The sequence below is a fragment of the Eublepharis macularius genome, chromosome 7 (assembly GCF_028583425.1).
Source record: "Eublepharis macularius isolate TG4126 chromosome 7, MPM_Emac_v1.0, whole genome shotgun sequence".
NCBI lineage: Eukaryota > Metazoa > Chordata > Lepidosauria > Squamata > Eublepharidae > Eublepharis > Eublepharis macularius.
Window position 1 is genome coordinate 29,548,885 of NC_072796.1, and position 72,089 is coordinate 29,620,973.

Sequence of the window (72,089 nt, forward strand, 5' to 3'; positions counted from 1 at the left end):
TCGAATTATACTCAAATACACTCAAATTACAAAATACACTTGAATTACACAGGTAATTCGAGTGTATTTTGTCTTGTATGGTGAGACCCTGCGAGAGAGGACTTGGCTTTTGGTTTTATTTAATATAATTTGTGAGTTGGTTTTTTTGTGTGCGGGGGATAGGTTTTGCTGAGAAGTTCATTTTCTTAGAGTCACAACAGGCGTACCACTGCAAGTGGTGTGAGGATTCTTATGTGTTCTGCGTTCTTCTTTTTAGCCCCTTCCTTAGTCTTTCCCTCACCCTTTCTTTTTTCATTTATTTAAAGCATCCATGAATCAGTTGGGAGTCAGCAAAAAGTTAGCATTAATGAGATCATTTCCACTGAAATTGGCTCATTACCATGCTGACTTCCAATGTTTTGTGACAGTCATGAACTCGGCTCTTCTCAAGGCATGTTTGTCTGCCTGCCTATTTGAAAATAATGAGGCTTTTAAAAAATAAAACGGCATTTCTTTAGGAAAAAATTATCAATTCAATGGCATAGCAAAGCCTTCAGTTACTTTCTGAGCTTTCTGCAAATAGTCAGGGTATTTGTTTCAAGTGTCAGCTTGTAACAATGTATTGGACTTGCTGGTGTACGTAGAGGGTGAAAACCGATGGGTGATTTTAAGAACAGAATGACAAAAGAAGAATTCCACTGGATCAGGCCAAATGAGAGTGTAGTCCGGCATCCTGTTTCCAGAAGTGGCAAGATGGAATTGGGACACCCAGAATAGGGTTGCACCCCCTTACATTCAAACTGGGAAGCGGGGGAGTATTGTCCAGGCACGAGGGTGCAGGACCAATTTTTTTGCACACTTGTGAATGTTTAGAAATGTAGACTCATAGAGCTGGAAGGGACCCCAATGGTCATCTAATCCTACCCCTTGCATAATGCAGGAAGTTCACAGTGCCCTTCCCCTCCCAGTGACCACTGCTGTATGCAAAGAGGAAGGCAATCCTTGGCTAATCTGGCTTTCAGGTAAATTATTTCCTGATCCCAATGTGGCAATCAACATTACCCTAAGCAGCTTTGTCCCTGATGAGTCCCCGTGGTTTCTGTTTTTAAAAATGAAGTGGTATCAGAGGAAGGCCCCTGGAGTATGTGTGGGCCATTTTCTTGTGTGCTCTGAAGGGTCCAGTCAGCATCCTAACACTTCTCCCTCTCTGACCAGGTCAGTGGGGGCAGCAGACAGTGGTTGGGAGTGGGAGATCCCGTACACAAAGCAGGGGGATGATAATGATAGCCCAGAAGAAGGAAATGAAAGCCATACTCCCTCCACCATTTGTCAGGACCACATAGATGAGAGGGGGATGGTGATACAAAATTCTCCAGTCCTGGGAGGACATAAGAAGCCAGACAGACTACATATCTCATTTTCCTTTCAGGCACTGGCCTAGCACAAAACTTGTTATCTTGGGGCTTCTGGAACAACTCTAAGCCCCTCTAGGTATCCCTAACTAGAGATGGGCACGAACTGAAATATGAACCAAAATTAAGCACGAACCAGGCTGGTTCATAGTTCGCGAACTGCAGTTCATCAGATCCCATTTCTAATGAACCACCATGAACTTTTAGGCTGGTTTGTTTGGTTCGTTTCTTGGTTCATCACTGCAGACAGCCTGGTGCCAATAAATCAGTTTCCTAGGCAACAGGGGATGGACTTCCGGCAGACCTTCTGCTGACCCGGAAGTGATGATTTTCTGACCTGGATGTGACATTTTCATGAACCAAACAAACCGGTTAACAAACCAGGGGCAGGTTCATTTTTTTTACGGTTCATGCCCATCTCTATCCCTAAATACTCATTTTAACATTTCTTTACTTGACTCACAGCATATGCTTTCTGGAGCAAGAGAACATTTGGTATGTGTCAGTTAAATAAAAGGCTAACCATGAGAAGTTCTGGATACCTAGAGAACTTGGCCCACCCTCCTTTGTATGTGAAATATGTCTATGTTTCAAATGTGTACTTGGACACATGAAATGTGCCTCTTGCTTATCTCTGGTATTAGGATGTTCAGAGGTACACGACTTTTGAACATAGAGGTTCCAGTTAGCTATCATGTCTAATAACTATTGATGAGACTTATTCCTCTTGAACTTTTCTAGTCCCTTTTAAAGGCATTTTTGGGTCATCACAATATCTTGTGGCAGTATGTGCCATAAGATAATTTCCACACACCTTTAAAGGGATGGCCCACTCACCAAATGCAGGCTGCTTTTCCTCATGAATCCAGACTTCTCCATTTGCAAAATGGTTGTGGGACATTTGGCTTCCATTTCTTTCTTTTTTTTGGCACCTTTTTTGGGAATGCACTTTCCACAGTCCTAGAAAAGGCACCAAAAATACAGAAGCCAAACAGCCCACATCTGTTTTGCAAATGGAGACGTCACTAGTTTTCCATTTGTGTGCCATCCCTTTAAGGTGTGTAGAAATGGCTTTTTTCTGATGTGATTTGGAGGGAAGAAGGTAAATTGATGACATCATGGAAGGTAGTCCATAGGTACATTTCACACCTGAATTTTTCTCTCTGACATTGGTCCTGAGTTTTTCCCCAAATTGTCTTCCCCACAAGGGAGAAGTGTGCATTTTTCTACAGCCTAGCAGATGTATTATCAAACTGCTCTGGCCATTCTCTTCTCCCAAACGGTTAACAGAGCAAGTCAGTGTGGTAGTATAGTAAAAGACTCAGATTAGAATCTGGGAGACTTAAATTTGAAGATCTTGGGCCACTCATTCTCTGACAGTCTAACCTACCTCACAGGCTTATTGTGAGGATAAAATGAAGAAGGGAGAACCACATATACCACCCTGGATTCCTTTGAGAAGTGATGAGATTAAAATGTGATAAATGGAGACAAGCAAGTTGTTTGTGGCTAAGAGCTAGGTTGTAGTGTCTGCAAGATTTTTTTTCAGCTGTCTTACTTATCACTTCATACAAGAGTGAAAAAAATAGGGGGGGGGGTGATATTCTATATACTTCAATGCTGCAGAGTGATGTGCTGAAGTAATTGTTTAACTCAAAACTTCACCAATACTCTCTGAGATTTCAAAGGAACCAGCTCTGATGATCAGTGAACATTTCTTGCACTAAGCATACAATTAGACATGGGCACGAACAGCATTATGAACAGAAAAAAACCACGAACAGCCCAATCTGCTGTTCGCGAGCAAGCTGTTAGTGAGGCCCCATCCTAAATGAACAGGTGGTCATTGAAAGCCTGGGTCGTTGCCTTCAGCAGCCGTTTGGCAAGCCAGACAGTCTGGTGGCTGCTGCAATCAATCACCTTGGCAACCGGAGGGAGGGAGGGACTGAACTCTATCTGAACTCCTTTTGGCTTTCCTTCTGGCTTTAACCCTTCAAAGTACTTCCAGCAGAGAGTCCCATTTTTGCCACTGTGAAGAGAAAATAACAGCCAAGGGGAGACCCGTGGATCATGCCTTTCCTGGGGTGCAATCTCTCTGAAACTTGGGCGGTGGGTCTTGCAGAGGACTATGTCCTCTGCAAATTTGGATATTGGGAAGGTCAGTTTGTGGGATATTTAAAGAGCCCTGCTCCTTGCACGTGGTAGGAAAGTGCCCTTTAAACTATCAGCAGGCAGCTGGAATCCCCCCTGCTGCTTGCCAGCTGATAGTTTAAAGGGATCTTTAAAGGGCCAAGTAAGTGGGTTTGAGGGGAGGGGGGCTAAGTGGGGTGGTTTGGGGTGGGGGTGGTTCTAGCCCCCACGAACAATGAACAACGACCATGTCCGGGAACAGTCCATGTTCGTCCATGTTCGTTGTTCGTTGTTTGTGGATGGCACCAAACAGCGAACAGGGTGTTCATTTTTTCCCCGTTTGTGCCCATGTCTGCATACAATCCACCCTGAAGTTAGTAATATTCTGTCTTGTGAATGAAAAATACCAAAGTGCTTCATTACTCGCATATGTTTAACTCATACATGTAATTAGATTTTGTTATCAAAGTAATTATGGCTCTATTTAACATTGTGCAAAAATAATAAAATCAATATTTATTTAGAAAGCATAACTTCAAGGTCAACAGCACAGACTTAAAAAAATAATAATAATTACCTAGATGCTATTTGTTAATATATTAGTTATGGTGGTGAGGAATGCTATGCTTGCTAGTTCAGCGACTGGAAGGCAATTGCCCAGAAGCTTCTTTTTAGCCACTGCTTCTTTCTAGACACAAAATCTCAATTCCTATCAGAGGCATTTGAGCTGGCAAAGAATTCCAAATCTTTTCTCATTGGAAGGATTAAAAACCACGGAGCTCATACTCCAAGCTCCTTAGTGGAGAACTTTGGCAGCATCTCTGAGAGTAAAAATACATGTTGTGAATTAGCTGGGGATGTGCAAGCGCAGGATTTTATGTGTGGTCCTCAATTCACATGTAGGTTGTTCTTGTATGGTGCACATGAATGCCTCTTTCACGGGAGCTCCTTTTGAACAATCGCATCGGCAAGTGAGTCTTTCGCGGTGAGAACAAGTACTGTAGGCTCCTTTGACTTGACATGTTGCATTTCCTTAAGGTGTCAGAAAGTGTCAAGATCTGCATTTCAATGAATGGATATGGAAGTGGGGGAAACTGAGATACTTTTAGCAGTTGTGGAGGAACTGATATCGAACACGTGAATGTATTCACAGTGAGCAAATTAAAGCGCGACTGTGCGAGCAAATGCATGGAAAGTTGGAGGGAGGACACATGAAATGAGGTTCACTTGAATATCTCTAGGAACATAGTAACGTGTATTTCCACCCAGAGAAAACAAATATCCACTGTCTGCCTTTGATGTGAATTTGCTCCGTTGCTTCTCCTGATATGAACATCTGAGATAATCACAAATGCTTTTTACTCCTGCTCTAACTGTTGAGCAAATGAGTTCATGGTGTGTGTGTGTTGGGGAAAGGACAGCAAAGCTGACATACAGGGACACCTACGAGATATGCGTACATAAAACAGGAAGACATACACGCAGAAAACGGAAGCATCACTTTCCTGCAAATCAGAATTGCTCGTTCAACCTCTTAGTATTTGTATCAAAATCTGCTTTTTTGCAAAGAGCTCTTGAAAACAGTCTCTGGAATAATTTTGCCCTAATAGTTCATATTGAGGGATGTGCGGTGCTTATTTTCCTTTTGCAAGCATATTATGAACTTGTTTTTATGCACACACATATTGGTGAAATGGAGCAGCTGCAATAATAAAGGCAAATAACTTCAAATCCAGCATCCTGCCAAATGAATGAAGGAAACAGCAGGAAGGAAACCTATTTTAGCACAGTGGAATGGAAGGGGAGGAGGATACCGCTTTCAGTTTTGTAATGAATCACCTTGTATTAAAAAATTGACGTTGCTTCCTAATGTACTTATTTTTGCTGATGAGTCAGACCACATTTTTTCGGAGCCTTCTTAAGTATCTTTTCTTGAAGAATTTGGCTTACTGTATTTATCCTACTGTCTTTATTCTATCCATTATACTCATTTTCATGTACACACAATTACAAGGAAACACAGTTATTCACAACTAGAGATGGGCATAAACAGCAATATGAACAAAAAAAAAACCACAAACAGCCCAAACTGCTGTTCACGAACAAGCTGTTTGTGAGGCCCCATTCTAAATGAACAGGTGGTTGTTGCAAGCCTCGTTCATTGCTGTTTGTCAAGCCAGACAGTCTGGAACCTGCAATTAATTCCCCTGGCAACTTAGGCAGGGATTGTCTGAACTCTGTCTGAACTCCTACTGTTGCCCTGGAAACCCCAATCTAAGCCCAATTTAGCTCGATAGGCAGGTCTTCCTTTCAAGTGTGCTCCAAATTTGTTACAAGGGAGCAAAGACCGGGGGGGTGGGGGGCTCCCAACTCTGGCTTAGTTTGCAGACAGTGGACAGGGAGAGAGCTGCTGTTGGCATTTTGATAGAGTGCATTGGAGCTTGAATTTTCTTTGTGTGTGGTGGGATAGAGATCTACCCCTTCAAGTTCCAGGGCTGCTGCCAGGCTCCGGGCCAAGCTGTTATTTATTATCGGTACCTTTCCTGGTGCCTGCTCAGGTAAGGTTTCTGGGAGTGGTGCAGTAGGGATCTTGACTTTGATGATGGCTGGAGGAGAGCCTGCTGGCCCCCCACGAACAGAGAAAAAACCCACAGCAATTGGTAATTGCAGGTACAGACACATGAATACAAAGGCAATATTTATGTTTTGTCTGCACAGTCGTAAACACTCTCTCATCACTATTTGAAACATAAGCATGTTTTTACATAATAAATAACAAGCACAACCACAAACCAAAATGGAGAGGACCACCTCCCCCAAAGTCAATAAAGTCCAGAATGATGTTTCCCAATTCAAAAAGCAATTGCACTCCTCTCTTCTCTGAGGGCTGCACCGGTCCGCCAGCAGAAGCGCTCCGAAGCCCACTCCCCAGCCGGGAGAACCCGTGGACCAGATGCAATCAGAAGGGTTAGGGGGAAGCCGCTCCGCGCTTAACAGGACGCACGCTGATTTCCTGTTTCGGGACTCTTTCTCAAGAGCACATAATAATAATAGTTGTGCTATTCACCATCGCTTAACTCTCTCCTCTTTTTCCATGTGAACACCAGATAACAGGCCCCCCATGAACAGCCAACCATGAACACGTTCGTGAACAGAGCCATGTTCATGGTTGTTCATGAGTCCCTGTTCGTGGATGGCAATGAACAACGAACATCATGTTTGTTTGTTTTCTGTTCATTCCCGTCTCTATTCACAACCCAATCCTACCTACAAACAAGACTGTTGAGATCATTGATGGAAACAACAAGCTGAACTTAATATGCATGAATATTCAGAGTTTACAGAATTTTCCAGTGTAGCATTCAAAATTCAAAACCATATTTGGAATGTGAAAGTTTTACTTCAAAATTCAAACTTTTAAACTTCTTGGGATTTCTTGATTGCCTTTGTTTTGTCAGACTTCCATCATGATGTCTTACAATGTCAGCTATCAAAAATTAATTAGTGTATCAAATGCTAGGAAGACAGCATGGTGTAGTGGTGAGTGTGTCAGATTAGGAACTTGGGGGTCCCAGGTTCAAATCCCCATTCTGCCATGCAGCTCACTGTACAATTTTGGACCAGTCACAACATCTGTCCTCCCACTCCAACCTGTATTGCAGGATTATTGTGAGGATAAAATGGAGGAGGGGAGTCTAAAGTCTGCTGCTCTGCAATCCTGCAAAGGAAGTTAAGATAAAAATGAACTAAATAAATATTTTAAAATATATTAAAGACTGTCAAATTATTGCATGTCAAATATGATGCCACGGTATCTTCTCAAATGTATACCGATTTTTAGGGGATAAACATGGTGACCTTAATAAGAAAATTAGAATTGGCAGAGCAGGTTTTCTCAAAGATACATTGCCCACTATTAATAATCTTCCTTGGGAATGTGTAGCTATGGAATGTTGGATGAGCAAACTGTGGGTGATGCAGGTCAAAAGTGCTTTGCATGAATGGATTGAGATTTCCCAAATATACCCCAGAAAAATCTTAACAACAACATTTGATTTATATACCGCCCTTCAGGACAACTTAATGCCCACTCAGTGCGATTTACAAAGTATGTCAGTATTATCCCCACAACAATCACTCTGTGAGGTGGGAGGGGCTGAGAGAGCTCCAGAGAGCTGTGATTAGCCCAAGGTCACCCAGCTGGCTTCAAGTGGAGGAGTGGGGAATCAAACCTGGCTCTCCAGATTAGAGTCCCGCTGCTCTTAACCACTACACCAAACTTGTGATGTAACATTTACAGTATCAGATCCATATCAGGTTGAAATCCTCACTTGGCCATGAAGCTTGCTGAGTGAGGCTCTTCCACCCTAACTACCTTACTGTATTGTTATGAGGTTATAATGGAGAGGTGGGCATAGCAGAATGGACTGCACAGGCTCCTTATTCTACCACATGGGATGAAAATTTAACCAGCTGACCCAGGTCTCAAGTGCCTACACCCTGTTCTTCACTTTTACAGCCTTAATTCCCCCTCCCTGAAATAAGATTCCTTGCCACTGCTGGAGGATTGTAGACAAGTACTAGTTTAAGTAGATATGTGCTGTTAAGTCACACTTGACTTATGGTGACCCCAGCAAGGGTTTTCAAGGCAAGTGAGAATCAGATGTGGTTTGCCAGTGCCTTCCTCTTCCTTGGTGGTTCCCCATCCAAATGTCAGCCATATGCCAAACAAAGGGGAGGGGAGGAGGGTTGGACTTGGCCAGATATACTGCAAGCAGACTGAGCAAGGCCAGTTTCTTGGCTACAGAAACAGTCTTATATGCCATGCAAAATTATCTGATGTGCTGTATTTCTCCATGCACACTCAGGATTTCCTACCCTTGCTGTAAACACACTGTATTTTCCCCGACTTCCCATTTGTTATGTCCAATTCCATGTAACGTGTTGATGTGACAATATCACTCTGCATTGTCCCAACTCCCAACCTCTCTGCCAACAGCCAGCAATGTGAGGCAGGAATGAGCAATGTACACCAGTCCTTTTCATATATTATAGCCATGCAAGACAGTGCACTACCCACAATGCTCCTGATATGCGTAGTCACAATTTTGTTTAAAAAGGGAAAGACGTGGATTTTTTATTGAGGTTTCCTGTAATATGTATGCATGGACTTTCTATATGCATATAGAAAATCCCCATGAAATGGCAACCATGCATATTGGGAGCATCATAGATAGCCCATACGTGATGGTGTCACGTCACACATTGTGTTCAATGAGATTCAAAGGCAGGAAGGAGAAGAGAGTGGCAAGCTGACCCCTAAGGAGCCCTCTCTGCACTGGAATCTGTTCAAACTAAAGCCAGTCAAGAGGCACTAAGTCTCCCTCTTGTGATGGGATAGTCTGGTTTCAAAGCAGCCAGATGGCAGCCTTCTGCATACTGACACTGTCGTTGGTATGTCCTTGGCCTCTCTACATACAGCAGGATGTAACTTGGCACCAGCGAAGGGTTACATTAAGATTCATTTGGTATTTAAACTAACTGCAACATTCCCACAAATTAAAAATCCCCAAATACCCCGAGCAGCTTGCAAAGCTCATTGGATTCTATCCAAGCAGAACTTTCAAAGTATTCCATGCTGCGCAAAGCTCTTCCCAAGTGTGTGGGAAAATTCAAAGTGCTCGGCAGCTCGGAGCCTCCCTCTTCACGCCCCTGCTCTGTAAATGAATGCACCACATTTCAACCCAAGCGCAGCTGGAACGTGGCTATGAATTGTGTCAGTCACTCACCTGCTAATAGGCATCTAAATAAAGAATCCAGATTAAAACTAAATGACTATTTAATGAAGTGACAAAATAATTAATATTTCATTGCTTGTTGAATGTGAAAACAAAAATAGAACCGGCTTTTTTGTCCCCACTTTCAGGTGCTAAGCAAGAAATTTGGGGGTGTGAAGAAATAGCTTAATTGTTATTGAAGTTGCCATGTTGTAACTCAGACATTGGCTCTTATAAACGTATCCTGACAGAAGCTAGAGAGAAAGCAGCTGTACATACATCAATTATAAGAATGTTGCTGAATTTCATAGTCCCACTGTTTCAAATTTTTACAATCCCCGTTTCATTTTTCATTTTCTCTTGTGTGAATAAAACCTCATGCATCTTTATTTTTGTACCAATTTCTGTTCTCTCATACTCAATTTCCCTTATTAAATGCAAGTATTTTTTATCATTCTCTAGCATTGTATTTCCATCATTTGCATACAGATGGATGAAAAATAGTTTTAAAAAATCTAATTTCTCAAAGTACAGTGCACTTCTTTGAGGTAAGCTAATGTTCATTCTTTCTTATTCTGTAAGTACACCTTTCCATAATAGCCTGCAATATCTCTTCTTTACCTTTTAAAAGTCCAGCTTGATGAAGAGTTCTGCAGAACCTGAAAGCTTGCATGCTACTTTGGGATGCCTTTGTTCATCCTAATCAAAGGTTTCCCGTGACTTTTGTTTTTGGATTTTCCTGTGGACAAGATCTCTGACTTATCATGCATAATCGTGGAGCATTAATCCAATTATAATTCAGAAACAGAGTGTGCCTCAGGGAACAGAACAGGCCCTTTACACAGAGATGTGCAACTTGCAAATGGGATACTGTCTATGCCTGAAATATGTTATAAATGTATGCTGCTAGCCTCAAAATTAATGCCAGTTTCCCACTGGGACATTTTGGCCATCAGTCCGCAGAGCAGTCCCCCAGTGCAGTGGTTTTAACACTGGCAGAGTCGAGAGGAAGTAAGATGTTTTTCTCGGCTTACCATCGCTCTTTTCGGTGATGGACAGTTCTTTATTCAGAAGATAAGGAAGTCTCTGGAGCTTCCAGTGTTTCTGCAAGTGTGGATTGATAAACCGGCCAGTTTCTGCTCTTTTTCCTTCATAGTGTTCTGAGCCAGGTGCTTTTTCTAAAAATGATCAACCCCAATGGAGCTGTCGGCTGCTCCCCCCTCCCTTCCCGTTTTGATCTGACAACTCTCCCTACTGAGTCTTGTGAACCAGTGCTGAAATTCTCACTACAGTTTTTTTGGGATATGACTCATTTCATGCTGGAGCTAGCAAATCATCTGATGTGACAGGTTCCCCGTCACCAGATGTGAATTTGGCTAGGGATGATCCATCGGGGACCAGCAGTTCTCAAAAAGAACCCACTTTTTATGAAGTATATTAGGTTTGCTCTTTTGATTTCAAGATCATCTCGTAAAGCATTTATGTATTCTTCATCCTGAAATGACTGCATTACTTTGGCAGGTACAAATTGTTTTCTTGTTGGCACAGGAAAAAAAGAAACAGAGATGCCAAGAACATTCAGCTGTCTCAGTTCAATAATTCTCTGTATTACTGAGAGCTGATCAGCATGTTGGTTAAGGATAGAACCGACGATTCCATAAGCATTGGGTCCAGAGAAAGATGGGCTTGAAAGCTTCCCCCTAACTTTATAGTTTTATATTTAAAGGGAATGTTTCTTTTTTTAAAAAAACTTCTGTGCACCAAACTATTTGATCCTTTCCTCCTGCTGTTTGAAATGATATCGTGATTAGAGTGTCAGATAAGATCTTCAAGACCACACAAGACCACACAGTTTGGTGTAGTGGTTAAGAGCATGGGACTCTAATCTAGAGAGCCGGGTTTGATTCCCCACTCCTCCACTTGAAGCCAGCTGGGTGACCTTGGGCTAGTCACAGTTCTCTGGAGCTCTCTCAGCCCCACCCACCTCACAGGGTGTTTTGTTGTGGGGATAACAATGACATACTTTGTAAACTGCTCTGAGTGGGCATTAAGTTGTCCTGAAGGGCAGTATATAAATCGAATGTTGTTGTTGTCGTTGTTGTCATTGTCGTTATCATTATTATTCAACTCCCACTCTCCCATGGAAATCTTTTAGGCTGAAATTCTGGGACTTTTCAGTTTAGGGGGGGGGACAACCAAGAGGAGGCATGGTGGAGGTTAATAAAATTATGCATATGGTAGCAAAAAGTGAACAGAGAGAACTTTTTCTTCCTCTCCCAAAATACTAGAATTTGGGAACACCCAGAGTTGTTGATGGCATTGGGCAGTAGATCCAGGACAGAAAAGGAAGTAATTCTTTACAAAATGAAGAATTAAAGTGTGGAAACCCAGGTGAAAACCTCGGGAGGTGGTGGGCTCTCCTTCTTTGGAGGTTTTAAGCAAAGGCTAGATGGCCATCTGACAGCAATGCCGATTCTGTGAACTTAGGCAGATCATGAGATGGAGGGCAGGAAGGGTTACATCAGTGCTTAGTTCTCGTGGCCCCTTCTTCATGTCCAGGGTAACACCAATCACCACCTTGGTGGTCAGGAAGCAGTTTTCCCTAGATCAGTTTGGCTAGGGATTCTGATAGTGTTTTGCCATCTTATGGGCATGGAGCAAGGGCCACTGTGTGTGGGGGGGGAGGGGCAGTAGTTGTGAATTTCCTGCATTGTGTAGGGGGGTGGACTAGATGACCCTGGAGGTACCTTCCCACCCTATGATTCTATGATTCTATGGAATAAAGGTGGCCATTTAACAGTTGTTAATCATTAGTGAGTAGAGATGGGCATGAACCAAAATGCAAACCAAAGTTCGTGATGAACTGGGCCGGTTCGTGGTACGCAAACTAGCGGCTTATCAGGACCTATTTCTGACAAACTGCCATGAACTTTAGGCTGGTTCGTTTGGTTCATTTTTTGGTTCGTCACTACAGACAGCCTGGTACTGATCAATCTGTTTCCTAGGCAACAGGGGATGGACTTCCTGCAGACCTTCTGCTGACCTGGAAGTGGCCTTCTGCTTGCCCAGAAGTTACTTTCTGCTGACCCAGAAGTGACGAGTTGCTCACTTGGGTGTGGTTTGTGGTTCATGAAATGCAATGAACCACGAATCGCATGGTTCATTTCTTTTCCAGTTTGTGCCCATCTCTATTAGTGAGTAAAAGACATTCTGCTCATGTTCGAAATATACATTCTTTCACCATGGCAAGTTACAAGAAGGTTGCTTGCAAATGATAATTAAGAACCTCTATCATGCTGTATGAAACTGAATACTCATTTCTAAGCTTTTTCGTCCATCTCTAGGGTCCACCTATTCCTTAGGCAAATTTCCCAATGACAAAGGGGAAATTCTCAAACCAATGAATGTCACTTCAGATTTCTGCCCAATATTCTCACTTATCTCTGTGGACATTCAAAGGAAAAGAAAGCAATCAGCTAGAGGCAATGGAACTTGAGAGAACAGGGTTACCAACCTTCAAGTGGGGCCTGTAGTTCTACTAGAATTACAATTGATCTCCACACTAGAGATCAGTTCCCCTGAAGGAAAGGGCAACTTCAGATGGTGAATTCTGTGAAATTACATCCTTTTGAGCTCCTTTCTCAGAGATCACCCCATGAATTTTCCAAGACTGAGCTGGCAACTCTAAGGGAGAAAAAGCAAAGGGACAGAGCAGATGAGAAAGGAATCGATCAGGAGGGATTTAACTGAATCATCTCCAGCCAGTTTGCAGTGGCCCCTTTCACTTTCAAGTTCTATGTAACCACTGATCCAGGTTGCCTAGCCTATTCTATCTGGGCAACATGTATGCTAGGCTTAGGGATGCAGTAGCAATGCTTTGCTTGTATCTTAGGTGGCCAGATCTAACCTGGCAACCAGTGAGAGACTAAGTTGTGAGACTAGAGTGGGGATGTGGGCAATGGGTAAACCTGAAGTGGTGTCATGCTTTTCTAAGAATTGGCTGAAACTCTAAGATAGAACCATAGAGTTCTATCGAAATCACTGAAATGCTATGGTGGAACCATAAAACTCTATGTTAAAGCCAATACCTAGAGAGACATGACATCACATCCAGGTTTTCCCTGGAACTGATCTCACAACTTCTGCCAACAGCCACATTTTTAATTTTATTTTTCTCCTGCCGCTGCTCAGAGAAGCAGCAGCAAACACCAGCTGTGGGTGGAGAGCCCCCCCCCCAAACCTACCAGGGCATGGCAGCCATATTTATACATGCTGTAAGTCAGGGCAGGGGAAGGGCAGGGAGACAGAGACACACATATATGTAGCCAGTCATAGCAGAAGTAAGAAAGATAGTAGTTCCCAAATCCAGTGAAGTGTGGTGGGTAAAGTGTTGTAATGTCAAATCCCTCTCTGCTATGATGCTAGTGGGTGAATTTGGGCCAGTCATTTTCCCAAGCTCCTGTTACAATACAGGGGTGCTGTGAAGATTTTTATCTTTTAAGAAAATGTATATGCCACTTTCCGGCGATCTCCATAAGGAGGCTTACAAGCAAAACAGTAAAACAAAACCATTACAACAAAGCCGTTAAAAACAAGTCAAAGCCTTTTAAACAAGGCATTCCAAACCAACCCAGGGTTTCAAAAACTGCTCAAAACACATGCATCCAGTAGCCTAAAATGATATATAAATAAAACAGTTCTCAGTTCTCAGAAGGAGACCATAAAACAACTACAAGATGAAACACCTTAGAATAATGTCTAGATAAAAAGCCTGATACCTAAAAGAAAATAAGTTAGGCACTAGACATATCTCATGAGTGAAAATATTCCATAGGCAATGCACACCACCACTGAAAAAGTCCCTGTAAAATAGAGGCAGGTAGAAGATGAGAGGTATCTGAATTACTCACCAGAATAATTCACTGAGATCCTCTAGGATTACTATAAATGAGGTCTATCTAATATCTGATGCAACAGATGTATCTGAAGCCTGTGTGGAGATTTTTTTTTTTTTTGCACACACATCCCCACCCCAGTAATTATACTCTTGGAGAGCAAAAGTGGAGATATCAAAACATAAATGTACAGCACTAATTTGCAATGGTATAAATGGTTACCGGCTCTTCACTGGCAAATCCATGAAAATTATGCTTTCAGATTCTTGTCTTTCACAAAATGAATACTAATGACAACAGCGCTAGTCAGTGCCAGTTATAGACAGGTGTGTAAAGTATGCATTTAACTATGAGTAATTTATTATTTAAAAAAAATACCCACAGCCAAGTGCTATCTTTGAAGAGATGATGAATATTTCATTATCCCACTGGAGCACCTCTCTAAAATTACGTACCTTAGCCATATAGCGATACTTAATTCACTCCATTTCCACTGGAACAAAATAAGTTCTTGATATCCTTCTACTTCAGTTTCTCCTGAATGGGGTACAGAACAGTATCAATTGCGGTTGGGATGTTTTCTTTCTCTTGCCCCTATGAAGGCAATACAGCTATAATTTTACAGCCTTCTCATATTTGTATTCATTGGTATTCCCTACTGTGAAGGAATTCAACAGCAGAATGAATTTGAAAACAAGAAAGCAAATCCAAAAAATACCACTCCAGAGGTGTACCAGGCCTTCTAACATCAGAAAGTTTAGAGAATAGACTTTAACTCTGTTGAGTGTGTGTGAGCATGTGTATCTGAGCATGTGTTTAAAACATCCCAATCACATGCTTTAGTAGGGTTGCCAGGTCTACTTACCCCCCTCCCCATCGGCAGGAAGGGGACCCATCACTTACCTTCTCCTCCCCACTGGGGGACCTGGCAGTCCTAAGCTGTCCCTACTCAAATATGCTACTATGAACATGGCAGCGGATCACCACAGGGCTCAGTGTGGTATTTTCACCACTTTCAGTGGAGAATCTGCCCCATTACATTATATCTTGTCCGTTATATAGGGTGCCCAGAAATAAATTTTTGCCTGGAATTTTATCTGCCATAAATGCATACTCTGAATTTGAGATGATGTTTCTGTTATCAGATGATGACGCTTATGTATCTTACAGAGTTTCTCAGCTTGCCCTTACAGCCAAGAAGATTAGATCAAGGGTGACATTGATTGGAGTAGCTTCATGATCTCCTGGTTGGATTAGTCTATTTTATTTTATTAACTAATTTAAGTCAATTTTATCACCAGATTTTAAAGGTTTTTAGTAGTTAATGTATTATATGGTTTCATAAATTTGTACCAGCCAATGGCTAAATACAATAAAATTCTACTACTACTACTACTACTACTACTACTTTCAAAGACAGTGTTTGCTCAGGTGTGCACAACAGTAAGCACATTACATTTCCAGCCATTACCTAGCAAGGGAGATCTGCGTGAATCCTCTTCCAGATACCTATCTATCTCTGCACACAGAGGATCCTTATAATTGACTGAAGGAGCCAGAGGTCACTACAGGAGGGTCACACAGGTCTTCCAAACCATGGGATGGCCTGGTGCATTAAAGTATACTCAACTCTATATACATTCCGCTAATGGCCAGCACTGTGGCAAGATTTAAATGCCTCCATTGAGCAACACGGGGGAGGTCCAATCTAATGTGTAGTGCTGTAAACTTGCATTGATAAGGATGCTAGAGAGATCTCCTGTTTGGACTCATCTCCCCCTGATTTACATTCTATCAAGGTCAGTATTGGCTACTCAGGCTGGCAATGGTTCTTCAGGGTCTCAAGGAGAGTTTTATCACCACCTGATCCTTCCAGCTTTAGATGTTGAGGATTGAATCTGGAACTCTCTGCATGTAAAGCAGATACTCCACCACTAAGCCACACACACCCATTTATGGAAGTCATGTTTCTCTGGGATGTTTTTCTGAGATTCTGCCTTTAAGAATGGGGACACAGCTAAACTGGGCAGGGAGGGAGCCCATCACATGCGGATAGCCACAGCTGGGCCACTTCCATCTCCAACTGAGGCTGGCTACAAGAAGGTAACTCTCCCCTGGTCCAACCTGAAAGCTATCCAAACTCATCAACCTTACCAAAAGTATGGGGCAACCTCCAAAGCAAAGGCCTAGTGGTTTGGCCAACAGACTAGGCAGCCCTTGTCAATCCTGCCTCCTTCCCACATTAAGGATAGGGAGCTAAACTTAGCATAGTTGATCTTAGCAGAACAACTGATGATTTCATATACTTTGTTCCCAAATGCCTATAATTAAGGCCTGGTGTACATGTGCAACAGTATGAGGTGACAAAATTTGGAGGAACTTGAGAGTGGATACCGACTAGATACCTATCCACTGGTAGAGTGGATACCTTCCAAGTCTTTTTTAAAATTCCCTGCCAATTAAAGCCAATAAACAACCCTAGCATGGCAAAAGAGAAAGATTTTGGCACAGCATGCTCTCTGCTATCTTGATTTTCACTCATTTTCTTCATTTATTGCTTCATTCATTGATGTTTTTTCTTCTTCAATATGGCAAAAAAGGGATTTTACTTGACTTCCCCAGTTTGCAGTCTGAAGTGGTAAAATTCATCCTTAGAGTTTCTAGCCAGTTTGGTGTAGTGGTTAAGAGTGCAGGACTCTAACCTGGAGAACCGGGTTTGATTCCCCACTCCTCCATTTGAAGCTAGCTGGGTGATCTTGGGTCAGTCACCGCTTCTAGGAACTCTCTCAGCCCCACCCACCTCACATGGTGTTTGTTGTGGGGATAATAACAACACACTTTGTAAACCACTCTGAGTGGGCATTAAGTTGTCCTGAAGGGTGGTATATAAATTGAATGTTATTATTATTAGCCCTGTGCTGGCAAATGCCAGATTTTGAAGGCAGTGCTTTGAGAGGATGGAGTTTCAAGAGGAAGTTACATTATCCCCCATTGTTTTTCTTCCAGTTCTCAGATTATCAAGGGTAAGGGACTAAGGTTGGGGCAAAGAGACTGCCCACTGCCAGCGGGCAAATGGCACACCTATCCATTCTACTGTACAAGTAACAGTGCATTCCTAAACAATTATACTCTTCTAAGCTTATTAACTTCAAAATAGATTTCAATGGGTGAAACTCTGTTTAGGATTGCACTATAAACTTGCAAAATATTCATTTACTTCCATCATGGAAAGATACACAGTTCTTCCCTGCTAAACTGATGAATCATAATGTTGTTAGCTTTTAGATTAACTGTCTGTTATGCCATTCTGGAGTAGAAATACTGTAGAATAATCCAAAGTTACATTTACTGGCAACAAAAAGCAGGAAAAAATTAATAGTGAAGCTTAGCAATAGAAGCATGGACATGAGAAGCAGGCTGGCTCACCATGCAGATAATACACAAGCCATGCAGCACCATCTGATCCATGTTTACTCAGGGCCAAACTACAAGTGACGAATGACACTTGAACAGCAAGTGTATTTCTCCCTGTTCACTTGCCCTCCACTTGATCCACTTGCCGTTCAAGTGTCATTCGTCACTTGTAGCTTGGCCCTCAGAAGTAGGGAAGAATTTCCCCAGTACCATTATTTCATTCTTCTGAAATAACCTTCATCCCTGGATTCTATACCTTCTTAATCCAGGCATAACCAGTTGGATTTATAAACCTAATTCCAGAACTGGAGCACAGGGAATGAATCATAACTTGCAATTTCTTCTGAAGAAAGGACTGGAATTCCTTCTTGGCTTCAAATACTGGCTATATTGATTGTTACAGGTACACTCAGGGCTTTTTTTCAGCTGGAACATGGTGGAACAGAATTTCGGAACCTCTTGAAAATGGTCACATGGCTGGTGGCCCTGCCCCTTGATCTCCATACAGAGGGGAGTTTAGATTGCCCTCTGTCTGGAGATCAGGGGGCAGGGCCTCCAGCCATGTGACCATTTTCTCCAAGGGCAACCCACTGAGTTCCACCACCTCCTTTCCCAGAAAAAAAAGCCCTGGGTACACTTAAATAGCTGCCACCTGTCTCCTGCCTGTTGATCCAGAATCTGCTCCAATGGATTCTCATGCTCTTTTTCCTCAGAGGGAAAGAGCAAAAATGCCAGGGAATATCACCCTATCTTTTTACCCTGGTGGTTTCCTTTATCTTCTAGCCCATGGAGATGTTCTTTCCCCACCTTCATCTTCTAAATCTATGGTGATTCTCTTCTGGAATTCCTTAACAAAAGAATTCTTTTTTCTTTTAAGCACACCAGTTCTCACTCCTTATACTTGAATGTATCCTGGATCCAGAAGATTCCAAGGAGACCATTTTTTACATGATTGTTCACAATATTTTAATGACAGGCTAGTTTGTTTCACTGGCTACTTACTGCAAGATGCCCAGAAATATGCTGAGGGCCTTCGTAGGTTAAATAGAGTACATAGCAGGAAACAAAGAAACAAGAATGAGATCTTCCAGAGTTCTCCATAGCAATTTGCATTAGACCCCACTTATTCCTGAGCCCTAAGTAAAACCTGGCCTGGAATTATTCTAAGGATTACATTCTTTCCACCTCACCAGATGCCTTAATTGAAAGATTAATGAAATGTGTTCTGTAGCCTTTGTCCAGCTGGGAAGGCTGTTGCAGGAGAGTCTCTGAGCATGAACAGAATACAGAGTCAAAGACTGCTTTTCAAAGAAGATGAAGAGAGCTTTGACTCTCAGCTCATACTTTGGAAATCTTTTTGGTCTCTAAGGTGACATTAGATTCAGATCTTGCTGTTCTATACAAGTTACCTCTAAGAGGAAGGTTTCCGTTACTGCTTTTCCAGAATACATTTCACACACAATCATGTGTTGGAAAAGCAACTGCAAATTCTTAGGCATAAAGCAGGTGTCCAGACTCTGGAGGGATGGTTCCAATGGAACACTTCTGCTACTTATAAAATAATCTGTTTAACTGTGACTTGAAAGTACACATATTTCTTTTCTGTTTTTTTTTTTTTAAATCTACCCAGTCAGTAAAGCTGAACAACCAAACAGGGAAGAGATCCTCAAAATGGGGAAAAAAGTAAACAAAAGGAACTCTAAACAGAAAAGTAAGGAATATAGATATAAATAATTATATCAATGAAAAATATTTGTATTCATAAAAACTGTGTAATGACATAAATATCACAGTGATGGACATCTGCATAACAAAATCATCCAATGTAATTACAAAACAAATAACAGAATTAACACCATATAAATAATAACTGAGAAAAAAGCATAAATATCAACATTTATACAAAGAAAATAATGATGAAAAATGAAAGGAGCATGAATACTAATAGCTGTACATTAAAATAACTATAAAAATAGCAATACAGCTGAAACTTTGAACTGCCTCCTTGTCCTTTCCAAAATATTGCACCCAACCACACTTGTTTAAACATAGTCCCAAAGAAGTAGATTAAAAGTGCTTGTGTGAATGTGCAACACTCTTAATCCCCTTAGCCATTATGGGAAACAGGATGTTGGACTAGGACCTAGATCTCATACAGTATATTTCTGGTATATAGGTACACACAACGCTCAAAGGATACAAACATGTATTAGGATTACATTTGGTCTGTTACAGAAACAGGAAAATAATAATGCAATCCTAGAAAGAGTTAAACCTAGACATGGGCACGAACCAAAAAAAATTAATGAACTAGCGGTTCACGGTTCGGTGCCGACGACAATCCCGAGATAGCGAACCGCAATGAACATTTTCAGTTACTGAACCGGTTTGCGGTTTGCGGTTCATTGGGCACAGAACGGCCCTCAGGGTATTTAGAGAGCCCGTATTCCCGAGGAGTCTTTTGCAGGCTCTCCTACAGCCATCACCCAAGTTTGGACAAGATTGCAAAAGGGATCTTGGAGTTATACACTCTCCAATTCAAGGCCCCCAGGAAACTCCCACAAAAATCCAAGCTCAATTATTCTCTCAGTCTCTCCCCCCAAAGGCTAGCAAGTGGCAAGCAAGAGCTCTGTCCCACTCCACTGCTCGCTGAAAGTGAAACCCAGCCTGGAAGCCCATGGCTATTTATAAGCACAGGTCCCATTGAGCAACGCAGGAGGTCTGTGTTTGGCCATCAGAGCTGCCTATCAGGGTTTGCAGGGATGAGATTGGAGTGCCCATGGCTACAGAACACTCCCTTCCCCCTCCCTCCCCTAGGTGTCTTCTCCCAACTTGTAACGGCTTTGCAGCTCCTTGGTTGGAAGGAAGACCTGCCGTTCAAGGTAAGCTGGGCTTCCATTTGGGTTTCCAGGGCGACAGAAGGAGCACAGACAGAGTTCAGGCATTCTCCCGGCTCTGTTGCCAGGAGAATTGATTGCTGGTGCCTGACTGTCTGGCTTCCTGAACCGTGGCTGAACACACCGAACCAGGCCTCTCCTGAATGCTGGTTCGTTGGCCATGGGCAATCACGAACTGCCCGATCGCGATCGCGCAATTGCCAATTTCGTGGGTTTTTGAAGTTCATAATGCTGTTCGTGCCCATCTCTAGTTATACCACTCACAGCCCATTGACATGAATTGATTTAAAAGGGCATAACTCTGCTTACAGCTGCACCATAAATGATATGAAGATGCTACCATGTTGAAAGAGATTACATATATCAGAGTGAATGAAGACAGATAAATGCATATGTATTGAAAATTAGATGCATGTTATAAATTGGGAACATGTATGTCAACAAATATTAATCATGGTATGTTTACCATTATGTTGCTAATCATTTTTATTTATGCTACAGAGCAAATATATAGTTATTTGTGTCTTATTTTGTATTTTTAAAATAAACTATCAACTAATTAACAGACAAAATAAAAATAATAATAACATAATAACATTCGATTTATAAACCGCCCTTCAGGATGACTTAACACCCACTCAGAGCGGTTTACAAAGTATGTTATTATTATCCCCACAACAAAACACCCTGTGAGGTAGGTGGGTGGGGCTGAGAGAGCTAGAAGCTGTGACTGACCCAAGGTCACCCAGCTGGCTTCAAGTGGAGGAGTGAGGAATCAAACCCAGTTATCCAGATTAGAGTCCTGTGCTCTTAACCACTACACCAAACTGGCTCAAAAACCATTTGAGTATACATAACTATTCTTGCAGTTTAATCTTTTGTATCTAAAAGAGCTCAGGATATGTGTGGGGGTTGAAAAGGAAATGGAAATGTATGAAAACAGATATTTGGAGTGATATGATTATGAAGAGCACAGAAGTCTATCAGAAATAGTTGGGGGTGGGGGTAGAATAAAAGCTCTGCTTCCATAGATAAAAAGTATAACTTTCAATATAAAATGGCAGCTATAAGTAAAAATAAAAAATGGAGAGGGCTTTGTCTGCCACAGAATCTGAACCGTGTAACAAATTCCTACTATAAAAATGTTGTCAATGAATAAAAAACCTCTGCCTTGGCCAGCTTAGCATCGACTTGTGTATAGCTGATATTGACTATCTTAAATGAAAGTGTTGCAGATGACTGAATGCAGACAAAATCCAAACCATTTTGAATGGCAAGGTAAACAACTTGAACAGCATGTGCTCTGTAAAAGAAACATAGTTAGACTGTTCGAACAGACGTTGGCTGGAGAAGAGAGAAAAAGATAGTTCAGCCTCAAGTATCTCCTGTGGTCTTTCTTTTTTCGTTTTTCATTTGTGTATTATGGAAGAAATGATTTTGACTTTTCCATCCCTGCTGTTTTGACCCCAACCAGTTTTGCTTTAGCTTCTTTGTGAGAAACAAAACTGTAAGTCTTTATTTTCATGTCATATTATGTTTCCTCACACCAATTCTTGCCTTCCGAATGTATGCAATTTTCAATGCTATCAACAAATTAGCATCATATATAACAAGCTAGGGGGTAGGAGTGTGTGATTTAGGTTCAGTATTCGGTTTAAAATACTGAATTTTACTTGATTTTGTACCCTGACTTGGATAGCCCAGGTGAGCCTGATCTTGTCAGATCTCAGGGCCAAGCTACACATGACGAATGACACTTGAACAGCAAGTGTATTTCTCCCTGTTCACTTGCCCTCCACTCAATCCACTTGCCGTTCAAGTGTCATTCGTCATGTGTAACTTGGCCCTCAGGGCCAAGCTACACATGACGAATGACACTTGAACAGCAAGTGTATTTCTCCCTGTTCACTTGCCCTCCACTCAATCCACTTGCCGTTCAAGTGTCATTCGTCATGTGTAGCTTGGCCCTCAGACACTAAGCAGGGTTGGCTTGGGTTAGTAATTGGATAGGAAACCTCCAACGAAGACCAGGGTTGCAGAGGTAAGCAATGGCAAACCACCTCTCTTAGTCTCTTGCCGTGAAAAAGTCCACCACAGGTTACCAAAAGTCAACTCTGACTTGGGAACACTCTCCATCACCATACCTGATGTGGTAAAATTCGGTATTACTGAACTTAAAAGAGATTCTTGGATCAGATTCGGTAATACCAGACTCAAGTTTACTAAATTAATTCAGTAAAATTCAGTAAACTTCAGAAATTGCAGCTGGGCTGTTCTTTGCTGTTTCTTGGACATCTCCCCCCAATTTCCATCTCTCTCCCCCTGCACAATGCAGGAAATTCACAACTATCCCCCCAACTGCCCCAGTCACCCCTATTTGTCAATGTACATTTTTGATGGTGTTCAGTTGTCATCACTTACACAGGAATATTGATTCCTAGAAATATTAGATATTGTCCCCCTCAAACATTTTGAACTCTCAGAGAAGTGACCTGATTGGCTCCTTCTCCCACATTTTCCCCAAGTAACTGAGACTGAATTGCTCTCAATATTCCATCCCTTCTGGTTCATGTTTATCCTTCAGAAGGCTAATTTTGGTGCCACCTCTCACATCATGGTTAAACTATATCATCTTATTTCCTGAGGTATCCAGGCAAAAATTAGACGTTTTAGTGCCATGTCATGATATACTTTCCAGCTTCACTAATTTTAAATTAGTTATTGCCACTAATCGCCACCAAATTTTCACCAGAAGTGAAATCTTGAAGCAAATTTTTAAGGTCCCATTCAGATATATCATGAGAAGTGTCAAGGCAAACATGAATAAGTTTGAAAAGATGAGTAACATTTCCTAGTAAAATCAAAAAGAGTCCAGTAGCACCTTTAAGACTAACCAATTTTATTGTAGCATAAGCACCTTAAAGGTGCTACTGGACTCTTTTTGATTTTGCTACCACAGACTAACACGGCTAACTCCTCTGCATCTATTTCCTAGTAAGGGATACAGGCCGAACTGGGACCCACTCATTAAAAAATTCATATTAATGATGCTATTACATTAACTCACCGGTACTAGATGTTATGTTGTCTTTGACTAGAGAAGATTTGAATCCAGTAGCACCTTACACATCAACAAGTTTTTTGAGAGTCAAAGCTCCCTTCATAAGATATGTTAACTGTGAACTGATGCCATTGGGAGACAATATCTCATGGAGTGTATTTCATAGAATCATAGAATTATGGGGTTGGAAGGGACCTCTAGGATCATCTAGTCCAACCCACTGCACAATGCAAGAAATTCACAACTATCCTCCCGACTGCCCCAGTGACCCCTATTTGTCAATGTACATTTTTGATGGTGCTCAGATGTCATCACTTACATTGGAATATTGATTCCTAGAAATATTAGATATATAATTATGCTGGATTTTAAGAAGTTGATTGAGAATCTATTCTTGGATGTGGACAGATGGACAATGTTGAATATGTCAGTATGCAAGTTATATGAACCAGGTTCCCTAACCTTCTAACCCCTGTTACTGATAACAGCCACACCAGCGATCAGGCAGGAGGTTCGTTCTGAGGTGCACCCGGGTTCAAGCTATGAATTCCAGACACAGGCTTAAACAAAACTCAGTTTATTGATTTAAGGAGTGTTGCAAAGCATCAAGCACTCAAACACAGGCAACATGCATAAAACAAATCAAACTTACTATTGCTAGCTAAAATCTGCCTGACTAAAACATACAGAGCTAGCTACTTGCCTTCTCTGGTTGGCATCTTTAGTTGTTTCTCACTCATTTACAGAATGTGAGCCCTCTCTCATACCATGCGGCATGAGACATGCTGAGATGATGAGTTAGCATGGAGTTTCCAACTTCTTCCTCACATGTTGGTACAGAATAGAATGGAATAGAATAGAAGGGAACTGGATTGTCCGAGAAGACATTTTTCAAGCCTTGTCCCATCGTGCCTCAACTCAAGAGCCAATCAGGGCAAATATGTTAATTGGCATTTCAGCTGTATGAGAAAACTGGGGAGTGTAGCTAGAACTCTACGAGACAGTCTCCCAATGTCAAATCTCTGAGAACAGAAACTGCTCTGCAGGTGTTACCAATTAGTTTGGCCAGCTCTGAGCCTGAGTTCAACCATTTTACCAAAACCTGGGCTCCTTACAGGGGTAAAACAAATATTCTCAAAAATCAGTATTATTCCTAGAATTATATGTATTTTGCATGCAATTTCTTTTTGTATACCTTGCATATATATTAATAAAATTAACACTTTTTCCAGAAATTTATGCATGGCTCCACCACCTTGGATTTCTCCAAAGAGGAAGGAATTTCTATATAATGGAGGATTTGGCTTTCCTGGTCTTAATTTAAATAATCAGGCATATCTGCTAACTTGTACTAATTACTGGGAGTGTTCCCTCCAGGTAGATTTTCCATCCTGCACTCTTTGGGAGGATTCTTGCTTGGTCACCCTCTTTAAATGGAGTGTATTAGTGTCTATTCATGCTAAAATGGATCTTGTTCCTCTTATAATTTCTGCACTTAGAGAATTGTGGCACATAATGTCATAACAATATCAATTTGATCCATTTTCTCACATTAAATTAGCATTATGAGCCAATCCAGATTTAAAAATTGGGAGGGAATCTTTCTTATGGAAGGCTTGAACAGATAGGGGCATTTTTACTCTGGACCAACTGAAAGGGTAGGAAGAAGAATGTTTGTCCTTTTCTCAGCTGAGGTCTAGATATGACTTGTAAACTGTTACCGAATGACAATATTTATAGTTACAACATTTATTGGTATCCAAATATGTCCTTGCAGCATTGAATGTTTCAGGATTCGGTTTCGTTTTCTCAGCCATGTCGGACGCTCCTCTCCGCGGGTCCGGGAGGAAGTGCCCGAGCCCCCTGACCGGGCGGCTGATCTGCAAGGATTAGCCCCAAGGACTCCCAGTTAGGGAGGCAGGGTCCGGGACGCTGCGGGAAGAACCCCCCGAAATCTATGCGGGGAGGGAATTGCCCGTTTGTCCCCATGGAGGCCGGCAGAGGTGCGCGGCGCCTTGAGTGCCGCCAGGCAACGAGAAACGGCAAATAAAAGAAACAGGCGGAAGCCTGCAAACAAGCGAATCCCTTCTGTTCTACAAGCGTTTGTGAAGGAGTGGTGGATCTGAAGAAGACTCGCTCTTCCCCTTCGGTGAGTTCCAGAATTTGGCTGACGCCCCCCCCCCCCTAAAATGGCTGCAAAGAAGCAAAGTCCCGCTCTGGGTAAGTCAATCTCGGCTACCTTGCAGAAGGGAGAGTCGCTCGAAGAATTGGTGCGCAGGGCGGTGGTGGAAGCCATAAAACCCTTTGTTGACAAGCTGAACGAAACTGATCAAAGGGTGGGCTTAATTGAAAGCGAAGTGAAAACCATTAAGGAAGCAGCGGGGGGGCAGAGAAGTCTGCTCTGGAAAGTGCGTCACTTGTGAAGGCTACGAAAAAAGAGCTGAAGTTGGTGGAGAACCAGCTGATCGGGCTACAGGTGGAACGAACGCAGACAATTTTGCATCTCCAAAACGTGAAAGAGGAGGAAAATGAGGATCTGTGGGGTTTGGTCTCGGAACTACTGGCGACACCCGCAAGGACAACTAAAGAAGAGGTTAAAAGCGCCATTTTGGAGGTCCGTCGGGCTTCTTCAAAATATGCAATAAAGCGACAGCTGCCTCGCGAGATCATCATTGACTTTTCATTTAAAAAGATTCGGGACACTATCCTATATAACTCATACAATGCGGATTTGGACTTTATGGGCAATAAGGTCAAGATTTTGAAGGACGTTCCATTTCTAGTCCGGAAAAGACGTTTTAAGTACAAAAAGTTCGTAGCTCTTCTGAGGGACCGCGGAATAAAGTACAAATGGTTACTTCCGGAAGGAATATGGTTTGGACATAAAGATCAAGCCTATAAGATATTATCAGAAGATCAACTAAGGGATTTTGAGGAGAAAAACCCGGAATTCCAGTGCACCATGTAGGAAGAAAGGGAGAAGTCTGAGGGGGGGGGGAGGAGACGAGCACCGCAGTTGCGGCTGCTCAGAGAGAATTGCGTCCGGGACCCAGAAGGGGAGGAAAGTTTAATTAGAATTTGGAATGTGTATTCTGTATGATTAACCACTCCATCATTATCTTACTGAGCTTTTTTTTATTATGGCAGTATGAAGGGAAAACATTGAAGTGTAGTGTTGATTGTAGGTTATCCTCCCTTTTTTTCCTATTCTCCCCGCCCCTTTCCCTTTTCTCCATCTTTTCCCGTCCCCGGTGATAGTCTTGTGTAGTGTTTTGTATACTGAAAAATAAAAAAATTATTAAAAAAAAAAAGAATGTTTCAGAGCCTTTTGGAAACACTTATTGAATCTATGCAAAAATGAAACCTACAATATTTGTTCATAAATATTGGGTGTTGGTTAATAAATATGATTGGCAGAGTTGCTTGAGCCTTTTTCTCACTGTGAAATGCTAGTCATTTTCACTGCTGCCTCCACAGACCCCTCCTATCCTTGAGACTGGTAATTATTACCCTTCCTGAAACTGCATTCCTCCACTTTCCTCCCTGACTTTTCTAGTTAGCCTGTGTGTGATTTTCTTTATCTTTGCCTTTCATTTCTCTTTAATAAAAAGACCTTTCCGGTTGAACATCTGCCTGACTTATTTGAGCATTCTCTAAGGGAATAATCTCCATAAACGTTGGTAGATATTCTTAGTTACCCACTCTCGCTTGCCTTCTTAATGCTAATTCCCCCAACCAATTAAGAAGACCTCTCATTTGGGTAACAAGCCATGGTCAATTGAACCCCATCAAAGGTGGGAAGCACAATGTGCTTCAAGATCTCCACCTTCCCAACCAGCACCACTTCTGTCTTGTCTGGTTTCAATTTGTTTGCTTTCAATCATTTAACCACAATTGTCCAGCAGTGACTCAGGAGGATCTCTATTGCATCACCAGGGGATTTGGATAGCTTTCTTTTCCTAATTTTAGAGCTCCTAATATTAGAATTTGGAAAGCAAGATATAGAGCTGGGTATCATTTGCATATTGATGACATCTGATTCCAAAGCTATGAATAATTTATCCTAAAGGCTTTACATAGAGGGTGAATAACATGATGGATAAGTTTGTGCCCTGTGGATCCCTGCAAAGTAATCCTCCCCTGAAGATAGCTAGTCTCCAAGAGAAAGTCTGTTCCATGAAGAATGACTTAAATCAGTCCAAAGAATTTCCCCTGATACCTACTTCTGCCTCCAAATGCCTCAGCAGAATGACATGATCTACTGTCTCAAAGGCTGAAGATAAATTCAAGAGGAGCAACAATGATGCATAGCCTTTGTCTATATTCAATCGGAGATCATCAACTTAAGCCACCAGAGCCATTTCTGTCCCATAGCCTGATCTGAAATTAGATTGAAAAGGGTTCTAACTAACAAAAGGTCCTTAAAATCTCTTCAGGCCATTTGGATAAAGGAAAGCAAGCTGTGCTTTTTAAAAGAATAACCATTTCTATTCATATGAAAGAAGTACTGGAAAATGAAGTCCATTCAGATGCTATGATGATAGACACTTTTCCCGGAAAGGGGATTCGATTACCTGAACCAATTAAGGACCTGCCTCGAGAGAACAAGGTTTTTAGCCAGATTTCTGATACGTTGTCTTTTTAACCAGTCCATAAATCCAGTAGTATTTGTGTGATGCTAACTGGCCAATAGCACACGTGGGAAGCCAATAGTGATAATTGGACGTTTGCATACCTGAAAGTCAATCAGCAGGAAAGACAACTCTTTGCAAGCCAGTAGCATTATTAGGAAGAAGAGACTGAAAATCCAAGTGATGGTAGACAGGAAATCTTGGTGAGAAAAATTACATGTGTGCATGTTTTGAGTTTCATTGATCTTTTTTCCCAGCCTCAAGGGAAGAGCTTAGGTCAGCTGTGACGTTATCAAAGCCGTTTCACTAGACCCAAATCATTACAGCTTTGGTTGTACGATCCTGCTGAAGGAAGTGAACCTTGACTTTTCTTTGATTCTTGGTATGCTTCGAGCCACTTTCTGGTTCAGTTCTTACACATCACATTCATTAGAAGTTCATTTGCCCTTCTATAAAAATTTAAAAGAGGGGGAAATCATAGGCCTGTTTTTAACCCCAAACGGCTATTTTTCAAAGGATAGTCATGAATTCCTGACAGAACAATGAATATCTTTTAAAATAAACTCATTTCGGCTTTGCTGCTAAGCCTTACAAGAATCTTTTAAGAACCAGGTTGTATTCCTGAAGGAATATGGGGCTTTTCTAGCCCACATCCAGCCATTGAACAGACATATACAATGTTGATTTGCAGAAATTTTCACATGCTTTAGATCTGTCTAGGTTGTCTAATTTACTGTCATACAATAGACGAATTAGCTCTTTCTATGGCAGATGATTATAATTCACCAAAAGAGCTATCCTCCCTCTTTCTCGAAGTGGGATTCTTTCCCCCCAATACTTGGTCTTTCTTTTGTGGTGTTCCTGCAAGTGCAGAAGCCCAAAACACAATAGCCACTTCCATTTTGCCCAATGCAAAAGTCAGAGTAAATCTAGTAGCTCCCCCCCGCCCCACACACACACACATGCATTAGAATATTTGAGGATTTTTATGGAAAAGAATTTTGAAAAAGTTCAGTGAAATTTGGGGGTGGGAGAGGAAGCAGGGAGCGCATTCTACACATGCCAAGATTGTCACCACATTTTGTCTACAGCAAAATGAAAGGTAATTTTGGATGTTTGTCCTAAATTAAACATCTGAAGAACTTCAGGAAAGGTAAAAAGAGCTAGGAATAATCTTCTGCTGATCACCACCAGTAGTTTCCTTACATCTGGCTGTATAAGGGAAGCTCTTCCTGTGTATTAGGGCATGGAAGGAATTTATGAGTTAGAAGTCTTGAGAGGGTTAGGGCTATGTTTGCAGTGCTTTCTGTGGGAATGTGTCATGTGTGATGGGTTTGATGGCTTGCATACTTATAGAACTTACATATATATATATATATTGCATACATATATATTGCAGCCTAGTGTTGAGGGTGAGGAGGCCGGGGGGGGGGCATGGCAACAAACTGAGACCACACATGTGACTGGAGGAAAATTGGCCACAACTTTATTAAACAACAGCAAGTAAGGAGCATTGGCAGTCATGTGGATTGGATCCCTCAACATTGGCTGGCCCGCCTGCCAGCCGATGACCCCTCCCCCCTCAGGCCCGTGCTGAAAGGGGGGAACCAAGGAGTGGCATTGGGGGGGAATCATGTGGGTGTACACCCCTGCATTATTCCCCCTGCCACCTGGTAGTGAGTACGCCCTGGCAGCCCCCGAGCTGGGCATGCACCTCCGTACTCACTCCCAAGATTCCTTATGGGAATTCCCTTACCGGGAACCAGGGCAGAGGCCCTGATTTCCCCCAAAAGAGATCTGATCCAATGACCAACCACTAGGACAAGTTGTGACAAACAAGCAAATGAAGCCATAGCACTGGGAGCGGTGGGTGGGATTTCGCAGCCAGGAACAGAATGAGGCAGAGCGGGGCAGGAGCCAGTTAAATATGCAACCACCGGACCAGAGGGAAGACTGCTTCCCTGACGTCCAGCAGCAAGCCCTGCCCTGCCTCCCAGCCACTGCTGATTAGCTGGCCGGGATTCGAATTGATTGGCTGTCGGCTTGCCCAATGGCCATCGGGCAAGCCGACACAGCAGCTGCCATGCCCGCCCCGCCTCTTCACCCAGCGGCAGCAAACCGAGCGCCCAGTAAGTCAGGCGCTCACGCTTGCAGCCTAGTGCTGAGGGTGAGGAGGCCGGGGGGGGGGCACGGCAAAAAACTGAGACCACACACGTGACTGGAGGAAAATTGGCCACAACTTTATTAAACAACAGCAAGTAAGGAGCATTGGCAGTCATGTGGATCGGATCCCTCAACATCGGCTGGCCCGCCTTCCCCCCAAAAGTGATCCGATCCAATGACCAACCGCCATCGCCAGGAACAGAATGAGGCAGAGCGGGGCAGGAGCCAGTTAAATATGCTACAGCTGGACCAGAGGGAAGACTGCTTCCCTGAGGTCCAGCAGCAAGCCCCACCCTGCCTCAGAGCCACTGCTGATTGGCTGGCCGGGATTCGAATTGATTGGTTGTCAGCTTGTCCAACGGCCATCGGGCAAGCCAACACAGCAGCTGCCGTGCCCGCCCCACCTCTCCACCCAGCGGCAGCAAACCGAGTGCCCGGTAAGTCAGGCGCTCGCGCATCCCGTGAAATTCTACTTTGACAGCAGTCTTGTGTCTTCAGTTGACTTGTTTTCAAAGTATTGCCTTGTGTGGCTTGACTTTGCTCCTGATTCTAAGATAGGGTTGAATTCCAAGTGTCCTTCAGTTGTTGTACTGACACATAGTACACTGCAATGTCATGATGATGATGGTAGGCAATACTTTGCAAATTCTGCTGTCCTACTGCAGACCCCCCCCCCCCGCCACCCACTTTTCTCTTCATGTTGTTTGGGAATACCCCTGCACTAGAATGTCCACAAGAGATTAGGGAATACCAGGGAGGGGAGATGGGAAAGGCCAGTTCTTCAAACCACTCCATACTTGGTACTTTAGATCCAACCAATAATTTTTATATGCATGTTGTTATTACACCTGGCTGATTGGGGACAAAGCTAGCATGTCCATTTCCTCCTTTGTTTTTCAGTTGATCTGATAAATTATTCTATGTAATATTCTCCATCCAGTTGCATACTGCATCTAGAGCAGAAAATTATGGTGGATATGCATGGGGAATCTATTTGGGATTACTGTGGAAGAGGATAAATTAATGAAAGTGACAGAGGAATGTGAGCTTTGGGCGGGAAGAAATTTGGAGTGCAGGTAACTGGTGAGGGTATTGATTAGAAGCAGAAGAATATAGTTGAGAGGTGATAGGAAAGTACATAGGAGACATCTTTCATGGTTACTAAAGCCTCAGAATAGCAAGCAACTTCAATTCCCAAGGCATTTGTATGTGATAGTCTTCATTTTAAAAGCAATGCAGAGGCAAGAAATCCAGTTTTCTATACAACCATCTAAAGTTGTTTGTTTCTTTCCAGAAAAATGAGAGACTATTTTTAGTTTCAGACCAGTGTAGAAATTCTATTCCCTAAGCTTTTGTTTACAAACTTGGGCATCCTTCAGCTAACTGGAGGCTGAAACTCACCTTCTTTACCAGTGGCTGAAAATGAGGCCTGCAAAAGTCAGAACAAAAAATTCTTTTTATTTAATTGGGGGGTGATGGCAAAAAAAAGAGTAGCTCTGACGGAAGGAAGGAAGGAAGGAAGGAAGGAAGGAAGGAAGGAAGGAAGGAAAGAAAGAAAGAAAGAAAGAAAGAAAGAAAGAAAGAAAGAAAGAAAGAAAGAAAGAAAGAAAGAAAGAAAGAAAGAAAGAAAGAAAGAAAGAAAGAAAGAATGAATGAATCTAGGTGTTTCTAAGGGGAAAATGTATTCTCTTTAAAACCTTCCACCAAAGCCTTGATGGCTTGTTAGCAACTGTGCCAAACTGCCACATCAATAAGCTCTCCCATTTTATGTTCAAACAGCCTTCCATAAGCATAAAAATGGCTGCATTTGGAATTATTGCACTGGAAATACACACAAATGTGCATGCAGTTAAGTACTTTGTAATAACTGCATTCAAATGTAGCAAACAGTTATAATGTGTATACTTTCAGATTGTGTGACAATGTGCCATTTTACTTTTAAAGCATTTACATTTCTTTGCATGGGAATTTCTCCCATCTCAGCTGGATGCTAAGTTAGTATTTCTTATTGTTAGTATTAAAAAAGAATGGATTTTTCACCAGCTGTGAAGTCCTAAGAATATGCTACCCCCCTGTATACCTTGATACATTGACATGTGCCATCCTTTTAGGATTTCAGACAGGATTTTCCCCCTGCTCAGGTGTCAGAACTGGCAAGTTACCCCTTTGTTTCTATTCCCTATCATGGCTGTTGATTTACAAGAATTGAAGAATTGTGGATCCATCCCACAAAGAAATTTCATCTGTACCCATAGGTGTGTTTTAAAAAGCAAATCTAGAGTCACTTCTATGGCACAGATATCATGGGAGACGAGCCACTCTTCAGTGTCAATCAAGACACTAGCTGGTAAAATGAACTCCATGATCAGTGTTTCTGTGATGAGGAAAACCGATCCTGAGAGGTGACCGAGCAAGAATTGCAGATCTTGAGGGAGGGAGTGAAAGTACACCCACAAAAGGCTAGAAACGGCAACCTGTACTTCCCCAGTAATAGAAACAAAATGGAAACTAGGCTGGGTGAAAGCGTGAGGCAAATGGATAGGAAGGCCAGAACCAGGTAGCTCTAATAACAGCTCACTCTACTACCTTTGAGGAAATTAGCTGAAAGGAGACAGTGATCGAAAGTAGGGATTCCATAATCTTCACGGCAATAGTGTTTAGCAGGCAAACTATTGTGTTCAGCAGCTGTGATCACTCATGAGCTGAACTTTGGATCTGTTTGCCTTGTTTCTGTCTGAGTTCTGCTACTGAACATCTGTGCAGTTGTTGTAGTTGTAGAGTTTTATTTCCTTGCTTTGTGGGAGCTTTTGCACCTGCATGTTAGGGGAAATTGATACAAGGTTGATTAGCCCACACAATTAGTGGGGGGGACCATGCTGCACGCAATGCTGTGGACAAATGTGCATGTGCATAACTTATATAACATGGACCTAAGTGGCCCCAAATGGCGAGATTTCTTTTTAAAAAAGCATTTATGGCTGGCTGATTGATTTGTTCACTGTTTCTTATTTGATTGTTTGCCTAACAGCATGCAGGGATGACAGGGATGCATGCAAGGAAACCTGAACTCTCATTGGGCTGTCTGAGATTGAACATACATGGAACAGTCCTGTTTGCACTGTACTGTACTGGTTGAATACATGGAAAGTAACACAATGAAAAGATTTGAGCTGCTCAAAAACAGCCAAATGTGGCAAAATCAGCTTTCTGATCATGATTCATGACTAGCAAACATGACGTGAGCCTAACTAGTGGATGTTCAAGTATCCCTAGTAAGCCATTCCCGACCACAAGAAGGGAGAGACGTGAGGTGGTAGAGATGGACAGGAGCTGGTGGTACAGCTGTCCCCTGTTAGGAACTCTTCTCTCATGGCACTCAACTCACTACTTTCTGCTTGCCATTATTGGATCAGCACCTAAGCTAAATCACCAAGAATAAGGTATTGATGGGGAAAACTATACATTCTGGGCTTCATCCATCCATAATGGATCAGAACCAGGGCACTGGCCACCATCACTACAAGAGAAAATCTAACTATGGAATTTTGCCAAATCCTGGAAGAGATGGTCTCTGGTCCACCTTCAGTGTCTGTGTGTGTGTGTGTGTGTGTGTGTGTGTGTGTGAGAGAGAGAGAGAGAGAGAGAGAGAGGCTATCAATCTCAACATGCCTGCTTTTCATTCCCTTCTTCCTTCTGGGTTTTTCTTTCACTAGTTTGGGAGAATTTATACTCAGAATAAATGAGACTAGCTTCTCCACACACCCCCAATTTAAACGTGGAAGAAAATGAGCTTTCATCCTTTGAGAGACATGGCTAGCATGGATATAAAATTCTGTCTCTGCAAACCATGTGGCTAAAAACACTGAGAGATCTCTGTCTTTTGGTGCTACACCTCTGAAGATGCCAGCCACAGCTGCTGGCGAAACGTCAGGAACTACAATGCCAAGACCACGGCAATACAGCCCGGAAAACCCCCAACAACCATCATGTGGCTAAACTTTTGGCCAGTGTTCTCCAATAGTCCATGCAAGTCACAACGCTGATAAGATATGCCTAAACAGTTAAGGTCCTCATTACACATTATTCAATCCACCTCTTTTTCTGTCAACCTGTGTCTCTTTTTGACCCTGGAAAAAACAGGTGGAGAGAAGAGAGGAGTCACATTATACTCACATAAACAGCTGACAAGGGCCGTTTCCAGACGGCTTACCTGCATCCGCTCCATGCCGCAACGTCGCGGATCTTGCCGGGGAAAACGCAAAATATCGCGTTTTCTCGCGCGAGTTTTGCGCGACGTCGCGCAAAACTCGCACGAGAAAACGCGATATTTCGCGTTTTCCCCGGCAAGATCCGCGACGTTGCGGCATGGAGCGGATGCAGGTAAGCCGTCTGGAAACGGCCAAGAAGAGGAAATCTATTCTGCTTACTGCTTTCTCCCATTGATAAGGGAATTGCTTACCAAACTGAAGACTAAAGAGTAATACATCAAAATGGTAATACTTTTGTGTTCATTTGTTTAGCAGGTAGAAATACGGAATTATATAGGCAGATGTAACAAAAAATTTAAAAAACGAAGGAGGATATTTTTTTCCAGGTCCAGATCTTAAGAATCTGCCCTGCCAGCCTATGATGGTAGATGCTGGTAGGCTCTCAGTCTCTAGTTTGATTGCTGTGGGTGTTAGAATACAGCACTTGCATTCTGGGTGGAAGAAACAAACAACTGAGGGTCATCTTGTTTGAAAAACAGAGCCGAGGAAGGTCCAAAACTGTTCACTGCTTTTAGTTAAAATGACAACACCATGAACTGGCTAACTTCCAATTGCAAACAATCATGACGAGTTGGTTACATTGGATCACTCAGTCCAGTTCTTATGAACATAAAGCCAGATACAGATAGATGCAACCACATAGTCAGGGCTTTTTTTCTAGGAAAAGAGGTGGTAGAACTCAGTGGGTTGCCCTCAGAGAAAATGGTCACATGACTGGTGGCTCCGCCCCCTGATCTAAACTCCCCTCTGTTTGGAGATCAGGGGGTGGGGCTACCAGCCATGTGACCATTTTCAAGAGGTTCCGGAACTCCATTCCACCGTGTTCCAGCTGAAAAAAAGCCCTGCACATAGTTATGAAGGATAAAGCAGACATGAGGGTTGTGTAAATGAAATGAGACCCTAACTGACCCTGAGAAGGTAGCAAGTGATAGTTCTTATATTCATGCCATGAAAACGTCACCTTTTGCTTTCTGCAGAGCCACCTGCTTTTAAAGATGTGAGAGCAGGTAGGGCCTCCCTTTTCCAGTCATTTAGTCAAACTTCCTTGTGGACCACATGTGATCTAGACTTATCTGCCCTCCCCACTTTCTGACATACTAACTTTGCCTCTCCAAGCTGGAATGCATATATACTAGCTAAAGCAAAGCCTGGAAATATATCACTCTGTGAGTGTGCTTAACCACAGCGGAATAAAATGGACAACTTCAGCTTTTTCAATAAATTCACAGTTCACCTGTATGACTTGGTACTGAAGAGATAATTAATTGTCAGCGTGACTTTACTTTTCTGTCCAGATGAAGATATCTGAACTGGTGTATCATATGGAGCCTGCTGTAGACAAGTATATAAATTATTTTTTCATGGAAGTTCTCCTTTGGCTTGCTACTTAAAGAGAAATAAAGATGCATTATGACACTTTTTTATACTATAATAGGAATAGAGATCTCGCCTGGAGCAACTTAGCAGTAATTAAAGAAGCTCACTTCACTGAGGAAATGTAAATGCATATGCAAATCAGGCGTGGCCCTCAGGCTTCTTCCAAGTTGTAGTCATGGTCCATGGTGTGTTCAAGGTTGCACCGTTTAGTTAATTTATTATTCATCTTTCTTCTGTTGCAAGCACCATGGTGCTTTTCATTTCTTTCCCCTTACCGTGACATTACGGCATGTGCAAAAGATTTGAATTCTTTATGTATAAAATCCATTATCTTATATTTCTTGCTCTCTAGCCAAATGCTGTCAGGTTAACAATGAAATTAGAAAAGATAAACAAGTTTGTCCCAGGATACAATGAAACCCAAAATAGTCAGCACAGTTTGTATCATTTTGGTTTGTATCATTTTGTTTTTTCATAGGTTATTGTAAATGTCTGAGTTTCATAACCAACCTTGCAGTGAAATCCTAACAGAGTTACTCCAGTCTAAGCTCATTGATTTCTATGCTCATCCCATAATCCCCAGCATCACACTTTTGGTGGTCAAAGAGGAACCTTCATTCCTTTTCCAACAACTGAAAAGCTGGTTAGATCAAGCTCAGTGTTATAAATTCTCACAGCTCAGTGACTAGACTGGAGACTAATTTGAAGAAATGTGCTCCATAACAATGTGATAGTGCCAATAATGTTGGTGTATTGTTCTGTGGTGAGAATAGAGGTGGGCATGAACCGGAAAAAAATGAAATGTGCGGTTCGTGGTTCATGGAGTTTCACGAACCATGAACTTACATGAACTTGCCACAGTTCACGAACCAGTTTGTGGTTTGTTGATCATGCGGTTTAAATGCCCCTTTCCATGTCGCTTTGCAGCAGCACGGAAAGGAACATTTAAACCACCAGATCAGCTGCTTGTTGGGTATCTCCCCGACAAGCAGGTGATCAAAGCCGGTGGGGGGTTTAAATGCCTGGTTCCGTGTCGCTTTGTGCTGGTGGTGCAAAAAGAACTGCCATGCACATACTTTATGCAGTGGTTAATGCCTGCAAATCCCCTTACCAGCTGCTGCTGTACAGAGCTCATGTTTACTCACATGTGCATATAATATTCAGATTGTATTCATTTATTTAATTTATTTATTATTAGATTTTGTTTTAGTTATTAAAATACATTACAATTTCTAAATTGTGTCATTGTTACCAAACTTGGTTCTTATTGGGCATTCTATTAATTCATCTTCAAAATCCCTGCTCTGATTTTGCTGCTCATGTGGATTATCTGAGGTTTTTTTCATACCACGTTTTGTTTCTTTATGCTGAACAAGGTGCTTTCAGGAGCCTCACAACTAGAGATGGGGATGAACAGAAAAAAACCCAAACCGGATGTTCATTGTTCATTGCTATCTACTAACAGGGACTCACGATCAACCATGAACATGGCCATGTTCACAAACATGTTCGTGGTTGGCTGTTCATGGGGGCCAGCAGGCTCTCTTCCAGCCATCAGCCAAGTTTGGTCAAGATCCCTACTGCACCACTCCCAGAAACCTTACCTGAGCAGGCACCAGGAAAGGTACCAATAATAAATAAGAGCTTGGCCCAGAGCCTGGCAGCAGCCCTGGAACTTGAAGGGGTAGATCCCTACCACACCACTCCCAGAAACCTTACCTGAGCAGGCAGCAGGAAAGGTACCAATAATAAATAACAGCTTGGTCCAGAGCCTGGCAGCAGCCCTGGAACTTGAAGGGGTAGTTCCCTATCCCACCACATACAAAGAAAATTCAAGCTCCAATGCACTCTATCAAAATGCCAACAGCAACTCTCTCCCTCTCCACTGTCTGCAAACTTAGCCAGAGCTGGGAGCCAGCCTTCCTCTTCCCTTTTGCTCCCTTGTTGTAACAAATTTGGAGCTCCACACTTGAAAGGAAGACCTGCCTATCAAGCTAAATTGGGCTTAGATTAGGGTTTCCAGGGCAACAGCAGGAGTTCAGATAGAGTTCATACAATCCCTGCCTAAGTTGCCAAGGGAATTGATTGCAGGTGCCAGACTGTCTGGTTTGACGAACAGCAACAAACAGCAATGAACAATGCTTGCAACGACCACCTGTTCATTTAGAATGGGGCCTCACAATCAGCTTGTTCGCAAACAGCAGATTGGGCTGTTTGTGGCTTTTTCTTTTGTTCGTATTACTGTTCATGCCCATCTCTACTCATAACTACTCTATGAAGGCCACAGTCTCTCCCCTTGTCAGCCAGCAACTGGTGGACTGAGAAGTAACAAAAATGGGAGTCTAATGTTGCACTAATGCATTTCTGTTTTGTCTCCTGGCATATTAACTGGTTTTATTGCTTCTTGTTCTGCTATGTTGTTATCTATTTTATTTGGTTCCTACATATTCATGACCAATTGCATCACCCCAAAGAGCACCACAAAGACAGGGAGATTATGCTCATCCGTTTTAAAAAGCCATTCATTTCCAGTTACTCTTTTTGATAAGGTGCCTATGCCTACCTGCAGTACCAATTAAAATATAAATATGAAATATAGTAAGATAGTTAACCACACACTCCTATTGGTTTTACAGCAACTTTCCAAACCAAGAAAGACACCACTGAGACCAATTCAAGATGAGATTGTTTTGAAGGTGTAAACATTCTTTGAAACACTAATTATTGTTGTGGAGATAGCAGGAAGTTACAGTGGATTGCGGTTCAGTCCCCTATTGCATTGATTGAAAATCTCTCCCTTAACAGGGCTTCATAAATCCAGAAGTGCCTATTATTCAGAAATGTAACAAGGATAGATGCACCAGCAGACATTACCTAAACAAAACCTAAACCAAAAACTTCTGTTAATGTAGAGATTGCAAGATGGAGATCCATGGAAAAGGGGGGGGGGGTGTTTGAAAATCCGTTCCACCAACCCCAAGTCACCCATCCAGGATTCTCTAATAGGTTTGAGCAGGCTGATTTCTCCTACTCCCCTTTAATGGATACTCTACTCTGTCCAATTCCACCGCTTCTGGTTAATTTATAAACTTATCTTCTCTGAATAGCTGGAAAGTCTTCCAACATGGAGACCTATACCTGGTTTGTGGATGTTCTGATTTTGCTGCTTTCATCATCCATATGGAAATCAACCTGTGTGTGTGTGTGTACATATATATATGTATGTATGTGTATATGTATATACACACATGCTCACATAGGGACAACCAGTGCTTTTTTCTAAAAAAAATGTTTAGGAGTACTCTCAATTTGACTCAAGAAAATCACCATTTTATAGTTCAAATTAGAAAAATAAATACAGTCAATGGACAAAATTACCAAGAACATGCTCACTCTTCACGTGGTCAACAGAAGACGGGGCCGTGTGCCTACTCTCCATGTGGTCTACAGCAGATGCTGTATCACGCAACACCGTTGTCACATCTTTTGTTTTTACAGAGTCATCATTCACTTTACACTTCTTTGCTGGCTATGGTGATGTAAAATAGTTAGTAATTTTCCTACTCATATTGAAATACTGCCATTCAATGAGGTTATAGGCCAAACTTTCATCAGTAAAACACCACACTACTTCACAGATTAAACACTCACTTCCATCTGAGACTCAGGAAACACCGTGAAAGGAAATGATGTCAGAAGACTGTCGGTGATGAGAATTATGGGTATTGCCAACCAAGCCCCTCTATAGTGACACGTGCGCACAATCAAAGAGTTTCAGTATAGACAATCTCTTTGTGCTCTTTGCACATAACGTACACAAATACACAAATTGGTCGCTGCCATCAGGGGTAGCAACAAGACTGACCAATCACCGTGCTAGATTCCAACTTCCAGAGCTCCAAGTGGCTTAGAGAAGACTTGTTTGTATTTGTCTGCACCCTAACAATCACCGATTATGCCAGCGATCTCGGTGGCATGTTTGATGCTCAAAAGACGTTCCATTTTTTGTAAGACAAACAGCGCTCCTAGTGAGTTTAAATATAACTAAACATCTTTGTTGCCAACATATACTACATAAAACTTAACAAATCACATAAATATCCATAATACGTTTGGAGTTGGTTTAGTGGAAATTCCAACATTTTAAAATGTTTACTTTCTCCCGTTAGATTCACAAAATGTTTAGGGGTATGCGTACCCCTGCGTACCCCCAGAAAAAAAGCACTGGGGACAACTAATACAAATTGAAAAGAAACAAACAGTCAGTAATAACACAGAAATCTTCAGAGTGGCCATTTTTTCTGGTGCCTAGCTGACTGACTTACAGGGAGGGAAGACGAGGACACCACTAAACGGATATGCGACAGGGATGTTTTCCTGTCAGCCACTGAAAAAGATTGCATGACTCAGGTCTGTCTTTCCAGAGTATTGTTTATACCAATCATATTAATGTCTCATATTAATGGCTTGAGAAGTGATTTGATTCTGTGTCAGCTACTGTGGTTCCAGATCATTTGACGTTGTGTTTCCAATGGAGACCCAAAGTGACTCACACTGTTCTCCTCTCCTTCAGTTTAACCTCACAACAATCCTGAGAGGTAGTTTAGGATGAGAGTCTATGATTGGCCGAAGGTCACCCAGTGAGTTTTCAGCAGATAGGGCAGTCTGCAGACCGGGAAGGGAGCAGTTTATGGGAAATCCTATGCTCCCAAATGATTGGCAGTGCTTCCACCTGGGAAGAGTGTGTCAAATGTTTTACTTGAACGTATGGGTAGAAAGGTGAGCAACACTGAAGAAAGGGAATAGCTGGGTTCAAATGCTAGAATTGTCAGGGTGACGGGCATCTTAGCCCTTTCCCATTGGTTCTTTGTAGCCTACATTTGTCATGAAGCCCCAAACACCAGCATTGCCAGTCAAGGAATAGAAAATTAGAGATGTGATTCTCTAGCAGATGTTTGTCACAACAGCTGCAGTGCTGACTCATTCTAACTCAGCAGGGGGGGGGATCTCTGTACAGACAATTGGTGGCCCTGGATAGGATTGTGTGAGCTTATTCATACCAATCAATCGATGTAACCATTCAGGTCATCAAGGCCCCGTGGGACATTATGAATGCAGATGAGCACCGGTAGTCATTCTTCTTCATCTCTTTGCACAGAACTATGATGCCTAGATGTTTCAAGCTATTTCCTCAAAAAAACCCCAAAAAACAGGCAACAGTTCAGCTCCAGGTTTTGAAGCCAGTTTAACATACAGGAAAATCTGTTCCGTTGCACAACATTCTGCCTCTGAATCTTTTCTTGCTCTTAATAGCTTCCCGAGTCACCAGGGAGGTATATTCCATCCACAACATTCAAAGATGCCACTTCAAAGGATGGAGCTTTTATGATAGGACTCTGCATTCGAAAGGAAACTGAAGGAGACAGAGGAACAAAGCCGTTTCAAAGCAGCACATGTCCTAGGACTCTACTTGAAACGTGTTCATGTTTCTTCTGTATTATCTACAGGGAGGGGTGCATAAGTGATCAAAAGTAATAATAAACCTTCCAGTATGAATTTTTTAAATAACATTGGCTCTTATAAAGTGAAAGGCACCCCTCGGATGGTGATTAGAATTTTAAACAAGATTCATAATTAGATTAATAAAGGCTGAGATGAACATGGACAAAAATGAAACAAAAAAATGGTATTATTTCACGCCTGAAAGAACTTTTCCGTAACACTCCAGAATGGGATGACTGTCATGCTATTCCATGAAACAATGATCTTTTAGCTTATTACCTTATAGATAAAATATCAAGGTTAATCAAGGCAGATTAAAGTCTCCCTTGGTTCAAAAGACACATTTACCGCGTATAGGCATAAGCGGGTTTTATTAGCCAGCACTGGCCAAAGGAAGAAGCAAGGGAACATCTTAATAATATTAGGCTAGAGTGGGTGAGAATACACTTGCCCTAATAAAGGATTCTATGTTCCTGTTTTGAGCAATTTGAGGGTTCCATTGAAGCTGCTGCCTATAAGATATTGATAAACATTGAAATTACGGATCAAGATATTTTGGTGCAATCCTAAACAGAGTTACACCATTCTAAGTTCACTGAGGTCTATGGACTTAGAAGGATGTAACTCTGATTGTTACTGATAGGTATTTTTTTTTAATGATATTGACTTTTATCTGAAGGACTAACTTTCCTCCTCTCATTTGGTCATTTGGTTTGTTTCTCCCTTTGCCTCACTACCAATTTCACCTCATCATACTCTAAACCTGAGCTATTCAAGATCTGGTTGCCCTTTCTAGATAGGTACATGCAAGCTTGGCTTTAAGGATCTGTGACTGGCATAATACACTCCCTCACCTTTACATAGGGATGTGTGAAACCTCAACTGAGATTCGTCACCAGCTCATCAAAATTCCTTTTTACAAAATTCCTTAGGTGTTTGCTTTTAACATGAGCCTCCAAATTCATTTCCAATTGGGTGCTGGTAACTAATTTCCTTGCCTCAAGCCGAAGTGAGTGCCCATATTTTGGGCTCTTTCACATTTTCGTTTTAAATCAGTTTTTATCTGTTGCTGCCCAGAGTCTGTGTAAAAGTGATGTGAGAAAGGTGATTTCAAACAGCATTTGCATCTGTTTATAAACCATATGTAAGGCCCTATGTCGCTTTCAAACCACCCACTTTTTCTGGCACTGAAAGTGGCCAACCCCCTCCCCTGGGTCTCCAGAGTTTTTACATTTTAAAAAAATCAGCACTAGAATATGGTTATATTAATATACCATTGTAATAATAGGTTTAGCAAGTTTTCTGAATTCCTAACTTTCATTTTTTTTCTTTAAAAAGGCAGACCTCTAGTAGGGGTGTGTACTGAAATATAATTCTGTTTCAGTTTTGGATCCAGGATTTATGAACAAACTATGTTCTGTTATCAGGTTTTTTTCTGGGTGGGACACAGTCAGCTCAGAGCTAACACATTTCCTGCCCCCCCACTACCTCCATTACCATGTGTTTTGACCTCATTCTTTGCAATAAGGACTTCCAGGGTCTTTGAGGCAGCTGTTTTTGCACTTAATGGGATCAAAATTGTACAGAACACAGTCCTCTCTCTAAACCATTGATCCGCTGACCTTTTCCTTAGTTCCCTACACACACACACACACACACACACACAAATGGACCCTGAAGAAGGTTAACATTGGCAGGTGAACACTATAATGGGAAACTGGCTGGCAAAGGGGTAGGGAGCTAGATACAAAAGAGGGGCAACCCTGGTAAACACTAAGAATACAAGTAAAAAGAATTCCTTTCCAGGGTAGCTAATCACAGGCTGATTCCACACATGTTGGATAATGCACTTCCAATCCTCTTTATTGATCATTTGGAATGAATTTTTTCGTGTGCGGAACAAAAAATCCACCTCAAACGATTGATAAAGTGCATTGAAAGTGCATTATCCAACGTGTGCGGAATCACTGACAGACTACTTATCACAATAAGCCAAATCAAACTGCAGTGCATAATTTTTATATTCTAATGAAATATGATCTGATAAAGAGTAAGAAAGTGCAAAAGTGCTTACAATAAATAGCGTGGCAAAATGTCGCAATAAATAGTTTGGCAAGATATTCCGCAAAATACAACAACACTTTCACAACTCCAATAAATACTTAAATACAATAAATACAATCCAACGATGGCTGCAAATTGCATGTATATAGTACTGTTCAGTTACTTGTTAATTTTTCTGTTGCAGGTACACTGAAGTGAAGACTTCTTCTCAAGACTGTCGTTCCTGAAGGTATGTGCAAGCTTTGTTTTCCTGAAGGTCAGTATCAGCTTTGTATTCAGAGTTGCAAATCCAAATTAATCAATTCCTATGATATATTCCTTCACAGGTAGGACCAAGATCAAAGACTTGCAGCAATTTGTGCCCCAAACCGTTGCATCTGAAATGGCACAAAAAATCCATTAGCAATCAGCAGCCAAAATGTTTTACAATGGCAGTGTGAAAGAGTCCTTTGACTCCTCAGCAAAACAGCATCACCAAAGCCTACATGCATGCTATTTCTATTCAGTACCAGCTGTTTTGTAGACTGTGGTTTTGTTTTGTTTTGTTGCATCTTGTGTGGGACACCAGTTTCTCTGTATATCACAGAAGATTCTCCAGCAAGACTCTGTTTATCTTAACCTTTTGGCTCACCAAATATGCATACTGGATTCCCACACTACCCATGACCTTACTGTTATGTACAGTTGCCATTTTGTGTGAATAGAGCAACATGTACAGCTTCCAGCTTTCATACGCACAAACTGAATTCTCAGTTTTTCAGGATATGTGTTGAGACATGTATCAAACCTCTCTGCAGATAGAAAAATTCATGCATTCCCCTTTTTAGTTTCACATAAAGAAGTAATAATGCATATTAAGACAATAACGGCTGGGCTAGTGCATTAAAACGGAATGTCCAAAAAGAACTCTGGAGTTAGTGTGGATCTGAATAAGAGACTGTCAATTTTGTAGGACAAAGAGAAAAATGAGAATCTGACATGTGATTTACCCAAGAAACCAAGCAAATGATTGTGCGAATGAAGACCTAAGCTAACCTGCTTATTGTCCTTTCATGGTCTATTTTATCATCATAACCTTCCTCCTTCCAGATGCAGTTATCTTCACCCAACAACATTTTTCCAAACTACGGAAGCTATTGAACTCGACTTGGGATTCTAAAACTTGTTTGTGGGAAAAAGTGAATTAGCATTTTCTTAATTACGTACGAAGGACATAACCATTTTGAGTTTCTGGATACATCTATACAGTCACAGGCACTTTGCTGTGAAACTTCTCAAGAGATGAAAGCCTCAGAACAATACCTGTCCGTGATTACCATAAAACACATTTAATTGAATAAACACTAATGATTCTAATTAGTGCGACAGAGAGCTTTGACTTCATGCATGTTTAATTCCAAATGTAAGGGTTTAAAAATGCTAATGAGAAAGATTAGTGGATGCCAATACAAGGATATTTTAATGAATCTTGGCTAATCTAGGAGTAATCAAAACACGTAAGTCCCTAAAAGGAAACAGGAAAAGCCGAACGTAAGAACAATGCAGCTTCTGAATAGTAAAGTAATTATACATCATCAAGGAAATTTCCATTCAACCACCATCATTAAATGCAATAGCACTGCTTTGGTGTGATGGATAGGACCAGGACTGAAAATTCAAAAATGGATATTTTCATAATTTTTAAAGAGAGAGAAATAATTATCTCTTTGACAGCAAGCTGTTTTGCACCAACCAGTGTTAATGAGGTGAACAACTAAATCATAAACTGGACCCACACATCACTCAATATTATGCAATTGTGGCGATAGTATCATTTATTTATGTATTTATTAAAACATTTTTACTCTCTTCATAGGTCCTCAAAGTTCAAGGCAGCTTACAATTGTAGATTAAAAACATTTACAGCTAAAATCAAACCAGGTGACAACCCCAAATTCCCTCCATTCCCTTTTAAAAGATTCCTACCATTCAACCCCTCTTGAAAAACCTGGCAAACAGGCAAATCTTGCAGCGCCTCCTGAAGATCTCCAACATTGGAGCTCCTTTCACTTCTTCAGGGAGCTCAATCCACAGAGCAAGGGCCACAATAGAAAACGTCCGGGCTCTCGTCAATGCCAGATGATCCACCTGAAGAAGTGGGACTGCCAACAGATGGCCGCCTGAAGACTATATTTGGCACACAGGGACACATGGAAGGAGATGTTCCTTTGAATATATGGGTCCTGGGTCATGGAGGACCAGCACCTTCATAGGTGCTGGTCCTTCACTTTGACCAACTTCAAGGACTAGCACCTTGAATTGAGCTTTGACACAGACTGGCAGCCAGTGTAGCTTTTTTAAAAATGGGCAGCATAAGTTCCCAACAGCTAGCCCCTAACAATGACCAGGCTGCCGCATTCAGGACCAATTGCAGTTTCTGGGTTGTTTGAAAGCACCACACCATGTAGAGCACCCTGAGCAGAATTACCTCTGTCTTCTCTGGTTTCAGGTTCCTAAAAAAGGGAACTCTGGCTCTCAAAAGATTACACTCTGAAAATCTTGTTGGTCTCTTAAGGTGTCACTGGACTTATATCCTGCTGGTCTACTTCAGACCAACACGGCTACCCACCTAAATTGTTCTTCCTTAGTCACCTTATTTATCTCCTGATGGTCTTGTATACACAGGAAAATCCAGGGGGTAATTTATTATGATACCATGACAACCAAGGCCAACCTGACCCTACAAGTGCCGTAGATGGCCAGATAAGACAGCAGGCTTTAAGGGGTGCCAAATTCGATGAAAATGTATTTCTAGTTTCTATTTCAAAATAAATATATTACTATGTTATCTCTTGTAAATTAAAGTATCAAATAATGGATTGGTGCCAACCAGAGTTCTGCTAGTGATAAAAGAGGAAGGTGGGTGGGTTCTTCTTTGACTAACAAAATGGCTATGCTGGGGATTGTGGGACCTGCATGGACAAAAGTCATGCGGGATGGAGGCTGTAGTAAGGAGGGGAATTATTTATGATTTGGGGGAGGAAATTGAAGTTGGCTGGATCCAACTCACTGTACTTGTAAAATAATATGTCAATGCCATAATTTGCCTAGGACACCCAAACCCATTGAGTGATGACAGACTATAGATCAAGCCAAACTATAGCATACTACCGATAACTCTGAGGATGCTACAGCAACATGGATGTTAGCTAAAAGCGTGTCTCTTCTTTTGGCCTTAACTGGTTTGTACAAAAAGTAGAACGTGACTGATAGAGATACACCATTCTTCCTGTAAGATTTCCTGGGAACTGGAGCAGATTTTACTCCTTTTCTACTGCCTCTCACAGAATTAAGTTGAAGAATCAGACAAAGCAAGTCTGCTTCTCTGTGTATTGCTCCACCCCAAGTTCTGATCTTTGGTCACACTAGAGTGAGAGAAAGAAATGGAACCCAGGAACTGGCTTTTACGTGATACTATTTGTTCAATGACAATTTCAGCATCAATGGCAAAATCAAACCTTGAGGCGATCTCTGGAGGGAAAACATCTACAGCATTATAACTTTCCTTATCTTCACTTTGACCTTAAACCAGCTGAAAACCTCACTCCCTGGATAGCAGAAATCAATTGCGAGTATGCTCAGAGTCATTTATATTTTGCCTTTGGAACTCATTTTCAGCTGTCTGTATGCTACTGTCTTCCCTGGCATATCAGCCAAACAGCATTGAAACAAAAGCTATATTTCACACCAGTGCTATCATCCTCCAGAAGGAATTATTTTTACTTCAGCTATTGGACTCTTTATAATGTAACTCAGCAGTCATTATCATTTCTATTATCCCCGTAGGTGAAAGAGGTACTGTTGAATATGCCCAGCAAAGGCCATGTCATTTCAGCAAGTCATTTTTTTAAAAAAGTAATGTTAAATAATATATATCTTCTCAAAAGGTGAACCCAGCTAAACTAAAGGAGTAACAAATGCAGATTTCAAACAGTAATTGGTAGCAAGTGGTTAATTTTTATTCCTTTTCAAGGAAATATTATTTCAAGGGGAAACACAAACTGTGCATATACAGTGGAGTGTATCCTTCCCAGTATTCATATGGAAATGAACTGCACACGGAGATATATGTCTTGCCCCCATATCTAAGGAAACGTGCATAATAGTGTCATTAAGTGGAACTCTGTTAATTCCTCTTGCTGAATTTCTCCCTCAAACCCAACAATCCATATCTATTCCTCAATTAAGAACTGGAGTCAGTTTTGAATCAATTTCATTTTCATGAAGAGGCAGATGAGATGGGATCTCTAAGAACTAATGTACATATCTATTTATATACCACAAGCATAGTTGAAAAATTAAGAACAAGGTGAGACATTAAAGAAACAATTAAACATAAGCTAGGACTTGTCTGCACTCTTCCTTACTGTACCAAACTACTTTTTACAATATGTATCATACTACAGGGACACAACTGGCAGATATCCACAAATGAGGAAATCTGCATCATCCTATATTTTTTTTAAAAAACTCTCAAAGATAAATGAATGAGAAATCAAAGAGAATTTCTCTTTTGAAAGAGAAAAAGAGGGTAAGAGGAACCAATTGCCATATCTAAAAAATAAAATTTCAGAAAAAGAAATGTAACAACACTAGTGCACAATTCAAGAAAATTTAGTCATATTTAAGTTAAGTGGGTTTTGCTCTAAATAAGTCCAGGGATGTTGAAAGCCACCACAGCCACAAAGATTCTCTCTGCCTCCCACATGATTAAGATCCAACAAAACCATCATATAAAAGCAAATCAAATGACTTGTCTGGCTCCATGGGTCACCAAGGTGATATGTGACCCTAAATATTCCCCCTTAAGTGGTTCTGTGTAAGAGCCAAGCTACAAGTGACGCCTTACACAGGTTGGACACTTGTCAGCTTCCCTCAAGTTTTGATGGGAAATGTAGGTGTTCTGGTTTTACAGCTTGGCTCTCCATTACAGCTGCAAGACCAGGATACCTACATTTCCCATCAAAACTTGAGGGAAGCTGACAAGTGTCCAACCTGTGTCAGGCGTCACTTGTAGCTTGGCTCTAAGTCTCAGAGCCAAACTACAAGTGACACCTGACACAGATTAGACACTTGTCAGCTTCCCTCAAGTTTTGAAGGGAAATGTAGGCAGCTTGGCAGCATGTTGGACAAGTGACAGTTGAAAAGTCCATTGGACAGCAGTCGGAGAGCCAAGCTGCAAGACCAGGACACCTACATTTCCCATCAAAACTTGAGAGAAGCTGATAAGTGTCCAACCTGTGTCAGGTGTCACTTGTAGCTTAGCTCTCTGTCTCAATTACAGTGCAATCCTATGGAGAGTTACTCCAGTCTAAGCCCATTGAAGTCAATGGACTTAGACTGGAGCAACTCTCCATAGGATTGAAATGTTAAATTCATAGAAATATATAGCTGGAAGGGGCGCTCCCTCTAGTCCACTCCACTGCACAATGGAGGAAATCCACAGCTATCCCTCCTCTTTTAGTAATTGGATGGGAGACCTCCAACAAAGACCAGGGTTGCAAAGGCAGGCAATGGCAAACCACCTCTGTTAGTCTCTTACCATGAAAACCCCACCAGGGGTCACCATAAAGTCAGCTATGACATGACGGCACTCTCCATTCTCTCCCCACCCCACACACACCCTGATCCCTGCTCAGTGCCCAGAGGAATCCAGGATTCCTGGTGCAATAGTGTCGCTTTGGTGTGATGGAAAGGGCCAAGACTGAAGATTCAAGAATGGATCTTTTCATAAGTTTAAAAGAGAGATAAATGTCTGATGATTTATGAATGTAGCAGAAGACCCTGTAAGATAGGTAGATGGAGATGAAGCAAGAGAAAGCTGAGTTTGCTTGTGATGTCTTAGGTTCTATTTACACTTTAATACCAAAACCAGTTTCCTGTGACCTCTTCCCACCATGTTATTGTGATGTTTGTATCTCCAGAGGTATGGGTAAAGCCAATATTATGGTTTCTTCCATCTCTTTCAGTGGTAGTCGAGTTGGGAAGAATCATATCAATAGCCCTTGACAGAGTAATTCTAAAAAATAAATAATAATGGAGCAGTGACCCAGTAGCCCAGTCACAGAGACCAAGTTGCCGTGCTGCTAGAATATATGAACCAGGAAGACAACTGCCGATACTTGGCATGGGTCCACCACCCCAAGCCCTCTGAGCTATTAAATACTGGATTGGATACAGCCAACATTTTCACTCAGTCTCAGCCAATTCCCTTTGTTATTACAGCTCTCATCCCACATAGTCTTTGTCCATGTAGGTCCCATGATCTCAAACACAGCATGTTTGGTGGTCAAAGGAGATCTCTTCCTCCCTTTTTCATCAGTCAAAAAACTGGTTGGATCTAAACCAATATATTCAATAAATCTGTCCTATTAGAATCAAAGCTCCTGAAATGATCCTGAAAGCTCATAGAAGGTATACTTTAAGTATCATGTTTTTAGAATAATGACGCTGGAATGAATTTTTTTAAAAAAAAATTATCGTAGAACTTATTATTTGGGAAAAAAACCCACCTTTCTTCAATATGTCATCTTTTCCACCTCATGACAGTGGAAGAAATGGCTATTCCAACTTTCAATGACTCAGCCTTCAAAGTAATTGTTAGAGGGAATTATTTATGAATAAATGGAATATGCCTTTATGACTTTCCCAGAAAACAGTTTTAGGCCTCTATTTATATTCATAGCTTTCACATGCTATAAAATTATCTAATTACCAACTCCATCCTCAGAGCATGATTTATGCCATGTTCCACCCCAGGCTCAGCTGCCATTGCTTAACTTGTTTTTTTTTTTTCCTGGCTTCAGTAGAGGACCTTTTTTAGTGCCACATGCATACATTGCATTCTTCTACATTACAAGACCATTTTGCATGGTAGATTCTGTACAAATGGTATCCGTTATGTGGCCGTAAATAAAGAAGACAGGGAGTGATCCTTCTACTTTTTCTAATGTCTTTGAAGACCATCATTGAAGCTAACTGGACTGTTTGCAAGAGTATGAACTGGGAAAGTATGAAGGAACTGTTAGCCTAGGCTTGCAATTTCAAAAACTGTTTTTTTAAAAAAACTGGAATAAAATGCATAATTAAGAGACATAGGGCCAAGCTACAAGTGACGAATGACACTTGAACAGCAAGTGTATTTCTCCCTGTTCACTTGCCCTCCACTCAATCCACTTGCCGTTCAAGTGTCATTCGTCACTTGTAGCTTGGCCCATAGACCAGAAGATGAAGAGATAACCTGCTGGGATAATATCATAGTAGCTTGAACAAATACTACTATAGATGCCAGAAATTTGGAAAAATATTTCCTACATGGCTGTAGTTTCTTGGATTAGTTTTGCACCATCAGCAACTGTCAAAATACATGAGGTTCATGCCTGCAGCATGTATGATATTATGCATCTATCAGAGGTACGCATGGAACACTGTGGTACATTGGTATATAGTTGATACTGTAGTTATAGAAAGTCCCTTAAACAGGGCTTTTTTCACTTCATCTGCTCTAGCTGTGTGTGTGTATTTGAGTTGAATTTAAAAGTGAAATTTGCAGTTTTGTGTTGGCTTAAGGATATCATAAATGACTCTTCAAATCCAAAGAATATGCATGATTTATCTGACATAATCTTGGGAGTGTTTCAGGTTTTGGAGAGGTGCAGGAGGAGGAAGGGATGGAAGGAGAGAGAGGAAGCATGCCCCAGGAGCACACGTTCCTTTTTAAAAGTAAAAGCAAAAGCACCATGAAGTGTCCTGCCTTAGAGGCTAGGCCTACCCAGAGGATATAATGGTCCCATTATTTCCTATGGGTGGTAGACTTGGCCTCTGAGGCCTGGTTTCCCTTAGCACTCTAGCTGTTCTGTGGCGCACCAGCCATTTACAATTTAAAAGGCCATTAATTTTCTATCGGGGTAGACCTGGCCTCTGGAGATGGGAGACCAGGTTTTCTCACAGATAATATGGCCTTTTAAAAGGTCCAGGGACCAGCAAACAAATGTTTGCTAGGGCGCTCTTCCTTTCTCTTTCTCTCTCTCTGGAGAGAGGAGGCAGAAACAATGATGGCCCAATATTCCATAATTTGAAAAATGTACTTGAAAGGGAATCCCAAACTGTTAACAACACTTCTGAAAATCTGGGATAAAAAAGCACACAAAATAAAACTAACTCAAAAAATTTGAAATCCACATTCTTAGTTTGCTCCATTGCCGGCTCCAATACATTGTTTATAGACTATATCCCATCCCACATAAAGTGCAGGACATGATTACTCTTGCCAAAGCTGTAGTGTAGATTTGCAGAGCAAAAACTGTCAATGGACCATTATCTTTAGTGACCAGTTCTCTCACGTTTAACTCATTTTTCTGTGGCAATATGTCAACATTTCTGTTCACCATGTTCAGCATCAAAGTTACATCAGCTGGTACTCTTCATGGCTTCCCTCTGAACTTTCAAGGAATCTTATGAAGGTCTACTCAGAAATAAGTCTCATTTTATTCACTGGGGCTTAGGTAAAGGTAAAGGTAGTCCCCTGTGCAAGCACCGAGTCATTACTGACCCATGGGGGGACGTCGCATCACGATGTTTTCTTGGTTTTCTTTTTATGGGGTGGTTTGCCATTGCCTTCCCCAGTCATCTACACTTTACCCCCAGGAAACTGGGTACTCATTTTACCAACCTCGGAAGGATGGAAGGCTGAGTCAACCTTGAGCCGGCTACCTGAACCCAGCTTCCGCCGGGATCGAACTCAGGTTGTGAGCAGAGCTTGGACTACAGTACTGCAGCTTACCACTCTGTGCCACGGGCCTCTTTCATTGGGGCTTATCCCCCCAAAATTGTTCTTAGAATCGAAGCCCTTGTCTCTGAATGCTTACTGAGGTTTATCCTAGTATGTGGATGCTTAGCTATTGATGACAGGGGCTATTTTAATTCTGACATTGGTCACAATCCAATACAAAGTAAATCTAACTCAAACCCATAGAATTCAACTGATTACAGCCTGTACAATTTGATTGACAATATTGATTTTATATTTGTATATCCCCACACAAGTTATATTATTAATATGTAGGGTTTTTACTCTTTAATCTACAATGTGCGTGTGGCATATCCCCTTCTATCAATATCTTTTTTTTTGCATTCTCTTACTGACCCTCCTTCCTGTTTATGATTTTAACTGTTGCATTATATAAATAGATTGTTTAAAGTTGGTTTTATTTTATTTTTTTAATATTCACCTCTCCTTGAGGACCCTAATTGAGTGGAAACACAGGATAAATCTGATGAACCACAGTTCATAAACCACGAACTGCCCTGGTTTGTGGTTAATTTTGGTTCGTATTTCGGTTCATGCCCACCTCTACTTGCCAGCGCTCCAGTCATGCAGCACTAACTTTTGATATACAGACCTTTGATGTGCAGATCAGGTCATAAAGGTCTTGCCTCTGATATGCAGAGCATGATGGACTATCTAGAGATCTGATCAGTTCTTATTCATCCATCATTATTGCCCCTCTGATCATTCCAAGGTGTCACCAACGCCAAATGTTAGATAGTTCCCTAACCCAATATATCAGTCGTTCTGATCACCCTAGCAGAATACATCAACTGTTTTCTTTGTAAAAGTGCCTGGGAACCACTCTTGAGGCATGTACTCACCCTGAGTCCTACCTCCAGATAGGAATTGGCTATTTAAGAAGACCCTCTCAGGTCGCTCACAAAGCTGGTCTCTCCCATTCCTACCTCATTCCACCTCATGTAGTGCAGGCATTTCACTAGGCATTCCTCCCCCCGCTGCTGAATCTTGCTTCTCAACAGACAAGTGAGTATCACCCAAACATCGATCTTCCTGCTAATGCAACAGTCTCTATACCTTCCCACCTTTTATTTCCAAGTCTTGCAATGAATGTGTGTGTGTTTCTTGTATGCACTATACTCAAGATTATTAAGTAAAAGCTTTGATTCACTGAATATTAGTCTCCTCTCTTACTGGGCAGGATCCAGGAACTCTGACCCTGGTATACACAGGTCTTGATCCCTTAATAATAAGTCTATGGTCTATTAATTCCCCATCTTTGAGGTAGTTTGGCTAACAATATGTTGTGAGTTTATAATTCTCAGTTTGTCAAGCATATTATAGGGACAGGTGAAATGCAAGCCATAAATTATCCACATTAGGGCTAGAAGCCTAATATGGATTCATATGGATACAGGCCCGGCACATCCATGGAGGTGGTGCCAGCAGCCGTCTCGTGCACTGAACTCTGAAGGAGGTGCTGTGCCGGCCCCGATGAACCCCCTGATCTAAAAGTGGGCTGCGTCCCCGCTCGCCTCTCCACCCCTTTGCCGCTGCTGCCCACCTCGTCTCAGCCCCCGGCAAGCCGGGTGCCTCAGCGAAGTGGCAGCGAGCGGGGAAGCAGGCCGCCTCCCTGCCCCTTAGCCACTGCTGCCCACCTCAGGTGAGGGGGACGCTCCTGTGTGATGACATTACTCATGATGTCATCATGCAGGGCTGGAGTGCGCACATGTTTTGCATGCACATGGGACGCGAGTTGCCACCTCCTACCCTGGAAGCCCCATGACCACATTACTCTGCTGCCCCTCCCAATCGGCAAGAATACTGAAAGCAGGCTGAAAAAGCTATAAAAGGTATAATCTTGGAGATGTATTTAAAATCCATAATTTTTAAGCCTACAATAACAAGTTGGTTAGCAAGGGGGGGGCACAAATAGGTATCTCACCTCAGGCACCAGAAACCCTGGCATTGGCCCTGCATGGATGTCAATTACTTATGTGACTGAGGGCCAAGCTACACATGATGAATGACACTTGAACGGCAAGTGGATTGAGTGGAGGGCAAGTGAACAGGGAGAAATACACTTGCTGTTCAAGTGTCATTCGTCATGTGTAGCTTGGCCCCGAGGGTTCTCAAAAGTCAAAGTGTTCTCTAATTCCAGATGAAACTTATGTTATTTAAGCCAGTTAGTTGAGAGTTCATAGTGTAACATAGGAGTAGATGCAAAGGAGAATACTCTTGCAATGTGCTTTCGAGGTTGAAAGAGAAAAAATGATAAATGAAGGAAAGATCTGTTATGCAGAAAAATGTATTGGAATCAATGTATAACTCTGGACAAAATACCAAATTTGTATCCTTGGAAAAACAAAGTAAGATAAAATATAAATATCTTAACTACTTTCCCCTTACAACCTCATCCTCAGCATGCTTTCCTCAGTGATTCCATGGATGGGAGAAGAACCTATGACAGCTTCTTTCCAGGAAACAGGATCTTGTTTTCTATGGAAAACATCTGTGCATCAGACAACTCTATACTTAGGGATGTGTCCACTTAGGTTTCCTTGATCAAAATGCATTTGGATTGACTTGAAAATGCTATTATTTCAAATTATTTCGATGGGCATTTGTTGCTTTTCAGCCTCTCCTGTTGTTTCAAATGGGCATTTTCATCAGTCGTTTCAGAACCCACCCCCTGCTTGTGTAACCCTCATGAGCTAATTTAGTTTAGCCCAGTAAGGCGGAATTAGTATCTGGAGTCAGGCAGCTGACGGAGAGACTGGCTGCTGGGAGCTAGATAACACCTTACATGCTCTTATCACCTTGACTAAAGTAATCAGAAACATGTTATATGTGAATAATAATAACTAAAAGTGATGTATTGTTCTAATTGTTAAAAAAAAAAAAAACTTTAACTTGCATTTGTGCAAAAGTTTGCTTCCTTAATTAGCCCAATAGAACGTATACAATAAAGTTACACTTGCCTTTAAGGAGCTGCCTCTTCAAGACTTGAGAGGCTGATCCTGCGTGTCGGGGGCTGCGGGAGCAACACTCATTGGGTCCCACTGCCTTTCTGGTCTTACTTTTTAAGGGAGGGTCATGTTTCTTGGAATGGTGGCAGCAGCGGGGGAGGGGGGGGAGTTTGCAACTGAGTGGTGCTTCTGCTGCCAGCCTGGCCTTTGTCAGAAATGGAGGTTGGGCATGCAGGTTGATGGACACCCTGTTTGCACCTTCAGTGTAAACCTCCCCCCCCCCCGCATGGGGCAGGGCTCCTCTCGGAGGCAGGCATCTGTGTTGGAGTGCAGCAAGCCTGATTGTGGGGGTCTTTCTGCCCTGGGAACCTGCTCTCTGCAGGGTGGGGGAGTAGCATTGGGAGCTGGTAATGGCGAACACAGCCCAGCACACAAAATGGCTATGGCTTAACCTGCCACTCATGGCACTCTCAACTGCAGCAGCCCTGCAATAGGTGAATTCTGCCAGTGTTGCCAGGACAACTATGGAGTATTCTCTCCTGGCAGCCCCATGCCATGCTCAGCTGCCAGTATGGCTCTCCCATGAATGTCCTTAGTGAGTGGACGATCAGTATCGTAGGTACGCGGGCATGTGGGCACTCGCAGCACAGCAGGCCTCAGGATTGCCCTGTCCAATACGGTGTCTCTCTTTCTACTGAATTTCTCTGGAGAAACCCCAAACATTTAGTTTCATTTGCTATTTCCATGAGGTGCACCTACGTTTTTTGTTCCTTTACTATCAAGTTTACTGCATTCCTGCTTGTTCTACCAGTATAGCTCTCTGTTTGGTGTTCATACTATTCCTGTTCTGTTAACAAGATTAAGAACAGTATTGGAAAATCTACTAGAACAAATAAAAAAAACGTAACACCTTTTAAATAATTTCAGTGGCTAAAAGTTTAATTCTGAATCTCAATAGAACAGAATCCAAATTCATATGCATGCCTACACGCATATATGTATATTTATATTTGTGTGTGTGTATATCTCAGGACCAAAGAGCATGCTGATTTTAAGATTTTTATTCCTATGCTTAAATCAGCCTATTTGGTGTTAACAGAGCTTGGGGCACATCTCACTTTATTACTGTATCAAATTGCTCCTGCAGCAGGAATGGCAATAATTAAAGACCTCTGTTCTCATTTAGCTCTCACCCTGGAGAATCCTATTTTCACTGGACACATTGAATGATTAAACACATTCATCAGAGCCGTAAAGATAACTGAATACAAGTTTTGACCAAAAATGGGTTAAATAAAGAACATCTCATTGCTTGCAAGCAAAAGCACATTTAAGACCTCAAATACCACCAATAAATGTTTGTTCACCTATCCATGTACTATTTTGGTTTTAAAATGTTTGAAGGCAGGCTAAAACCACTATAAAGGAGATTAGGATAAAGGTTGAGTGTTAATTGCTCAGGTTTACCTATAAGTATAGTCCAAACACTACCAGTTTACTTCACTAATTATATTCAACAATGCATTGACTGACTGTCACAAGCCAAATTAATGGTCTTGGGGTGAAACAGTAAACAGAGGTTATTTAAACCCTTGAAATGCTGGTAATTTGCCACTATTAAACTACTCCAGACAGTGATCAGAACTGGGTGTTAAAGAGAGATGCTCTGGGTAGAGGGGTTTAGATCCCTCCTTTTTCACAACACTACAGAACAACGAGAGTTAAGTGGAATTCTTTCAATTCCTCTTTGCCAGATTTCTCCCTAAAGTCCAGCAATCCATTTCTATTCCTCTTTTTAGGAATATGAATCAGTTTTGAATCAATTCCTCTTTTGTGAAGATTCAATTAGATCTCAAAGCAGTCATGTATCTTAACCACTATACCACACTGTCTTTGATAGCTCAGGGAAGTTCTTAACCTCCCTCCCTAGTTATGTTAAGGATAGGATATTTTCCACTTCCTCACTGCTACTTTCTCCCTCAGCAGCTTATATCAATCTCTTCTTCATTGCATCCTCACAAGAACCCTGTGAAGTCAGTTATGCTGAGAGTTTGTGACTGGACCTATGTCTCCCAGGAAACCTCTGTGGCAAAAGTGGGAGTCCACCCAGTTTGACATCCTTCCTAACCACTACACAACAATGTCTCCATTATTATCCTCACAACAACTCTGTGAGGTAGGTAAGACAGAAAGGGCTGAAGTTATAAAAGAGTGCATAAAATACCATAGTGTGGTCAAAAATGAAACTACACGATCACATGGTGACCCCCCCCCCCCGCCCAAACCCCTCAAGATAAATTAGTAAGAAATCAAAGAGAATTCCTCTTTTTAAAGACAAAAAGAGAATTAGAAGAACCAATTGTTATAAATTCAAAAAAAAATCCTTCCGCCCCCCAGAACAACACTATTTGCCAACATTGATTTATTCATTTTTATCTTACTTTTTTCTCTAATGGTGACCCAGAGCGGGTTATGCAAAAGTAAAGTACAAAAATACAACAGAAAGACAAAAACAGATGAAGGGGGAGAAAGGCTTCTAATGCTGAAGAGGTCTTCTTTGCAAACAAATCATCCTGCCAGTTCTTCTAGGCTATAAACATCAGGCTAAGAGCAGAAGGCTAAGAGTCTTTTTAGCTCTGTCCCCTCTGCTCATTCCTCTGACCATAACTAGGCCTAAGGTGGGCAAAGAACTCAGCCTGATGCTCCTCAGCTGCTCCTAGCTAGTTAGTGGGCTTTTCCTCACTTCTTCCCATATGTGAGCAATGGTACCATAAAGCTTAAGTAACAAAAGGGGGCACTACAATTCTAAGGCAAAATAGGTAAGCTTTCCTTATACAAAATAATAATAGAAAACAGAAACTTAGGTGCACTCAGAATATAAACAGAATGTCAACTTGACTTTAATAGCAGATTAACATTAGAACTAATTATAACTCAGGTACCTTATGACTAACATTACATTTGGTATTTAAAAGGTTGGAGTTTTGAAGTTTAAAAATTATGGTCAGAAACAATGGAGGATGACAGGTAGTGCCAAACATCAGCAAGAGAGGCTGGCAGCTGTACACAAACATGAATGCATACATATATGAGCATGCATGCACACGTACATAATCACGCACCAGCAAAACAAAGTTCTTATAAAAACCTAGAGACTGTGAGTCCCAATTAGACATGGGCATGAACCAAAAAAAAAATATCGAACCAGCGGATCGTGGTTCGGTGCGGACCACGATCCCGAATTCCTGAACAGCAACGACCATCTCCCATCCCTGAACCTGAATTGTGGATCGTGGATCGTGGAAAATGCAGCGGGGCGCACCGCTGTTCCCAGCAATACAGGAATGGTGGCTGATGCAGGCAGCCACCAGGCCTGGCAGGGGAGGAGGTGGGGGGTCTGCCCCCTCACTGGCAGCATCAAAGCTGCTTATCAGGGTTTGCAGGGATAAGATTGGAGTGCCCATGGCTACAGAACACCCCCTTCCCCCTCCCTCCCCTGGGTGTCTTCTCCCAACTTGTAACTGCTTTGCAGCTCCATTGTCGGAAGGAAGCTGTCATGGCCCAGTCTGAGAGTGAGGTCTCCTCTGGAGGAGAGGAGCCTCGTGTAGCCAGCCAGGACTCCTCAGGAGAAGAGGAGCCCTGTGTAGCCAGCCCTAGCCCTGATTCAGCAGAAGCCAGCAATCAGGAGCAACACCTGCTGGCTGATCAGACCTTGCAGCCAGCAGCTGAGACACCAGCACCCTCTAACTCCAATACCACAGGGGAAGCTCAGCAAGGGACTTCTACAGGTGTAGTGCAGCCAAGAGCCTCCACCCCCCCAGGTTCACCTACGCCCAAGGAATGCCGCAGGCAGCGTCAGAGACTGGAACTGCAGGAGAGACGGCGCAGTGCTCACCTCTTGAGCCAACAGCAGCTGCTGGAGAGTGACGATGAGTAGCGTCAGGATGGAGCCCCAGCAGCTGGCTGAAAACCACGCCTGGCTATAAGAGCCAGTCTGGAGGAACTGCCAGGCATGGAAGCAACGTGTCCGTTGCCTGCAACCACTCTGTGTTCTGTGAACCTTGCCTCTGCCTGCTTTTGGACCTGATGCTATCGGTGACTGACCTTGGACTGTGCCTGACCTCGCTTTTGGAACTCCCCTTTGACTTTGGCCTTAAGGTTTGGACTTGAACCACCCTGCTTGGGCTAGCCCAGCCTGTGACAGAAGCCCCTGCTGATCAAGGAAAGCTGGGCTTCCATTTGGGTTTCCAGGGCAACAGAAGGAGTGCAGACAGAGCTCAGGCATTCCCCTGGCTCTGTTGCCAGGGGAATAGATCACTGGCGCCTGAGTGTCTGGATTCCTGAACCGAGCCCAAATGCTATGATCCAGGCCTCTCCCGACTGCTGGATCGTTGGCTGTGGATGATCACAATCTGCCGGGTCATGATTGTGCGATAGCCATTTTTGTGGGTTTTTGATGCTCGTAATGCGGTCCGTGCCCATCTCTAGTCCCAATCCCTCTCAGGACTTTTTTATATAACCCATTGCTTGTGGTCTGTGTGGAAAGAGCACAACTTTGCTCTAGACCAATCTCTGCATGCCATCCAATGAGTAGATTTTAAAGAACCAATCACAGCCTCCCATTTTACGACTGAACATCCCATTTCCGTTGGCTCATGCAGTCTCTGTTTAATATCAGACATTTGGATAACAAACTAAGATCTTACAAAAATTTTAATAGGAAATGTCTGCTAGCTGAAATTGATTGGTTACTTAAAGGCAAAGGGAAATTGTTCTTTGTTCTCAGGAAGGAACTTAATCGGTTTTCTTAAATACTGAAAATCTGCATGTTCACTGTGGTTGCAGGATTGCTTAATCAAGGCAAAATGCCCCTATATCTAACAGAAGTAAATGTTATAAATGATAGAATAATTGTTATAGATTATCAAAGAAATTATTTTGTCTGCTTGAATCTACTGCTGATCAGTTTCACTGGATGCTCCCAAGTTCTCGTGTTATGGGAAAAGAAGTAGTTCTCCATATACACTTTCTTCACTATGTGCTTCCTTAATTCTATGCACTTCGATCACATCTTCCTTTGATTTTCTTTTCACTGAAGCAACAAGCCCTTAATGGTTTGTGATATATGGTTGGTGTGCTGCATGCTGCTTTGGGGCTGAGAGTTTCTCAGGGTGAAACCATACTCCACAAATTACATCAACTATAGTGATATTTTTTAAAAAGCCTATTCCTGAGATTGATAAGTAAGAAGGGAAATAGTTGGCAAACCAAGGTGGACCCAGAGAAAACAACTCATGTGTAGAAAGCATCAGTCTCTATCACTGAATTACCATGAGAGGAAACTGTGGTAATGTTGGTTGTAAAGCCAAACAAAACCATATACGGAATAATGTGAGTCTAAGTATGATATACAAATACAGTGACCTTCAGTTGTGGCCCCCAGCAGTTTCCTGGTGCTGGAAGAGGAGGATTCAGCACTGTCCCTTTCCTCTTGTTTCAGAGGGGGACAAACCAAAGAGTTTGAAAGATAGTGAGGTCAGGGCACTCTGTTTTCTGTTTACTGCTCTGACTGTCCTTTGATATGTAGATCGCTATTCTCAGGATTTCCTCCTCTCATTTCTTCTCTTCCTGGCATTGTTCCAGGCAACATCTTTCTCCTCTACTCCCTCCATCTTGGCAGCATGGATGCAGGCCTTCTCCTTGCATCCATGTCCATCCTTAAACTAGACAGATAGTTAGGATCTATCTCTCCTCCTTTTCTATCAGAGTATGGAGTTCCTACAATAAAGAACTTTTATTTCCTTTATAAAGGAAATAAAAATCATAAAGCAAGTGTATGATTTATTATTTTCTCTCCTGCACACACACCAGCCAGCAGAACGAGCTCAGAACCACTAATAATCACACTTCCTATGCCAAACGATGGACTCTGCTAACGGCCCAAACATGGAATCCTTTAAATAGGTTTCTGGGGCCTACATAACAATTTATTTATCACTTGGTCCTCATTAGAGATTGCAATGGGATTCATTCTCTGGAGTGTGCTTTGTTTCACCCCATCTTGAAAGAAAGAGAAGGGGCATGGAGAAGGAGGGGAACAAAAGCATTGCTGCTTGCTGCTGTTTATTTTGAACTTTGCAAAGAAAAAGCATTTATGTCAGCCATTTTGTTATTGACACCCACACCCACCCCCCAACCAAGCAGTATGATTGCCAGTCTGGTGCCCACAAATAGTAGTTTTTGGAGGTGGAATTCTTGAAAAAACTGTAATACAGCATCATTTTCAACAAAAACCTGGAAGTGCAGTCACAGCTACCTGGGGTGGCTGTGATGTCAACTTCCAGATTTTCACCAGAAGCGATGTTACAAGGCACATAACACTGTGTCCTACCCATTTTCCTCTGGCTGCCTCTAGGAAAACTCTTTTGGTATTGTTTAGACCACTGGGTAAGTGGCAAGCCTACATGGAAGCCATTTTGTGGTGGCATTCATTACCCTTTCTCCACATTCCAGAAGTGCTTGTAGAGAAAGCAAGGCTGGAGTCCTCTAATCCGTGAGTCACCAAATACTGCCTTTGATGACTCTGGGCAGAGAGGTGACTAATAAATATTATAAACAGATAAACAATACCTGCAGTTGTGGGAGTTTTTGACACTAGTTCAACATGGAAGCCAGAAGTCCTCACTAAGTCATAAAGTTTGGCTTGCATTACTGCTATGTTGTTGCCTATTCTGTAGCCCCATAGAGGCAAAATTGCCGCAAGAATCAGTGGCTTCATATATACTATTGTGCAAACAACAGTGACATTCCTCCGTCCTTTAGGCCTGATATGTGGCACACTTGCCCAAAACAACTGGCCACCACTATTCTAAACGGCACTCTCACCTGTCCCCAAACTACATATAGTTGTGGAGAATGGGAAACTATTTTCCTCTCCAAATGCCTGATTTTCCCCATATTGATTTCCCATATTCTGCTCAGTGTTGCACTTTGTTGGTAATGGTCAGATTAATGTACTAATATTTTATATATTTACAAGAAGATAATAATTTTTGAGGCCTCTGTGGGGATTAGCTGCAGTGCAACCATTCAAGTTAATGGAAGTTGTGTGTCAGCTCTGCATGCATTACTCTGAGTGTTTACTCCCATAATTGCACTTGCTATCAACATTATTACACCACTTAGTGTTTTGTGACTCAAAGTGTTAGATTGAACTGGGTGATGTATTTAAGGCTCTGACATATCTTTCACTGACGGATGCCCATGTAGTGAAAACAGGCAATTATCTACCAAGAAGAGAACCTCCACAAGATTGAATTAAAATAGTTACTCCTGTTGTTAAAGAAATAGCTGAGTTAAACTTTGACAAAACAGCATCGGGGATTTTGAACTGCATATCTTTTGACTGCTCAGATATACTCTTAAACTCACTTTCCACTATTCAAAATTTCACTTTAATATTATTCGCATTGACTTGACTTCAATGTAACCTTTTTTCAAAAGCACTCAAGTAACTGCTACAATACCCTAGACATGTATTAGTGCTGACTTTCCTCATGTTTTTGAAATAAATCTTCTGAAATAATTCCCCTTCTTTTAAAAAACAAAGTGCCCTTGATGTGGCATGCATGCCAGTGCCCAGCTTTGCCCTTGCCACAAAGAGCACCAGAATGGGTGTACCGCCGTCAAATTGTCAGCAAAACCACTAACTTAAGAACCCTGCTGAATCAGACCAGAGGCTCATCTAGTCCAGTCAGGGGTCCCATTCTTCTGATGGGCAATACCCCGCCCTCTACTCCCATTGACAGCTGCCAGCTCTGAGTGGCAGGGGGGAGAGAAGAAGAAAAAAGAACCCCTCAGTGTTGCTCCAAAAGTCATATCACTTCCAGTAAACAAACAGAAGTGACAAGTAGAGATGGTCATGAACCACATCACGAACATCAAAAACCCATGAAATTGGCGATGGCGCGATAGCGATCTGGCAGTTCGTGATTGTCCACGGCCAACGAACCAGTGTTCGGGAGAGGCCTGGTTCAGTGCATTCGGCCGTGGTTCAGGAAGTCAGACAGTCAGGCGCCAGCAATCAATTCCCCTGGCAACAGAGCCGGGGAATGCCTGAACTCTGTCTGCGCTCCTTCTGTCGCCCTGGACACCCGAATGGAAGCCTGGCTTACCTTGATCGGCAGGTCTTCCTTCCAACCACGGAGCTGCAAAGCGGTTACAAGTTGGGAGAAGACACCCAGGGGAGGGAGAGGGAAGGGAGTGTTTGGTAGCCATGGGCACTCCAATCTCATCCCTGCAAACCCTGATAGGCAGCTCTGATGGCCAAACACAGACCTCCTGTGTTGCTCAATGGGACCTGTGCTTATAAATAGCCATGGGCTCCCAGGCTAGGTTTCACTTGCAGCGAGCAGTGGAGTGGGACAGAGCTCTTGCTTGCAACTTGCTAGCCTTTGGGGAGAGAGACTGAGAATATAATTGAGCTTGGATTTTTGTGGGAGTTTCCTGGGGGCCTTGGATTGGAGAGGGTATAACTCCATGATCCCTTTTGCAATCTTGTCCAAACTTGGGTGATGGCTGTAGGAGAGCCTGCAAAAGACTGCTCGGGGATATGGGCTCTCTTAAGTGCCACGGGGGCTGTTCTGCACCCCACGAACCACGAACCGTGAATGGTTTGGCAATGGAAAATGTTTCTATTAAAGTTATATTTATAAATAGCATGAAAGGTCCTTAAAACAAAAGTCCTTTAAACTCCTAATGAAGGTTGTTAGTGCTGCCCAGTTTGTTTTAATAGAGTACGCTTACAAGAAAAAAAAACCCCACATCACTGGCCATGTATGCCAAAAAGCCCATCATCAAAAGTCACCAGAAGCTATAGGGTGGAAGTGAGAGTGGAGAACTGACATCTGGTTCCTCCCCCTCCAATTATCATCTGTACCAACTGATAGTTCTAACTTGTTCTACTAAGTCCCAATAGTCACTACAGAATTTGATCAAGCTGTGATCTGTTCTCGCATTAATCACTGCCAATCTTCATCATCTAAGCTCAGGCAGGCAGGGAGGTAAGCAGGCAGTATGAGTGTCTGAACCTCCCCCCCCCCCCCGCCCGACCAGACCTATGTTTTTCCCCATAAGTTTTCCTTTTGCTGTGGTGGGATCGTTTTTGGAAGGTCTGAGTAGGCAAATTACTAGGGGGCTTGATCTTAGCTTGATGTGGAGAATTTGTTTTGAAATAATGTTTTGGTGGATGCTGGATAGAGGGGGGAGGGTTTGTGGTAGGATGGAAACCTAAAGAGAATTGAAATCTTAATATAAACACTGAAAGAATTTGGTGTAGCGGCGAGTTTTAAGGTTAGTAAGCAGAAGACCAAAGTGTTAACTAAAAATATGAAAATAAAGGATCAAATGAAATTGGATAGCAAAATTGGGTTTAAAATTGAGAAAAAGGTTAAATACTTGAGTATTGCATTGTCAAATATGAACTGTATGTTATTCCAAAATAATTATTTTAAGACTTGGAATGAAATTAAAAGGGCTATGTTAAGATGGGATAATTATCGTTGTTGGGAAGAATAGCTACAATTAAAATTAAAATTTTACCTAGAATGTTATTCCTATTTCAGACAATTCCAGTATTGACAACTGAGGCACCTTTTAAGTAATGGCAGAAGGACACATCAATATTTATCTGGCAAGGTAAAAAACCCAAGGGTTAAATTTAAGGTTCTATAGGATGCAAAAGAAAGAGGAGGTTTGGGTCTACCAGATTTGAGATTATATTTTGCAGCTAACTGTCTGGTTTGGATGAAAGAATGGATTTTGTTAAAAAATAAAAGACTATTGGACCTTGAAAGACACGACTTAAAATTTGTGTGGCATGGGTATCTATGGTGTGACAAAGCTAAAGTCAATGCAGAGTTTAATAATAATTATGCAAGGTGTGCTATTTTGAGAGTATGGAATAAATACAAATTTAGGCTTTGTTTAAAAATACTTCTCTGCTTATCATCGCAGGAAGCTCATTTTAGAAGGGAAACGGTGAGTCCAACTAAATGGTTAACATATTATGGTGACCTGCTGGATTTTTCTCAAGATCAAGTTAAAATTAAATCAAGAGAAGACTTAGTGGCAGAAGGGCATGTATGCCAATGGTTTTCTCATATGCAAATCTCGGAGAGTTTTAAACTAGACAAGAGACATTATGATTTTGAACAATCTAAAACTGAATTTGAAATTGCCCTCTGTACAGATGATGAACAGGCTATTTCTACTTTTGTTGAGGTTTGAGACAGAAGAAGATCAAGTAAAAGAACGTATGATTAAATGGGCAGACAGTTGTGGATATGACATATTAATTGATCAATGGGAAAATATGTGGACAAGGGGGTTAAAATTTACACTAAGTTCTAGTATTAAGGAATTTTTTTATAAGATGACTAGCTTGATACCCATGCTTCACTATGGTATTTAACTACTTTAAATCCATTTATAATATTTCTAATACTTTTTTTTAAGTTGGTTTTGTAGTATAATAGCATAGAACCTCAGCTTCACAAACGTGTTTGAATAAAGCAAAGCATGTTATTCCTGTTCAGGAGTGTTGTACTGTCTTTCTTCAACTATCTGCAGTTTCCTTTACCTGATTTTTATCTCAGAACACAGAGTTCCACAGCTGATCAAGTAGAGAGAAGGGAGTGCAAGTAGGCAGGAGCCTGCCAGTCACACAAGAAGGCCAGGCCCCACAGGGAGATTGGCATCCCTAGTGAACTTTTAGGGGAAGACTGGGAGATGCATTTTACCTCAAGACGCATTCAATGACTCCCAATAGCAACTGCATACTGTTTTGAATGTGAGGGATGAGGATCAATCAGGCCGCATATGCAAATGATTTCTGTGTTCCAACTGTCTCTGGGGAGGATGAGGTCTGGAATGTTGTGAACCTCAATCAGCCTGCATATGCAAATGACCTTGAAAGGCTGGCCCAATCAGAGAAGAGTGGCCAAGCTGGGAGTGGGTGGGGCGCAAGCAGGCAGCAGCAGCCACACAGGGAAGCTCTATCCCTTTGGGAAAACACATTTTACCTCCTTTTACCCCCATAGGGGGCGGATTTCTTAAAATGACTTCTTAGTGGGTGTATACATCATAAAAGAAATGTTCTCCCCAAACTGATGCTTCAAATCTATGTTGGAAATGTATTAAACAAGAAGGGACATTTTATCATATGTGGTGGGCATGTAAGAAAGCAAAGAGTTTCTGGTTACAGATGCAATCATCGATCCAGAAGATTATGAAGATTAAAATACAGTTGAAACCAGATACTTTTTTGTTGGGAATGATGGACAGCCAGTTGGAAATAAACTTTGGAATTCTATTTTTATATTTGATCATGGCAGCAAGAGTACTCTGCACAAAAATGGAAAACTCCAACATTGGCTACAATGGAGAAATGGTGGATAAAAGTTTTGAAGTTTGCATCAATGACAAAACTTACTTCACTGATTAAAGACGTTAGTTACTTTTTTGACTGAATGGAAACAGTTCATAGACTTTTTATATGAAATAGATAATAATGACTTGATGACATCTGGATTTATGGATTAAGAATTATGAACAATAGGAAAAAGAGAGCTCTTATGTTTAACATAGAATAAGTGAGAGTTTGAAAATAATGTATATTTGTTGCGGAGAAAATCGGAACTCAGTTTGTAGTTTTAGTTTTAGTTTTCTCTTTCTTTTTTCTTGTTTGTTATTTTTTGTTTGTATGAATTGTTATTGTGTGTGTTTTTTTAGAATGTTGTTTTTTTATCTTTTATGTTTATTGTTTATAACTTTTACTAGCAACAAAGCCTGTTGTGGGAAAAAATACAACGGGCTCTAGAAAGGGGAGGGTGGGCAGGCGGGCATTCCCTCCTCCTCCAAAACTGATCCCAGATGGAGAAAGGTGTGGAAGGTTGAGCCTTGCCACCTGCTCCACACCTGATTCAAGCTGGGTGAAGTGGAGGTGGGCATTGCCACCTTCTCCGCTCTTGATCTTGGCTGGATTAAGGGGTGAACAGGCTTTGCCACCTGTTTTGCTATTGATCTGAGCCGAGTAAAGAGGGAATGGGCATTTCCACCTGCTCTGCACCTGATCCAAGCTGGGTGATGGCAGGGGGTTGGCATTGCCACCTATTCCACTTCTGATGCCAGATATGTGAAGGTGGAAGGCAGGTATTGCCAGTGGCGTAGCGTACCTCTAGAGGGCCCAGGGCAAAGGAAGCCCTCACGCACATACTTCGCATGAACGCACTCCTGAGTGCACACTATGATGACACTGGCAATGCCATTGTGCAGGACGTGGCTGCCCCATCTACCGCAGATGCCCATGCCCTTTGGGAGACCGCTTTTGCTGCTTGTGGCTGATGGGGCTGCCAGCTTGCTGGGCACCAAGAGCAGGCTGCCCATGAGCTGCAAGCAGTGAAAGTGGCCTCCCAAAGGGCATGGTGGCATGGTTGGCTGTGGCAGAGCAGAGACTGTGCTGCACCCTTGAGGAGGCTGCCCATGCTACCTGTGCACTAATGGGGTAACTGGCTCACTGGGTGCCCAGCCAGACTTCCCACAGCAGGCTGAGCTCACTGTGGTGGCATGGATGGCTGCTGCAGAGGGGGCGGCTGCTGCGGAGGCAGTTGGCTGCTGCTGAGGGGGGCATCCTGTGTGGCTCGCTGCAGGAAGGCTGGCTCAGTGCTCAGCAAGCCAGCCACCCCATCAGCACATGGATGGTGCAGGGAGCCTTTTCCGCTCTCCACAAATTTTGATCCTGGGGCTTTCCCACCTCATGCTACGCTACTGGTGCTCCACACTTGGTCCCAGCTGAGTAAAGGGTGGATGGGCATTGCTACCTGCTCCACTCCTGATCCAAGCTGGGTAAAGGTGGGGTGGGCATTGCAACCTGGTCCACACCTGATCCCAGCTGGGTGAAGGTGGGGGCAGGCATTGCCACCTACTCCACTCCTGATCCTAGCTGAGTGCAGGTGGGAGGCAAGCATTGCCACTTGCTCCGATCCTTATCCTGGCTGGGTGAAGGTGGGGGATGGGCTTTACCACATGCTCCACTTCTGATCCCAGCTGAGTGAAAGCAGGGGTGGTGGTCATTGCCACCTGTTGCACTCTGGATCCCAGCTTGGTGAAGGTAGGGGACAGGCATTGTCGCCTGCTCTGCACCTGATTTTAGCCTGGGCTTCCCACTGCGGCACACTCTCTGGAGGTCTGGCTGCTTCATCTGGGTGTCCTCCCATAGCAGTGCCTCTGGAGGCATACCAAGGTAGGAAGTGAGTTGTCTTGAATACACTTTGCCTTTTATATAGTAGGATGTTACTGTTTATAGCTTGAATTAAAAAAAAATCTTCATACAAAAAAGAAAAGAAACCTAAAAAGAAAAGTAGATTGTTTGTTGTGTAGGTGGGAACTGTAGTTGAAGTTTCATTGCACAATGCTGTTGGGATGTTTTTGCATGAAAAATCAGTTTTGTGCAGGCAATGTACAAATGGAAAGGCAGATTCCCACTGCTGCTCACGCTTGCCCCGTGTACGGTTGTCATCATCCACGTAGTGGCTGGAGATCTCACAGAATTACAATTGATCTCCAGGTTACAGAGATCAGTTCCTCTGGAGAAAATGGCTGCCTTAGAGGGTGATCTCCATGACATTGTAACCCACTTAAATCCCTCCCCCAAACTGTGCCCTCTAAAGTCTCCACCCCACAAATATTCAGGAATTTCTCAATCCAGAGCTGAGAACCCTACAGGCTCTGTGGATCTGGCAGCATGCAGCTTGGCAGCAGCCACACATACCTGGCTGCCTTGCAGAGGACAAAGGCTTCCCTTGCTTGAGCCTGGGGTGACCCCAGTAGGGGGCCCTGGCAGGGTGGTGGCAGCAGCAATGATTCTGGGCCCCATCATGGACTTTTGCCAGGGCCCCAGAATTACTAAGTCTGAGCTGTGTTATTCTATAACAGCAGAACACAATTTGAGCCCAGTAGCACTTTAAAGACTACCAACGTATTCCAGAGTATAAGCTTTTGTGTCAAAACTCACTTCATCAGATTGCTTACTTTAGCAAACCTATCAGATGAAATGAGCTTTGATCATGGAAATTTATATGCTGGAAAATGTTGTTGATCTTTAAAATGATACTGGACTCAAATTTTATTCCCTAACTTTTAGGGGGAAGGAAGGTACGTTTCCCTCAATAATTGTATTCATTTGTATTGTGCATTTATTGATTTTTATTTTATAGCCCACTTTTCTCACTGAGACATGGCAGATTACATGGTGTAAAACAATGCAATCTAATAGCAAATTTAATAGTATCTAAAAACAATGCAATCCAATAATATAAGACATGTAATAAGCAATGCAACAGGACAAGGATTGTGAATTAAAAACAGTAAAAAAATGAGATCTATGTCAAGTAATGTATAAAATGGAAATACAAAAGTAGAAAACTGTAGTAAAAGCATACCATAATAATGCATACCATAAACAGTAGTATTGACTACCTTCCTGAGCCATTCAGTTATACTATAGGCCTATTCCCTTTATCCAATGTATGCATAGTGTATATTTTTTATTAGTTTTGTGCATGGGAGTTTGTTTCATTTTTATTATTAATTCCCAAATTGACTGATTCGTTATTGGGTTGTTTCATAAAGTTTTGTTTCATTATTCTTTCTTTTGTTATTGCTGTTTCATTTTCATAATTTTATTTTGTTCTGATTTACTATGGGTTTCAATGGAAGTACCCTCCCCACCCCTGTCTTGAGTGTGTACCTTCTTGGTTTTTCATCAGAACTGGACAAAGCTTGGAGGATTGCAGTACTCCACCAACAGTGAAATCCTATATAGTGTTGCTCCAGTCTAAGCTAGAGATGGGCAAAAACTGGAAACATACCGACCCATGCAGTCCGTGGTTCACTGCATTTCATAAACCATGAACTTTCATGAACTTGCCCTGGTTCACAAACCAGTTTGTTTGGTTTGTGAAAAGCCCCTCTCCCATTGCCTAGGAAACTGATTGATTGGCGCCAGGCTGTCTGCAATGATGAACCAAAAAACAAACCAAATGAACCTGCCTAAAGTTCATGATGGTTTGTCAGAAATGGGCTTTGACAAACTGTCTGTTCATGAACTGGCCCGTTTCGTGATGAACTTTGGTTCGTATTTCACAGGGCTTTTTTCCTGGGAAAAGAGGTGGTGGAACTCAGTGGGTTGCCCTTGGGAGAAAATGGTCACATGGCTGGTGGCCCCGCCCCCTGATCCCCAGACAGAGGGGAGTTTAGATTGCCCTCCATGCCGCTCAGCAGCACGGAGGGCAGTCTAAACTCCCCTCTGTCTGGAGATCAGGGGGCGGGGCCACCAGCCATGTGACCATTTTCAAGAGGTTCTGGAACTCCGTTCCACTGCGTTCCAGCTGAAAAAAAGCCCTGGTATTTCGGTTCATGACCATCTCTATTCTAAGCCTATTGTCACCGTAAGACATCTTCACTGTCAAATATCAGACAGGTAGACTAAAGGGGTCCCCTTTTTGAGACAATGAAATGTGCCCGTGTTTAACATTAAAGACTACGGAAGAATTGATAGGAAAGGAAACAGTAACATAAAGCAGCTTGAGGAATTGGCACTGCAGCCACTTAGCTTGAAGAACAGTAGCTTGAACTTGGAAAGGAGACTTTCAGTGAGAGGCAGACTGCTACTTCTGTTGGCTGCTGCTTTTTTAAAAATCACCCCTTTCTTCAGCACAAGAAAACTTGCAAATGACCCCACTCTCTTTCAAACAAGCACTTTTCATCATGTGAAACCTACTCTTAAGCTGATTCAAAGTCCCACCCCATATGTTCATTGTATATATCTTATTGAAGTATGTTTTTATAAATTTGTAAATATATCATTGTGCTGTTTTGCATTATAAGCATATTTCTTTTTGACCTCTGTTATTTAGTACCTCCTTATTAGAAATAAACAGCGGAGACAGAGAGAAATAGAAACATTCTCCTGCATAGCCAAAGCTGCTAACAACATGAAAGAAAATCATGAGTTTCTTTGGTTTTAGGCTGTTTAAGTAAAGAATTTGTTTTATTTTCATATCAATTAAGAAACAATCAATTTTCACAACTATTGTAATTAATAATGAAAGAAATGAACAACTCTAGGTTTTATATGGTATCTGTCTAATGTAAAATCATCCTTTTTAAAACAATGCTCAAATAATGTCAACAATGCATACATTTTGCAAGAAACATATGATGCAGGGAAGAAAAAGTATGAAAATAAGGAATTAAGTGTTATCGTTGGGGCTGGGTAAAAGGGATCGAATCAGCTCATTGCTGAACTATCTGCACTGGTTGCCTCTTTGTTTCTGGGTACAATTTAGGGCTACCAGGTCCTCCTGGTGGGGGTGAGGGATTGCCCACTCTCACCCTCCACTCCCCCCCCACTCACCTGACTGATGGGGGGAAAGGTGGAGGAACAGGCCTCCTGGGCACCACCCTGGGAGTGCTCTTGTGCTTCACACCAGGCTGATTTGGGGCCTCAACTGGCCAAATTGGACTTGGTTGGGGCCCAAATTGGCCTGGTGCAAAGCACGCGTGCACTCCCAGGTCTAGGTAATGATGTTACTTCCTGGAAGTGACATCATCATACAGGCCCGGGAGCATGCACCCAAAGAGAAACAAAAAATTGAGTGCTGGG